This window comes from Callospermophilus lateralis, chromosome 17 (assembly GCF_048772815.1).
Source record: "Callospermophilus lateralis isolate mCalLat2 chromosome 17, mCalLat2.hap1, whole genome shotgun sequence".
Lineage (NCBI taxonomy): Eukaryota > Metazoa > Chordata > Mammalia > Rodentia > Sciuridae > Callospermophilus > Callospermophilus lateralis.
This window is the reverse complement of record NC_135321.1, coordinates 60,388,445-60,460,533: the sequence shown is the minus strand read 5'-3', so window position 1 is coordinate 60,460,533 and position 72,089 is coordinate 60,388,445. Positions and strand designations below refer to the sequence as shown.

Sequence of the window (72,089 nt, the reverse complement as noted above, 5' to 3'; positions counted from 1 at the left end):
AAGAATGATTTTAGAGGAGGAAAATTTTATTTGGTACTCATGGTTTCAGAGGTCTTATTCCATAGCCAGCCACTCCATTGCTCTAGTCTAAAGGCAGAAAATCATGGAAAAAGAGAGTAGTGAAAGAAAGCAAGTTGCTCTCTGTTGCTATGCCCTTTTGCATTGATGTTCTGTCTCACCCCAGGCCCAGTGTCATGAAGTCAGATGACTATGCACTGAACCTCTGAAATCATGAACCAAAATAAACTTTTTATCCTCTACATTTTTCTTATTGGGTTTATTGTTCAAATGACAAAAACAAGGATATTTTAGCATGTACTTGAAGATGTGATGGAATAAGTCTTATGACTATCAAAGAGAACGGGTTCTGGCCAGAGATAGTAATAAAAATAACAGCATTGAGGTAGATAACTGTTTGGCATGTTCAAGGAATATAGAGGAAGCAAGGGTAGCTTTTAATAGTGAAAGTTATTGGTGATGAGTTCAGAAATGTATTGGGTAAGTGAGATTATGTAGGGCATGTGGGGTTCTGAAAGCACAGTGGCTTTTATACTAAGGACAATGGGGTACCAGTTAAGAGCTTTGACCTAAGGAATAACGTTTTTACTCATTTTATGATTATCACTTTACATCTTGTGATGAAACTAAACTCTAGAGCCAAGAATGGATGAAGGTTCAGTTTTAGCTTTACTTTAATTCAGGTGAGATATATTAGTTGCTTTTAGAAGTCCTTTACCAATGGAGTTAAGTAAATAACAGAAAACAGCAGGGCTAATAACATTTACTAACACATCAAACATACAACATGAGAGACTGATGGGAATAAAGAATGATTCAAACATGTTAGCCTGAGAAATTGGAACTTATGGAAAGAAAAGTGATCAATATAGGACTTAAGTTGAGATGCTTATTAGACTTTCATAATGGAAGACCAATAAGCAGAAACAATACAAGCCTGGATTTGAAGGAAGTAGTCTGGAGTGGAAATATAAATTTAGTAAATAGCAGGATTTCACATATGTTTCTTTAATCTGTGAATATTCAAACCAAGATAAGTTAATTCTGTAGAAAGTTATCCAATATTGGGTAATAAACAACATAGCTATGTATCAAGATGCTACTATTGATTTTGTTTTCAGATGTTGGCCAGGAGTTTCTTTTAAAAAATATAATGAGGAATCTGAATGAACTATGAGCAGGAAATGAATATATTACAATTCGTTTCTAGTCTTAATATGCTTTCTGATATTTGGGATTCATGAATAAGATTGTTTTTAAAGCACAGTGCCAATATGAGTTCAATGAAAGAAAAAAGCAGCAAGTTAGATATCCTAGTAACCCTTTTCTATAAATCAAATTTTACCTTTGAGTTACAGAACAGAATTATTTTCCTCTAGAGCTTTACATTGCTTTTTTTTTTAAAGGGTTCAGAGTATACTAGCACTGGATCACTTTCAAACAGCTTTTTTTCTATTTTTAAACATCAGGTGATAAATGTATATTTGGACACAAAATTTGATAAAGTCTCATTTGTTCCAGTTTTCTAGAGGCTGACTCCTCCCACCCCCACTTTCTGTTTTTTTTTTTTTTTAGGTTCTAGATTGAAAATAACAGAATTTTCTTGTGTTTTTATATGTGTACTTTTGTTTTACTTCTTCTAGTAGTTTTGTAGATTTTGTATTTCCAGTTTTATGGATTAAGACACTCTTAATACATCTTACAACTTGGGCATGCTATGTACTCTGAGGCCATGAAAATCCAACCCAAAGATGGTGCTGTTTAGCAAATGTCTTAGCATGACAAAATTGATCCAAGGCTCCATCTGGGTTGCCGTATTTACTGAATAATTACACATGATAAATAGTTGTCTCTCCTGCTAGTTAATTAACACATTGCAAAGATTTTTCAACAATGGCATCCTTGTTGATTACAGTGGGACATTCCATGCAGTTAGCTTACATATTACTAAATCTGAATACTGAGTTGTGAAAGAGAAAATCATTCTATTAGTATCTGAACATTTCCTTAGGGTCAAATATTGAAGCCTAGTTTTCTCTTGGAATATGAATAATTATATTTCTCTTATTTTTATTCTTATTGTCTAATAAGCTTACCAACAGTCAATAAGACCTGGAAATGTAAATAAGAATAAAAATATAATGATGATAAAAGCAGCAAGTTTGATATTCTAGTAACCCTTTTCATTGTATTTGCTCTATAAAGAATATTATAATATGGCTTGCTGTGGATCTTTTGTGCTTTTGCACATTCAGCATCTTTTAGGCTTCTTGGATTTGGATTTCCTTTTCATTCTTGATGTCTGGAAAGTTTTCAGATATTATTTCTATTATTGAACAGATTGCTTATTCCTTTGGTTTGGACCTCTATACTTTTCTCTATCCCAATAACTCTTACATTTGGTCTCTTTATATTATACCATATTACTTGGATATTCTGTGGTTTCTTATTAGTCTTGCTGTGCTTGCTATATTCTTTTCGAGATAATATACTTTGTTTTCATTGTCTGATGTCCTATATTCTAATTGGTCTTCTTTGCTGGTGATACTCTCATTTGAGTTTTTAATTTGGTTTATTATTTATTTCATTTCCAAGATTTCTGTTTTTTGTTTTTTTTTGTATAACCTCTATCTCCTGATAGAGGTGAATTTTTGCTTCTTGGGAAATGAATAATTACAACTCTCTTATTTTTATTCTTATTGTCTAATAAGCTTACCAACAGTCAATAAGACATGGAAATGTCAATAAGACATGGATTTGTCTATGATCAATGTTTACAGCAGCCTAATTCACAGTAGCTAAACTGTGGAACCCATCTAGATGTTCTTCAATGGATGAATGGATAAAAATGTGGCATTTATGCACAATGGAATATTACTCAGGACTAAAAAAAAAAGATCATGGCATTTGCAGGTAAACAGAGGGTGTTAGAGAAGATTATGTTGAGTGAAGTTAGCCAATTTCGAAAAAAAAAATCGGAATGTTTTCTCTGATATAAGGGGGGTGATTCAAAATGGGGTAGGGAGGGAGAGCATGGGAGGAAGATTATTTCTAAATAGGGAAGAGGGGTGGGAGGGAAAGGGAAGTGGAAGGGGAATAGCAAGGATGGTGGAATGTGATGATCATCATTATTCAAAATACATGTATAAAGATTTGAATTTGGTGTCAACATACCTTATATACAAACAGAGATATGAAAAATTGTGGTATAGTCGTTAACATCTGGAAGATTAAAGACAAATGTAGTCAGGTTGATGTGAGAATGTACTAAGAATTGTAATGCAAAAAAAGAGAGTACATGTATAATGGCATAATTTGGGGTGAACATACTTTATATAATTGTGCTGTAGATGGGTAATCATGAATGTAATGCATTTCAGTATTGTCATGTATGTAAAAAATAAATAATTAAGTAAATAAATAAGTAATAATGTAATATTGTAACTTTTGTAATAAGCACGTGATTTTGACTGTTATTATATTTGAACTCCTTAGAATGTAGTAAGTTTTCAAGAGAAATAAAATAAAATTGCAAGCATTAATATTGGGGAAAATATGAGGTTCTTACATATCTAAGTTTTTATTTACTATAATGACAAAATGTATATCAGCATATAGAAGAGACTCATTTACTTAAAGTTTAAAGTAATATTAATTTTTTAGTAGTCTTAGGACATTGGTACAATGAGTACTAAGAAATGCACAAGTAACCTGGAGAGTTTTATTTCTGGCATGAAAACTTTTGGATATTAGAGAGATCAACAACACTTCGGAATATCTTCAGAATGTGATCATTAGTAATGATAATTTGTGAAATCCTTGAGAGAGAGAGAGAGAGAGAGAGAGAGAGAGAGAGAGAGAGAGAGAATATTATATGTTTAAGGAGATTTTAGAGTTAGTGATTTGAATATTCAAGAGACTTAAATCTACAAAACTAGATTTAAAAAAGTTGTTTAGAATGTTATGTAACTTTTCAATATTCAGCTTTAGTGTAGGAAAATGAAATAATTTTACTTCTGTTTTTTGTTGTTTTTCAGATGACAGCTACCTAAAATAAAATGCTGGAAGTTCAAGATTAGCTTTAAATAAATGCAGCTCCTCCTTATAAATTGTACTCTGGTTTCTGCAAGAGTTCTTTTATCTCCTGTGGAAAGCTTCTCATTGCCTGTTGGGGACATACTACAGAGATGGGTAATGTTTTAGTCATCCCCATAGGAGGTTCCCCATAGGAGTTCAGAATCACCATTTTTACTGTTCCAACATAAGGTGATATAATAAATATTAAGCAGTTAAACTTTTTTATTCATAATGTGGGCACATTATTTCATCAGACTTATTCTCATTATTAAAGAACACCTTAGTCTTAACATCTGGAAGATTAAAGACAAATGTAGACAGGTTGATGTGAGAATGTGGATTGGCTTAAAATAATTTTAAATCATTCTTTCCTTCCCAGTAAGTTTCAACACACTTCCAATTTCCTCCTTCTTTAATAAGATAATATATGCTCAGCATTACATCAGAGCACTTATGTTGAATATGTCATCTGTGAGTTTTAAAATATTTGTCATAATTTCTTCTAACAAAGTGGGTTAAAAGTTGGTTCTATTAGTGTTCCAGTTTGAATGTGAGGTGTCCCCCAAAAGCTCATGTGTGAGACAATGCCAGAAGGTTCAGAGAAGAAATAATTGGGATGTAAGATGGTAACCCAATCAGTGAATTAATCTCAAATAGGGTTAACTGAGTGGACCAAATTGTTGGTAATAATTTCTTCTTTGGACAGCCTGTGGCACTCAAAAATTGTATGTCCCAAATGGATAACTTTTCTCAAACTCAAGTTTTAAATCTAAAATTAGGAATTACAATATATATGATTTTGTATGATCTACAGAGGGAGAAATAAGAAAATAATTTACATATTTACAATGTGGTAGGTCCATAGGTTTCCCTTTCCCTTCTCCTTTTATGGCAGCTGTGGTTGGGGACTTTCCACCTGGCTGAGGAAAACCAAATGGCCAATCAGAAACTGACATGGCAACAGACCCCAACAACCACGGGTTCCTGCTGACTGAAGCAATCACCCTGTCAACTCACATCATTCCTGACCAACTCGCAAAAGACATGATCCCCCTAAACTCCGCTTGGCCAACCTGCTGAAGGTCGCTGCAATTTAGATGGCCTAGGCCCTCCTACCTCCAGATTTCCTTATTAGCATTGTTCTTGTCTTTCCTGCCTGCAACTTCCGGGTCCTCACCCTTTTAGGGACCCATGAACCTTGCCCAGGAAATCTCCCTAATAAAACTTCTTTTGTTTCCTTATTCTTATTCTGTGGTTCTTGATCTGATGCACCCCTTTCTGCTTTACACTATAGTGAATCAGATTTTGGATAATTTCCCAAAAACACAAAAGGAAACTTTTTATTTGCATACATTCCAAATCTTGTAGCTACTGAATACTAAAATTCCCCAGCATTGGACATTCGACATAATGGACTCACACTCTTCCATTGTTCAGATCTTGTATGTTCATATATATTTTTACACATATTTTTTACAAGCATATTCTTATTTATATTTATATTTTCCCATCTTAACTTTAATTTTCTAACCCTAAACCTAGTCAGTATAAAATTTGATATTACCTTTTCCATACCTCTACATCTAAACTTAATGTGACTTAAATTCATGTACACAAATATAAATTTCAAATTATATTTTGACTTTTGCTTTAATAGTCAATGTTAAATTTGATACATATCATAATATATCATATTTAGGAGTCATGCAATCATATATATATGATAAACATTTTAATTATCCCTGTTTTAGATCTTGTACGTATATACATATATATGTCTTCACATATTTCATAAGTACTTTCTTATGTATATTGATATTTTCCCATATTAATCTTAATAATATAACTTTACCCTAGCCAAAAACAAAATTTGATATTACCCTTTTCATACTTTTATATTCAAACCTAATGTGACTTAAATAAATGCACATGAATGTGAATTGTAAAGTGTATTTTGACTTCTGTTTTCTATTTTCAATGTTAAGTTTGCATACTTATCACAATATATTATATATACAATTCATTCATCTATGCACATATTTCCAGAATATTTATTTATAAAACCCACACTTCATTCTTTACTGTGTCAGAACCATTATATTTTTATGTATGATGTAACAAATACATTCTTTTTAAAAATTTTTTTTATTTCTTTCTTTATTTTTTTAGTCATACATGACAGCAGAATGAATTTTGACATATAATACATACATGGAATGTACATACATCAATCATATTGTCAATTCTATTCTGCTGCCCTTCCTATCCTCCTTACTCCTCCCCTCCTCTCCCATCTTTTCTCTCTATCCAATATAATGTGACACACTTAATTTTTCTTTTTTTCATTACAACATCATATATGTATTCTGTATAATAATGAGATTCTCCTTCCATCTTCCATGAAACTCCCCTTCTCCCTCTTTTTTTCCTCCCACTTCTCTTCCCTATTTAGTGGTAGTCTTCTTCTCATGCTCTTCTTCCCTATCCCATTTTGAGTCACCCCCCTTATATCAGAGAAGACATTCAGCATTTTTTTTTAGGGATTGGCTAAATTCACTCATCATAATATGCTCCAACGCCATCCATTTGCCTGCAAATGCCATGATCTTGTTATCTTTTAGTGCTGAGTAATATTCCATTCTGTATAAATTCCACATTTTTTAATCCATTCATCTATTGAAGGGCATCTAGGTTGGTTCCACACTCTAGCTATTGTGAATTGTGCTGCTATAAACACTGATGTAGCTGTGTCCTAGTAGTATGCTCTTTTTAGGTCTTTTGGGTATAGTCCAAGAAGGGGAATAGCTGGGTCAAATGGTGGTTCCATTTTAAAATCTGGAACAAGACAGGGATGCCCTCTCTCACTACTTCTATTCAACATAGTTCTTGAAACACTAGCCAGAGCAATTAGACAGACAAAAGAAATTAAAGACATAAATATAAGAAAAGAAGAACTTAAACTAGCACTATTTGCCGATGACATGATCTTATACCTAGCAGACCCCAAAAATTCAACCAAGAAACTTCTAGAACTAGTAAATAAATTCAGCAAAGTGGCAGGATATAAAATCAATACCAATAAATCAAAGGCATTCCTGCATATCAGTGACAAATTCTCTGAAATGGAAATGAGGACAACTACTCCATTCACAATATCCTCAAAAAAAAAAAAAAAAACCTGGGAATCAACCTAACAAAAGAGGTGAAAGATCTATACAATGAAAACTACAGAATCCTGAAGAAAGAAATAGAAGAAGACCTTAGAAGATGGAAGGATTTACCTTGCTCATGGATTGGTAGAATTAATATTATTAAGATGGCCATATTACCAAAAGCACTTTACAGATTCAATGCAATTCCCATCAAAATCCCAATGACATTCCTTGCAAAAATAGAAAAAGCAATCATGAAATTCATCTGGAAAAATAAGAGACCCAGAATAGCTAAAGTAATTCTAAGCAGGAAGAGTGAAACTGGTGGTATCGCGATTCCAGATTTTAAACTATACTACAGAGCAATAGTAACAAATACATTCTTATGAATATTCACATTTTTCCATATTAATTTTAATTCTCTAATTTTAACCATAATGTAGTAGTATATTTATATTATGTTTTTCATAATTTTTTTATAAATCTAATGAGACTTGCATACATATCCAAGAATATAAATTTAAGGACTTACAACATTTATTTTAATTTTAATATTAAATTTGAATGCATATCACAGTGATCCCATAATTACAAAACATATATTAATAGGACTCACAATTTACTTGTTTCTGTTTCAGATCTTATAAGTTTCTGTGTTTTCACAAATAAGTTCAAACACATTGTTATGAATATACATATGTCCCCATATCTTAATTCTCTAACCCTAACCCTAGGCCATTACAAAATTTGGTATTTTCCTTTTCATACCTCTATATTTAAACCTAATGCAACAAGAATATAAAATTAATGTGCATTTTAACTTAAGTTTTCAATTTTTAGTGTAAATTTGCATATATATAAAATATAGTATATATAGAATTCATCTCTGCTTCCTCATATTTACAAGATATACAATACCTTTACACATTAATAATGTAAGTAAATTTATCTATAATCCCCATGCTGTGCTTTTCTTACTACACCCTTCTCTCATTTGGTCCAGGGCCCCCATCCCCACCAGATTCTCCACCCACATCCCCCACCTAATCCTTTTCCTCCCCCTTCCTCATGCACTACCCCACTGAGTGGTCCCCTAACACCTCTCCAGTCAGGGTACCCACCTACACATCATCCCTGCACAGTGGGCTTTACTACCTTTGGCTTTCCTTGCTGCTCCAGGCTGGGGCTCCAGGGGAAACAATTCATAGCTGTGGAAGCCAGGAGACCATTATGGCAAGGCCAAGCATAACTGGGACAGCATTGAGAGGGTGGTGGCTCCACCTTCCAAGAGGCAGCAAAGATAGGGACAGAAGCAGCAGAAGCCCTAACACACTACCAGGAAGTGACTTATAAGGCTGCAGGAACTCACAACTCAGGTAGCTGGTGGACTGTGTACCTATGATTGCACCTGTGTGTCAGGAGTGGGGCCATATGGTGGGACATTTGGGAAGTCTATGTGATGAGATGAGCTTGTCAGCACAGGGGATTTTTGAACCGGATCAGGAATGTCCAGTGAAACTCAGCCTAGGAGGCATTGCCTGAGGACTTAGTGGTGGTGCCTAGGAAGGCCACAGAGTGGTTACTATGGGTTGTGGATGGGGCTCAGAGAGGTGAGGGAAGGAAGTGTAGTTGCACCCTTTTATCCAAGAAAATCTTAATTAAGTTTCTTCAGAAATTTTCACCATAATTTATTTTAGGACTATTAGCAAAAGAGTCTCTAAAAAACAGTTTAATATAGTTACACTTCTCATTTTCCTGTTGCTCTTATTTACTTGGCCACTGGCCTGGAAGAGATCAGCACTCCAGGTGCTGAACACACCTTTTTCTAGTTTTTCACAAACATTTATCCAGTATAGTAGTTTGTAAAAGTGTGTTTACAAGTGAAAAATGTGATACAAAAAAAATTTTTTTAACAAGGGCTCTGACCTTGAGCTGCAGCTTCACGTAAGTGTCTACATTTCTATGATAAGAGAAATTACCTATTGGGCTCAATGGTAATGGGTGGCGTGGGGAGAAAAGAAAGGGGAGAAAAAGTTTTTCCCTTCTCAAGTACTGTCCTAAATGTGTTAACTTCCCAGAACAGTGAAAGAAAAAGTTGCTTTTATGTGAACTTCTGCAGGCTGTGAACTTCTGAGCCTCTTCCCTTACATCCTGGGAATAAAGTTCTGAAAAGTACCGGGGTTCAGGGGATTAATCAATTACAGCAAAAGCTTTACACTCTGAACCTGGCTGCAGGCAAATCCTCTGTCCCTTACAACAGTAGTACTAGTTCTATCTACCATGGCTCAGGCTGAGAAGCATTGACAGGGTCCTCCTGGATATGTGGGGCTTTTGGATGGGGTCACTCACCATCAGGGTGCAGGAAGCCTGGGCCACCAGAGAATTCCAGTCGCCCTAAGCTGCTGACCCTCCCATCAGGTCTCTGATTAGACTATTCTTTCTGGAGATTAGGGTGAAGGTAAGTGTTTGTGGTGGTTAGGATGGTAATGAATTTGAGTTTCAGGTATGTTCTTGTTTAAATTAGGATTAGACCAAAAATTTTGTGACTATAATTTTCTCAACGAAAAAGGTGGTGTTGGGATTCTAATATTGGTGATGTTTTAGTGCTCAGATCATAAAATTTAGGTCATAAAATTTCATTAGTCATGAATAATTTGAGGTCAGTTGCTAGGGATTAGGAAAACAGGCTGGGGAGGGAATTCCCTTGAGAACTCACAAGCATAGGAAATGCATCCTGGATCTAGCTCTTGTTCCTACATATTGCCTTTTTTTCTATTTCCCTTCCCTTGCACCAACAACTATGCCTTTACCAGTATCCTACTCCCAAAACCTGGTAATTCACATGCCAGCCAGCCATTTACTTCCTTTCCTTCCTCTACTACATTTGTCTCCACTTGCTGCCACTGTTTGCCACCCACACCTCTATTTGATGAACAAGCACTGCCCTGTCTGCCAACTTGGGATGCTTGAATTCCCTGTGTTCCCAGCACAGTTGCAGGCACTTTGTCTGTCCACAATAATTCAGTGTTCCAAATCCTTGCTGGTGAATGTTTGTTGAGATGGCCTGAGGAAATGACTACAAGAATGGTGACCCTCGTAACTCTGGTTGGCCTGTGTGCAGGGAACACTGTATGGAATAGCTTCCTTCTACTGTGTGGGAAGGAACAGTCCCATTCTGACCTGACCACACTGCTAAGCTTGGGACATGCTCCTGGATCCTTAGTATGCCACTCCAAGGTGGCTGAGCAAATGTCCTCTCAGCTACAGGCTTTGAAAATCTGAAGCAATTTGAGAGGATACAGAAGGTCACCTGCCATCCTTGGTGGGTTGGGGGTCAAGGGAAAGAACCTCCAACCTTCATCAAAAATAGTTTTTCATGGAGGTCATAACAGATTGTTTTCTTAAAGCAGATTGACACCACATAAAATAAATAAATAAATAAATAAATAAAAGTGTTGTGTCCATCTACAAGTGAAAAAAAAAAGACAAACGAGAGGTAAGGGCTTAGGGTGAGTTTGTCGGTGTAAAGGAATATTTGGTGATTAAAGTGGTTCATGTGGTTTGGGCTGATTTGATATTAGCATTGTTTTGGCAACAGTATTGAATTCTCTGATACTCTTCTGCATCAATTGACATTAGTATGCATATTTGCACTTCCCTCTTTTATAGATTTCTTAATTTTGCATGTTGAACTGTCCTAGAATTTTAGAAAAAATTCCTATAAAATGGTATATAATTTTGTAAACATGTTCTTAAGCTCCTTTTATTAATTTATTGTTCATGGTTTTTCCATCAGTTTTCATCAGGGATATGATATAAACTCCTCTTTCCCTGGTATAACTTTTGTCATTGCATCAGTGTAAAGATGTTTTCATTGACTGAGTTGAGGGTTTTTTTTTTCTTTTCAAGTTTTGTAAGTGTTTGGGGCAATTAGGTTTAGTTGTTTTAAAATATGTGATAGTAATCTGCAATGAATCTATCTAGTCTATAAATGTGCGTTAAAGGAGGTTTAAATAATGGTTCAAATCCCAATCTCATTTTTGTTCTATTAAGATTTTATGTTTCTTAAGCATTTGATCTTGGTTGACTGGGTTTCTAGAAAATTTTCCTGTTCTCTGTAGCTGTATTATTTATTGAAATGTAGTACTGCATATTATTGTTCCACTCTTGTTTTTTTTTCTGCTTTTGTTAACTTCCTCATATTTGTGCCAATCTTCGAAGGCCATTCTGATACTCCATGTGAAGTGGTATTTTTTCAAAGACAACTATTTCTGGTCCATATCCCACAATTACTGAAGTATTTGTGACTGCTATGCTGAATGGCCTAGCCACTTATTTGCCTATATTTGCTGTCTGGGTTTTAGTCTTTCTCCACATGTTCCAGACTTAATTTTACTCTACTGCTTGATATTGATACTTGTTATAGTTCAAATCTGAAATGTTTCCACAATTCCATGTGTTAAAGTTGTAATTCCTAGCATGTAGCACTACTGGGAGGTTATGGTATCTTTGAGGGAGTGGCCTAGTGAGGCAAAATTAGTTTACTGGAGGCTTCCCCTTGGACAGAATATTAGGATACCCCCAACACCTGCCTCTTTCTCTTTGCTTTCTGGTAACTCTTTAGTGTACAGGCTTCCTCTGTTAGGTGATACTTCCATGTGATACCATGCTGCCCTAGGCCCTATGCCAAGAGCAACAGGGCCAAGCCAAAAGAAATTTCTCCTTTTTTAAAGCAGATTTACTCAAGTATTTTGTCACAGTGATGGAAAACTCACCAACACACTTATTATTGCTTATTTTCTTTTCCCTTTGCTTGCTAAATCCTTGGGTATTCATATATATGATTTTTTTTTTGTACTACTAAAGTCAAAGAATGCTTTGACTATTCTTTCAAAGATTATCAGGGCTATTTGTTGTAATTGTTCTGTTTTGTGGCATACATTGTATGTTTTCTCACTTGTGACTTTAGTCATGAGATTTCACTTTTCTCCAAGCAAATCCAGCTATGAATTTGTGAATTGTGTCATTCTGTTAAAAAAAACTCTTTGCCTAATTGATTTTGTATGTTTATACTTTGTTTCATTTTTTCTATTCTAATATTTAATATTATCTTCCTTTGACTAGATTAACTTGTACTCAGATATTTTTCTAGATTCTTGAGGTGCAATTCTTTAAAACTTTGAGATATATTTTTATCTCTAATATTTCATCTCAGCAGTTGTTCCTGAATAATATATGCTTTGATATGTAGTATTTTCATTGGTGTCTACATATGTACCTTTTCCCATGCAACTTTTATTTGACCCAGTAGTTTTTAAGGATTTATACTTTATTAAGGGAAGAAAGTGTTAATTATTGTGATTCAATCATCACATATATACATGTATTAAAATATCACAACTTGATTTAATATGGAGTATTTAGAAATATTTTACAGTATTTTGAGAAATGTAAATACTAAGAAAATGCATTTGATAATTACACAATGTATACATGTATTAAATTATCACCCTGTAACTCATGAATTGTACAATAAAAAGAATTAAAACCAACTTTGGGTGTATTCACAAGACACTAAATTTTTATAGTAACTGGATTGGACTGGAGGCAGAGAAGTAGGGCATAAAGACAGGGAAGTGCAGTGCATCAGATTTTGATGCTCAGCCGAACAAGGGCATCCTACAAGCCATAAGACCAGTAAGAGTGGCAGCAAGGTCAGGTGCCAGGTATTTAGTCAATCAGAATTCTAAACACACATCCAAAGGCCCAATCTATTTGCCAACAAGCAGGGAAGGTAAGCATACACACTTCCTGTGGAAAAACACACCAGATTCTTTGGTGAAGACATTCTACAGCCTATGCCTATCTTGCAGAAATATTATCTATTTACCAGCCCCCCACTACTGCAACTCCAACAGGTGTCAAGCCACTGGGCTAATATGATTGAGCCTGGAAGGAGGAACCTGAAGGGGCCCATGCTGGATGGGAGCTGAAGCAAGACTTGTACAACCCATCCAAACATCCAAATGGGCCTAGGACCCTCATAATTTTCCACAAGGGAAATTGGGAAAAGAAATTCAGATAGGTAAATCAGAAGATCACACTCCAGGAACAAACATAGGGTGGGCTTATGGAGTAACCCTGAAGTTCTCAGACCTTACAGGATGGTTCTAGCCAGTCCTTGTCTCATTACCCAGATTTAGAAAAAAAAATCCAGTTAGAGCCTTTAACTTAGCCTTATCACACCCCACAGGTGTCCCATACATTAAATAAGACTAGAAAAAAGTTGAAGCAAACATTTCCCCCAAGTGGATAATATTGAGATCATACTATCTGCCTCTAAAATGCAACTGACTCATATTGATTTTCCTAGCTTAGGAACTGTGGGGCTTCTGGATATGCTGGTCTGTCTACACAGGAAGACCCCAAAACCCCATGCCAGTGTGAAAGAGACTGGAGTTCAGCACTGTTTACCACTATACATTAGGGAAATTTTTTTCACCAACCAGAGGGAAGGAATTTGTGCCAATCCATTATGTAGGAGGAAGAAAGAGGAGTTTAAAGGTGACACCTGACATGACTCACTCCACCAAGTCTTATGGAGAAGGTCTTGGCATTGCCAGGCCTTCCTTGGAACAGATGTCAGATGCCATCCTCTGATACATGTGTCTTCATTCCATGCCATTCCCTGAACCAGTCGCAGCCCACGGACAATATATGGAGAGGCATGAGATGTGTCAGGTGACAGGATGTGGTACCACCCTGGTTGAGCATTCCTCTCATCTTCCACTCTCTGGTTACTCTTAGGCACTCTAAGTGCCAGTTGAGTGCTTCCAGATACAGCCCATAGTGTGTACTCCTGCATCAGGGAGGCAGCATCAGTAGAAGGCAAGGGACTAACAAAGCAGGGGCCTGAGACCCTGTTAAGGTAGTGGTGGTTCATGGAATATACAGAGAGTGTGAAGATCTGCCCAATTGTCTGCAGACATGCAGAATGCAGCTGAAGATGAACTGCAGAGGGCAGTGTTACCTAGTTAGCTGCACACAGTAGAGTGGAAGCAGACCCCACCAATGGGTTCATGGAGACTGTGGCCTACTGCCAAATGCATGAAGGGTGGACCTTGTCTGGAAAAGTCACTTCCTAGCACCTGGTTGCAGCCTTGCAAGGTAGCATGGAGACTTCAAGACCATGGGCTAAGAACCCTCTCCACACTTGGGGTGGAACAGTGCAGAATGCAAGGGTGGCAGACAGAAATGTGCCCCTGGTGGAAACTGGGTGACATATTTACATGAATGTGAACCTACGTCTCAAACAGTGGAATCACCTGGCAAGTAAATAGACTATAAAATATATAAGGAGCAGGTGAGGACTGCAGGAGATGAAACCAGGGAGAGCATAGGACAATGTAGGCTGTGAAGAGGTGTACCTCACCACCAGTTTCACTAGGCACATGAACTGTTCTGTGGCCTCTATCATAGTGTCCAGGCCTCTGTGACCCCTGTAGCACTTGAGGAAATTTTGCCTGTCCAGTGCAGTGATCCTCAGCCCCAGGGATTCTTCATATTACAATGGGTCAACCACCATCAGTTCTTACTTGGCTCTCCTGGGTAAAAACATGGCAAAGCAGTGAATTTTGAGTATAGGGAAGGACTATGGGAGAAGGGATTTGTGTAGGGCCAGGGTCAGTTGGCCAAAGCACAGCAACTTTGGGGTGACCTCTAGAGACCTAAGATATTATTGAGCCACAAGGGCAACATGAACAAAATTCTACTACCACACCAAAGAGCCATTACCAGATGTCTGAGATGAAGTCAGTTTTAGGCACTCTGACGCCTTTGACTCCTGACACCCTCTGTCATGATCATTGTGGCCAAACTAGGAGGTTCTGGCAAGGTGCAATGGGAGATTGGAAGAAATAAAGAGTCAGCACATGTAGATCTTGAAGAACAATTGGGGTTGGATGGAGTGCTGCTCTCTGATGGAGAAGCAGGTCTAAAGGTTTACACCAGTGAGAGCAAGTGGTGGAGCTGAGCGCTGTGGAGCTGAGTGCTGCGGCACAGAGCGAGTACAGAGCTGAGTGTGGTGACACAAAAACTTTGCTTACCAGTCACTAGACTGAGCTCTGGCCACAGTACAAGGTCATCCCTTCACCACCCCCCCCACTTCACCAAACACCCGACTTGAGAAACAGATGGAATCCATCTTGGAAAACCTTACTCACCATCTATAGATGGGCATAGTTACTAGCATAGTCTAGCAGCTGATCAGGTACCAGTTGCCATCTTTCTCACCCCAGCTATGATAACTCAAAACTTTTCTCACAATCTTTTGGGGGGACATGACTATCAATGCAGAGCTACAATTATACAGGCACCTGGTTTCCGACTCAGAGAGACTAAGAGCAGGAAGGCTCCAGGCAGAAGCTCAGGCCCTCTCACACTTGTTACCTCCACCACCCTGAGGGCAGAGACTCAAGCTTGGAATAGACAACACCACCTACTGAAAGAAAAGAAAACAAAATTCTAAGAGACTTTTTTTCTTTTTCTTTTTTCTGTTGTTTTCTCATCTATTTTCCTCTACCCTTCCCCCTCTGATCTTCACAACCCCACCATATGTGAAACCAAGAACTTTGCATGAAATAGGACTTTAAGAACTGAAATACCAGAATAATATAATATAGAGGAATTGCTTATGCCCCCCTCCTCCCTTTTTTCTCTTATTTTCTTTCTCCCTGTCTCTTTTTTCTGTTTCTTTCCTTTATATATTTTTTTCTTCCACCTTCTCTTCCACTTTCAACAACCTAACTTACACTATTTTTACTTTGGGTAATTTTCTAAATACATATAGGAGTTTGATTTTATGCATTCTTTCATAAACTATCTCCTGTCTATTCATTAGAGTTTTTCTCCAAGGTTGCTAAGATAGATTAACCCCATACCTTTACACCTTTCCCCCTTAACGTCCTACGCCCAACCTTCAGATCTCTAAACATCACCAGAAACAGTATGCCTTTTATGAAACTTATGACTATATTTTAAATAATAATTGAATATAACATCTCTAGACATAGAGACTAACTATAAATGTATTAATAATGAAAATTTGCTCATAGTTGATGTATTGTTGATATTGGGGACTGTTAACATTGTCTTTCCCCACATAGGAGGGATTTCAGAAATATATAAAACCAATATAAATCTATAGGGTAAAAACAATAACACAACAGTATAACAGAGCTGGAAAGAAACATAGGAAAAATAAAAAGAAAAGGAAAGAAAGGACCACAAACAATGCAAGACAATACAACATTAGAAGAGGTAAAGTGAACATTTTCTTTAGTTGACAGCTCTGACTTTTTGTGAGCCCTATTAAAGCTCTGCCAAAGGTCCCACACATTACTGGAGATGGGGTGACCTGCTGTAGCTACACAGCCCCTCTGAGAAGGGGGTGAATAAAAAATCTTCTTTCCTCTCCCTCCCAAATCACAACCCTCATTAGAAAAGATGACAACAGAAGAGAATACATCCATTTGCCTGCTATTTAGTATGTTGAGGATTCCTGTTAATTGGGGGTATATCCCAGCTCAGAGAAGCAGTGCTTGCATTAGGGTGAGAGGAAGCCCACTACTCTCTAACATCTGGGCAGCACATAGCTCACATCTTCTGTACATAGGGACCACCATGCCTTTGGGATGATCCTCAGAAAATCAGCCTGCTGCACAGCAGAGGGTATGGAACACAACTAGTGAATATGGGATGCTTTTCCTCTCTCTGCTTCATATCCTCTCTACCCAACCTCCTGATACCCCATCCTGACCTTTTCACTTCAGAAGCAATTGATCCTTGGGTGTACTAAATACAAAGGGCCAGAACTCTCACTACTCAATTAAAATAAAACAAGGCAAAATAAAAATTAAAATGTGTTTTCAAATACGGAATGAAGTCAAATAAATACATCTGATTTTCTTTTTCTTCTAGGTACAATTTCATGTCCTACACCGAAAGCTCCATACATTTGGTTTTTGTTCTGAATAAAAACAACTTTCCAACAATGAGGAGAGGAGAGTGAGAGAATAGACATTCCCTCACTGACAGACCAGTGCAGCTGCCAGACTGTGAAGAACTAGTCCTGCTCTGGGCACTTCGGGACATGGCTAACCCCAAGTGGTTCATAGGCAGATACTCTGCCACACTCTCTCTGTGTCTACACTGGAACCAGGACGTGGTTGATACAAGGCAAATGCTCAAAATCCAACAACCTGCAGTCACCTTCAGGACACTCAGCTTTAACTTTTATCTGAGTGCTTGTCTATGAGGGCTGATCCAGTCAGCCTTTGGCAAAGAATGGTATAACTTTCCTCCACTTTCTTTAAGTGTTCAAGGTCAGCCTCTATCTTAAGAATGTACTCCATGGTCTGGCTTTGTGAATCTGTATAGGAGGAGAGGCTCTGGATCTCAAAACAGGAATCCTCCATAGTTTCCCAATGCCACTGGACCAGGAATTCTGGGGTGAATGGCGAACCTGTCCCATCAGAATGAGCATTCTGGGGGGAATGCTGCTGATGGTGAATGGAGTCCATAGAAGGGATGCCTGTCACTGGCTGGAGGGTCAATGAAGAAGGAACCTCCTGAGCTGTGGAGCTCTGCTGCACTGTTTAATAGCCATCAAGGATCAAACAGTTTCCTGAGATGCATAAATTAACATCCTTCTCCTCCTTTTTAACTGCTCCATCACCTTCTGATGGATTATCATCACTATGAGCTTCATGGGCATCAAAAAAGTGCTCTCCACTCTCATCAAGAACCCCTTCTGGCTCTGTGGCAGGCATCTCTGGGGTCATAATCATGTGGTCCCTTACTAAAATGTTACCTGCCTGGCTATCTTGGGGTGCCAGTACCACTGAATCCCGTGGAGCAGAAGATTCAGTTGAAGTCCGTGGACCAACAGTTCCAGTTCTAAAGGGCATCTGTCATTCACCAGGATAAGCCTTTGTATTTTCAGAATTCTGGATTTCACTATCTGCCTGCACCCCCTGAGAGGTTATCCTGTAACTTGGGAAACACTGCCAGTCTTCCTGAATGTTCTTCTCAGTCAAACCAAGCTGCTGTACCAGCAACTGCTTCAACAGACCCAAATTCCTTAGTACATTCAATGCCCACTATTCTTCTGAGACAGGCAAGTGTGTGGGATCTGGGATTGTTATAATTTTCTCAACTTTCCTTTAGTGTCCCATCTGTATGCAGTTCCTTTGCAAACTGTCTCTCAGTCATAAAAAAGATCATCTACCTCTGATTTCCCAGATACTCAGTGAATGAGACTGAGGTTTTGATGATAGTAAGGGAGACTCTAATCCCAAATCTCTGCCTTTACTTTGTAGACCAGTAACTGAAATGCCATGCTGTTCTACTTTTAATTTTGGTGGTTCTTCTTCATCATTGTCTCCTCCAAAAGCTGTTGACTGTAATGGAATTGGCTTTGTGGATTGTTCCTTCACTGAGGCAGCCATTCTGTAGATTAGGTCCTGCCAGACAGTCTTTTCAGAGACTATCTGTGCCACCAATTCATAAATTTGGGCTCCGTTGTCTGACACGGAGATGACGAATAAAGCTTTGTTATCTGTTGCCACTTTTTGAACCAACACTGTATTCAACGTAATGACAGGCTAAATGTGTGTTTGCTATCAGCTGAAGATGCCAGAATCTTACTATGACACCTTAACACCAGCCTATCATCCTGTTTTGAACAAAGCAAGAATGTCCTCCAGCAGCAATGTGTACAGATCAATACTTTTGTCTCTATTCACCTTCCAAACCAATGGTCCTTCATGAATCATCTTCCTTTTTGTTAAATCCAAATTCCTGAGTTCTTCAACATTTGGGTACTTCAAATTGGAGGCATCAAGGTGATGCTGATAATATTCTAAGTGCTATTTGTTTTCTACCTCCTTGACAGCCTGATTTACATAATTTAAGATCTGATGACAGTTATCAGCAGCTTTCTTCACCTTCTCCCTTTCCATTGGCCATTCTGTGTATTTGGCAATGTTATCCAAAAGAAGTGGGTATTTAGTAAGCCTCTGCATTTGGGTGGGAATGATATCTTTCAGCTGAGGACAAAGTGGATTATTCTCAGCATCTTGTACAAATGTCTGGAAATGAGATTTCTTTTTCTGAAGAGACTTGATCATTTCCAGAGCAAAAGGTTAATTACTGCAAAATTAGCAGCAGCATGTTTCAACTTCTCCTCTCCTTATACACTGAACCAGGTCAACAGATCTTCCCCAATGTGATCAATTTCAGAGGTCTCATTCCTCTTTCAAATAGCCTTCATTTGTTCAGTCCAATATGAAGTTGAAGAATATCTTACAAGTTTGAAAAAATCTTCTGTAGTTCTGAAGGTGAAAGAATTCCTTCTCTGGATACTCGCTGATAGAATACTTGATCAAGAACCTTCAATGTTTGAACATGAGTTCTCTAGGTGTAGAATAATTCATTAATTACTTCCTGTCTTTTGATTTCAGAAGGTTTGAGTCCCAGTAACACTTCTCTACTAACAAGCTGCTGCCAGTTGGGTGGCTCTGTCTCTAGGTTATTTTCAAATTGTTCATCCTCACTTTGACTTTCTCCAAAGGCTATGCTGTCAAACTTTCTAAAGGGCTTTGGTGTCCTGTGTTCCATCACCCTTTCTACTTCAAACTCCTCCTCCTGCACTTGGTCTAATGCAGGAGGTGGGAAATCAAATATAGTATTGGGAATATGAGGTGTGCCATCCAATGAGTCTCCAGATGCTGGTGTTTCTCCAACTTGTTTTGATCCTATAACATTTTCTTTCCCTACTTCCTGGGAAAGAGTGGACCCTAAAGCCACAGAGGACACGGAATTGGCAGAAAGGTATCCAGTGTCTGTTCCTTCATTTTCTAAGCCATATGGCCGCACCTTAGCAGAGTCCTGGGGTTCCAGACTCACAGATGAAGGCATGGATAAATGTTTAGGGTGGAGTGGCTTCTATAGTTCCATGGCCCTTTCAATTGCACTATTGTCATGATGACTTGGTCTCCTTGGGGGTCTTAAGATGCTAGGGAATCCTCTTTGCTTCCCTTTTTCTTTGCCTTCTCTATCTTTCTTCATACTTTGCTTGATTTTTGGAAGGAATCCAATCCAACCCCGTTTGTGCTCCAGATTTCGAGGTTCTTTCACTTTTACTCCCAAATGCTTCATATACAGAATAACAACATACTACATTGTGGAACTCTTTTTCTTCTTCTACAGCCTGAGCAGTCAACAATACTTCTTCAATTTTGGCAATGATCTGTTCTGCGCATGCCCACTCTTCTCCCAAATTCTCCCTTGGCTCACTTTCAGCCAAGGTCAGTCCCATACTACATTTCTGCTGAAAATCTTCCAAGTGCCTCTGACCTTCTGGGTGGACTCTTTCTTGCATAGTTTGGATATAGTGGTGATGTAGATCCTCAGGAATAAGTTTGGGTCTCCTCTTTTCTAGATCTACAGATATTTCATCAGGAACAGAAATCTTCAGGTGTGCAGATCGATCCAGGAAGAACTGATGAAACTCAAGAAAGATGCAATGAGTTTCTTTGGAATTGGTCTGTTTGTACAGGTCTGAATAGGGATAACAGAGCAATGTTGCTGGGTCAAACTGTGAAACTACATGGTGTAAGAAAACAGCCAAGTGAGCAGGGCGAGATTTTAGCAACTCAATGCTCTGGAAACAGCTGCACTGCCCATTGATCTTTTCATGTTCAGTACCAAAATCATCATCCTCTGCTCCAATTATATGAGGTGCAACACAGGTTGAGGGACTCCCAACAAGTGACTACGTGTCAGTGTCCTGAATTGCTTAACTTTTCTCTGGGCTTTCCTCTAGATAAATCCTCTCTTTCATGCCACTCTTGGGACTATCTGCATTGTCACTACTAGGCCGAGATGCATCTCCACTGCTCCAGTCAGTCCTGCCCAGTTCATTTCCAGGCTCCATTTCTGCCTCACTGCCTGTTAAGGCATCACCTAAAGGCCTGGAGGGAGTAACTACAGCTCCATCCTGAGCAGAGCTTGTGGCTTTGGATAACTGCTCTTCAGCTGAGTAATGTGTTTCTTGGCTTCCTGTATATCTTTTAGCAATCTTTGGGCAGGTGTTCGGCTGTAATCTTCCTGCAATAACTGTAGCCGTTCCTGTTCTTTCTGCAACATTTTTCTCAGAATTTCTACTTTCTGGTTATGAACCACATTACTTTCTTCCCCCATGAGCACAGGACTAGTGATTTGCTCCATATTCCCAGATGCTCCAGGTGAGTGAGGGGATGTCATGATGGAAGTCTTATGTCCAATGACTGATGGTTCTACTTCAGATTCAGCAAGTGGAATCTGGGGCGACCCAGGAGGGCATCCCTGAACAGTGAGAGCTACATAAGAACCAGATTTGATTAGTTTTACCACCTCCAAATGGTTCGAATGAGTCACCAGAGTTCCATTCACCTTCATGATTCGATCACCTGTCTGTACTCCAGCCCGCATGGCTGCTCCACCTTCTTTCACAGAATGAACGATTGTCTCCACTGACTGTCAGCCCAAATCCATTGTCACCTTTCTGGATGATTACACAACGCTGAACAAGACCTGTGATGCACCGCGTTCAACTTTCTGCTTCTTATCTGTTGGTGACTCTCTGTTCAAAATACTTCCATGCCTTATAGGTTTTTTGAGGGGAAACCTCTCCATGATAGGCGCCTGTGTGCCACTCATTGGGACCCTTGACGAGAGGTCCTCCTTTTATCCAACTTGCATTTCACAGTAACACCACCACCCGACCCCCAGTGCTCTAGGATCCAGCCCCATTCCAACGGGGACACAAAAGTCCAACTCAAAACTCCATTCAGTCATCTAGAGCATCCGATTGATGAGGGTCAAGGAAAGGGAATGCGGATTGGAGCAAAACAAGTTATCTCCCAAAGCAAACCTAGAGAGTTAGCAGAAGGCAGTTCTAGAGCTAGACATAAAATCCTCCAGAAAGCACAAGGGGAAAACAGAGGGAAGTCTGCGAGCCATGAGGAGGGGACCTGAGACTCCCTCTGGGGCTGGGGTGGAACTGGCTCAGGGACCGGCAGTCGCCTACTGCTCCTGAGTCGCAGGGCCTCGAACTGCCGGCTGCAGCCAGACCGGACCCTCTGGCCCAGGCTCTCTATCTGGGGCTGCCGGGGGCTCGCGGTCGCACTCTCGGCTGAGTCTCTGGCCAGTCTCGCGCAGCCCCAGGTCCCCGGGCCCAGGGCCCCTCTGGTCTTCCTCGCCGCCCGCACCAAGCTCCAAGAGCTGGGTCTAGCCGCGGGTGCTGACGGGAAGGGGGTCCCGCAGCCCCAGGGACCGGGTCTCTCAGCGCCACACGCTGCTCCTCATCCCTTTAAGGCCCAGAATTTTCTGCAGTCGGCACAGGAGGCGGTGGCTTCTCCCCGACATTCCAGCAGGCGGCGATTCCGGTGAGGAGCTGAAATCCACTTCCGGCCCGACCCGGAAGCCCCGGCCCAGGAAGGAGCGACGGCGATGGCTACTGCAGCACCCGGCGCGCTGGGTCCTGGGAGCCCTCATGGCAGCGCGCGTGGACGGCGGAGGAGGCCGCGGGCGGTGGGGACCGGGCCTTCTCATATGTTTTTAAAGTCTTATTTGACATGGTGAGTAATGGAGTGCGGACTGGGCCTAAGGGAGAACACGGAGGGGGAGGGGCGGCTCTGGAGCCCTCGTGCCCCAGGGCGAGCTGGGGGCTGGGGACTAGCCATAGCCTCTGCCCTGTAGACCCCCAGGAGGTCCCACTATAACTGTCCACTGGTGGGTTCAGGCTGTGAAGAGCTGGTGAGCCTAACTCCCTGGCTAGATGACTTGATAGCCGCTGCTACTGTTGAACCCCGCTTTGGGACTGTTGGCCCAATCCTGTCCCTCCCAGCTGAAAAAGCTGTTGGGCGCGTGCTGCCTTTGGGGGGCGGGTGGCTGCGGTCCTGTCCTGACGTGGCGAGAACGGTGGCCACCCAAAGGCCACGGAGGCAGGCAGGGGCTTAAGTTCCCAAGAAGGCGAAGGGCCGTCCAAGAGCTAGACCATGTGTTAAGTAGAGCTGCCTAGACTAGGGCGCCCCTGTCCCCATGATGGCTCTTACTAGCATCTCTAGACTGCATCTTGTCCCCACAAGGCAAAGAAAGGCTTTGAACTCCCTGGAAGGTGAGCTGAAGCCTCAGACTGCGAAAGGTGGAAGGGTTAGTGGCCTGGGGTGATTGATGCTCCTGATACCGAAGACAGAGAAGGTAAGAGAAATATACCAAATTTGATTGATTGGAAACGCCCTTCATTCTTTGGTAATATTTACTGGCAGTTTATAGGAGGCCTGTGTATATGATATGAAAAAGCTGCTCTCAATTTGCCCCCCACACACAAACTTTTAAAACTTGAGCTACATCTGCACATTCTAAATGTAAAGAGGTTGCCAATATATGACAGAGTTAGAATAATGTTTTGTAAACTCCCATTTGTTTAAAAAAATCACAAGTGTCTTCTGGAAGTGACTTTGAAATGGATTTGTTAGACCACTTCTAGGAGTGACACTTGTCCACATTTCTTCAGTGAGTTTGAGAAGACTTTGGCTGTGAGAAGGAGGTCCTGTGCCAGACTGGTGTTATGTAGATGACATTTTTCATATAATAACCATTGTTTTGTGTATGTATTTCATCCCTCCTTACTGTATATATAGTTGGAAAATAGCACACATTTTATAAATTTCTTTTTGTTAAAGTTCTTATGAACTTTTTTTTTGAGGGGGGGTGCAACTCCCTGTTGAGTAGTACAGAGTTGTGTGCTGTTCCTTGGGAGCACCATGCCAATGTGCTTACTTTGAGGCAAGAGTTGTCCATTGTGTCTATGGGTTTTGTTTTACTTTGCAGTATTTGTAGTTTATAGAAAGGATAAATGAGTCCTAATCTTCTTGTAGTCTTTCTAGATGTTAAAGAGGTTGTCAGTGTTATGACAAAAGTAGAATTAGTAAGCAAATTTTGTATGTTTTTTGTTAAAATTCCTAGGAAGGATTGTCTTCTGAAAATTTGAGCATTATATAGCCCACTGGGGGGGGTGATGAAGGACCAGAAATCTCATATTTTGAAGACACTTTCAAATTAGAAATATTATTAGAGTGTGCATGTACTCAAGACTGACATGTATGTACTGGACAAATTGAGTCCTTACTTTAAAAATCTAATCTGTCTAAATGTTTAGAAGTGCCAAGATGTATGTTAAATGTAGAGGTAATAAAATATTACTGTGTAAATATCTTTTTGCAAAAATTCATATTAAATATTTTCTTTTGGGAATGGAACTGTTAAGCCACCTCTATGAGCAGTAGAGTACTGTCTGTACTTGCTCAGTGATGTGGAGGAGGTGGGAGGGAAGCAATTGCAAAAGATAATAAGTGTGTTCATACTTGGATATTTTCAGATATCAGTTTTTTGTGTTTTGTACCTTTTTTTGCTGTGTATATAGTGTATATGAGTCCTAATTTTGCAACATCTAGTCTCCAGGTATTAAAGAGGTTGCCAGTGTATGAATAAGTAGTTAGTAAAATTAGCACATTGTGTACATTTTGTGTTGAAATTCATAGAAAACTTGCCCTCTATAAATGACTTTTGGATATGAATTTATTCAGCCCTCTCTGTTACGTAGGAGTGCATTTGTTCACTGGACTGAAAGTAGAGAGAAGTGCGGAGGAAAAGGTTTAAGGACAAAAAAGTCATTAGGAGACACCTCAGAATATAACCATTGCTACATGTGCAATTTTACTTACCAGTGCTGTGCGCAGAGTGGATAATCCTTATGTGGAATATCTAGTCCTTCATATATTTAGAAGTGCTCAATATATTTAAAAGTAAAAGTAGAATAAAGCTTTTTGTAAATAACATTTTAAACTGATCATGAAATATGTCAGAAGAGTCTGGACACCTGAAGAATTGTCAAGAACCACGTTTATTGACTGCAGGGTTCAAAGGTGGCTCTTGCCTAAGTATTCTTCCTCTAAACAAAAATTTTGGAAACTCTTTGAACTTTATACCCAGAATGTCTGTGTGGCAAGCGGAGGTTTACATAAAAATATTTTTTTCTTTGTGTTCTCAGAAAGTGCTTTTTAAGGCCAGACAATAGTCTTATAAGTCTTTACCAAGAAAATAGAGATAGTATCTTTTGAACAACAAGCTTATAGGCTTTCCATCACACCTTTTTGTGTGCAGATCTGGCATTTTCAGAAAGTGGAAATTACCAACCACAATAACTTCTGTAGACATCCTGCTGATCTAACAAGAATAGATACTTAATTACAGCAAGGGTCTTTGGGGTGGGGCTATCTGGTTTGATTTAGTGAGAAATACTGTGTTTGGAATTGTTAAACCACATCTGAACAGAAAAAATCCTATTTGACACTTGAAGGAAAATTGTAAATAACATCTGATATGGCATCCAATGCCTATATAGGAGTTAATTAAGTAATTTCCATTTTTTTAAAGTAGAGAGGATAAAGAGACCTTAATAACCCCTTTTCTTGAAGTAATAAAGCATCAATATCAGGTGACTCTGGTAAGTTACATATGTAATGCTAATAAGTTAAATAAATAATTAAGAGAATTACATAAAAGCCCAAAGATCAATATATAAACCTAAAGGTATTTCAGTAACCCATAAGAAGGTTAGGAACAAGAAAGGAAAAATTCAGGAAACAATAAAATAAATTAACATACTTAAGTCTTAACACATAAAAATTACAATAAGCATAAAGTGCATATGTTTATCACTGTAAAAAAGAATGTCCATGTGGGTAAAGGAAAATGATTCAAAAATACACTATTAATAGAAATTCACTTGAAATACAACGGCATAGATAGCTTGAAAGTAAAAGGATGAAAAATGATATACTACCCCAACTTAAACTTCTTAACAAGTAGGATTGGCTTTTGTTAGTGTTAATGTACACATAAGAGAAGAATTAACTACTCAAGATAAAGGGGGACATTACATAATGATAAAAGGACCAATTGGCAAGAAAGACATGTGGCATGCTTAAATGTCTACATACTGGACAACATGAACTCTAAATATAAGAAGCACAAACTGGTGGTAGAAATAGATTAGCCTCCAATTCAGTTCACGTCTTCAATATCCCATTTTATCAAGCTAGTAGTCAGAAAAATAAGCTAGGTTGTATAAGAGCTGAATAGTAGTCAACCAACACTACTTGATATATATGAAACAGTCCACCCAACAATAGAATACACAGTTTTGCAAAAATCCATGGTGAATTTACCAAGATGGGCCATATTCTAGGTCACAAAATATACCACAACAATTTTGAAAGAAATTTTAGAATACAAATGGATTTACAGTTGATGTTGAAATCAAACTAGAAATTAATGAAAAAGCTAATAGAAAAATTTTGAGACACTTCAGGATTAAACAACATCCATTTTACTAAGTACAGGTAGAAGAGGAAGGGGCTCAAAGGAAGGCTCGATTGGTCCTTTTATCATTATGTAATACGTGAAGTTGAATGAAAATGAAAACAGCACAAGAGAATGTGTATATATTGCTAAACTGAGCCTAGTGTGACATTTTGTAGCACTAATTGCTTACATTATGAAAGAAGAAAAGTTCGAACCAATAGTCTCATTTTCTACCTATAGAATCTAGATAAAGAAAAGAGAAACTGGAAATAGGCATAAGAAGAAAAAAATAAATATAAGAGTGGAAATCAGTGACATTAAAAAATCAGAAAAATAATTAAGAATATAAAATAAGGAGCGGGTTTCTTAAAAATAAATTAAAAAATAAAACCAGCAAATTGCTGGGAAGACTGAGAAGGGTAAAATAGAGATGGTATTTGAAATAAATAAAAAATCAGAGAAAAAGATATAGCTGTCCCTGGGGCCATTAAAATGAAAACTAGTGAATACTACATATTACATGCTTCATTTCCATGGCTTATAAGAAATGGAACAATTTCTCACAAACCACAGGTAACCAAATCTAAGTCAATAGATATCCTGAAGAGCTTTCTCTTATAATTATTAAAGAAGCTAAATTTATAATTACAGAACTCTCTCCCCTACCATCTCCAGGCCTAGATGGTTTCTCTGGAAAGTTTTACCAAACATTCAAAGAATTAACACCAATGTTCCACAAACTACAGCAGAAAATAGTCAATCCCCAAATAATTCTTTAAAGAAACAATATTCCTCTGATATCAAAACCAGATAAAAATAACCCAAAGGGGAAAAAAAGGAAATAGGCATCAAGATTGCTCAAGAGATTTATTCTAGATATTAGGTGTTCAAAACTTTCAGTGTTATGCATTATATTAACATTCTAAAGAAGAAATAATTTGTAATCAGGTGTGATGTCTCATGCCTGCAATCCCTGTTTCCTACTGAAACAAGATGATTACAAGTTCAAGGCTAGACTCATCCATTTAGTAAGGCACTGTTTCAAAATTTAAAAAAAATACAAAAAAGATTTAAAAATATTGGCTATGTAAATTGATGCAGAAAAACAGCATTGCACAAAGAAGTATATCACCTTCTCGTGGTTTAAAAAAAAAAACTTGGAAAACCAGAAATAGAATGAACTTCTTGAACTTTATCAGGTGCTTTAACTACAAAAAGTGTCTAGGTAAATCATGCTTAACAGTTGAAGAGAGGATGTGCTCATTCTCAGATGATGTCCACTTTCATTAGTGGTATTTCCACAAATTAGAAGAAATAAAACAGTCCTATTTTCAGATACATGATTAACTATGGATCATCAGGGAGAATCTACAAAACTCTACTAGAAATAATAAATTGCTTCAGCAAGTTCACAGGATACATGATTTCCATTTCAAAACCCATCACATTTCTACATACCAACAATGAATTCACAAAAACTGAAATTTAAAATGTAAGACCTTGATAATTGTTCCAAAGGAAATAAAATACTTAGTCATAAGTCTGTCAAAACTTGTACAGAATCTGTAGGGTGAAAAAACAGTGTTCATGAAGTAGGTGGAAAGAAAAGATCTAAAATAAATTCAGACAACCTTTCTCATAGTTTGGAGGAATCAAAGATGTTAGTTCTCTCCAAGATGATCTATGAAGTTAATGGGATTTATATCAAAATCTCAGCAAAATTTTTATGCATATAGATAAGCTTTTAAACATGTATGCAGAAAGACATCTCATATAGCTAAGACAATTATTGAAAAAGAATAAAGTACTTGAATCATCTTATGGGACAGTGAGAGTTTACATTATGGTTACTTTAACAATCAGTGTGATATAGGTGAAGAACTCGGCAGGTCAGTGAAACAAAGAACTCCGGGTTGAATCCATGGAAATATGCTCAATTCCTTTTTAACTAAGATACAACACTATTTGAAGAAAAAAAAAAAGAGAGAGAATCTTTTCAACACATGGTACGTAAGAAAAAACTAAAGGTTTAATTTTCTCAACCTATCCTAACATCTTTCACATTAATTAATTCAAAATGGATCACAGACTTGAATATAACATGTAAGATTCTAAGGTATTTAGAAAAAAATTTACTTAGGAGCAAATGTTTGGAATCTAGAACTAGACAAAGAGTTCTTAGTTTGTTTTTTACCAGTACCTTTAAGTGTGTTTCAATTTTCACTGATAGGTCAATGTGTACCTTCACTTTTTCTTGAGAAGAAAGAAAAATATCCAGTGTGCCCTTCAGGTTCTTCATGCTTGATCATTCATTACAAAGCCATAGTGGATCAGTAGTACAAACATCCAGGGTTTTCCTGAGGGAGCTAACTCTTTAGTCTCATGTAATTCAGGGATATTAGAGACAGAGTGAGGGGGATCTGAAGCCAGCTGAAGATATTCTCAGTGTAGTTGAACACAGAGGGAATTTCCCCAACTCAAGGACAGGCAGACCTAGCAGAAACTTCTGGAGAGAGACTCAGGCTTCAAATCTCCTATATAATTATGATGTACCATCTTTTGCAGAATAAAAAACAAAACCAAAACGAAACAAACAAACAAAAAAATAAACCATTATTTTCCAACTAAAACTGGAATTAGGCAATATAATCAAGGAGGCTAAAACATACACATGTTCATATATACATATACTAATTGTGTGTGTGTGTGTATCTGCGCATATATATATATATATATAAAGTTCAATTGTTAAGCAATAAGGAGAATAGTTATGAGAAAATACTATAATAAAAGTTATGTGGGTGTGGTGCTCTCTGTTCTTCAAAGTAGTTTATTGTACTATGCTATGTTTTTAGACAATGATTGACCACAGATACCTGAAAGATCTAAGGCAAAATCACAGATTATGGACAACTGCTGTATTACTGCTGTATATTTTCACATCTTGGTGTGAGTACCAGTCCCATTTCTGTTTATCTATCACTGCATATTATGTTCTGTTTCCACTCACCAGTGGGGGCGGGGAATGAAGCCTCAGGGAAACTTTTAGCTTCAATTGGGAGACATAAATCTAAGAGTTTGAGAAACTAATGAAAACTTATAGGTCTCCTAATCAAACCCAGTCAATACTTGAGGGAATAAACAGACCAAGAGAGTGAAGTGCCTTGCAAACTTGAATGCATTTTCTAATATTGACTTAACTCTCCTACTCCCAAATTTTATATATTTGATAATGTATAAATTAATCAATATTATGCTCACTGATAAGATTTTGATTATTTTATTCTTCCTCCCTCAAATTGTCTCAGCTTGGGCCTACTGTTACCATTCATTTAATATTCTTATCTCTATTGGTCATGAAATTTCTTGTGCCAGTGGTGGGCCAAGGATTCTAATAAGCCCTGCAACTTAACTCCTGAAGAGAACAGTATAGTATCAATGAGTAATAACATAAAATGAAGAAACCATTTATAATATTTGAATGTTTGTGTTATGGCTTGGATGTGAGGTGTCTCCCAAAAGTTCACTTGTGAGACAATATAAGAATGTTTGGAGGAGACACAAATGGGTTATAGCTTTAATCTAATCAGTGAATTAATCCCAGATGGGATTAACTGGAGGCAGGTTTGGTATGGCCTGAGGAAGGGGTTCATTGGGGGCATGGCTATGGGGCTTAAATTTTATATCTGGAGAATGGAGTATATCTCCTGCTACTTCCTAATCACCTTGTGAGCCATTTTGCTCTGCCACACTCTTCCATCACGATTTTCTGCCTCACCTAGAGCACTGAGGAATGAAGTCAGCCTTCTTTGGACTAAGACTTCTGAAACCATGAGCCCTCAAATATAGTTTTCTCCCCATGCAATTGTGCTGGTTGGGTCCTTTAGTAACTGCATTGAAAAAGCTGACCAAAACAAATACTGTTCATTTTCATAGCATTTTTAATGAGGAAGAATGTGAACACTACTAAAATATCCATATGGTGATTGAGGGGGAAAATGTGACCCTGATAAAAAGAACATAAACATGATAACCCCTGAAAACAATAGGATAATTTTAAAAATAGACTTCTGCTCCAGAGAGCACAAACATTTATGTTCTAAAATTTGTAAATTGGCAGTTTTTCCCACCACCTTTTTTGTATTTAAGCATCATTGAAGACAGTATCATGGTCCCATGAAATATGTCATTTGATGGTCATGTCTGGGAGCAAGTTGCAACATTTCCAAACATTCACTGAAACTTAATGATATCTGGTTCACCTTGGCAAGTGTATCTGACCCATTCTTCTGTTAAAAATAACTGTGTGTGAAACAACAATATCCCTACAGCATAAGGGTAAGGAAGGTAGTTTACAGTGGTAGGCTTTTATTTTACCACATTGTCTGTATCTAAGATGTGTCCAAGAAATTGCTTTTGAAATCAAAACTGAAATACTTCTGCTTCTCAACTTGTCATACTTAAGTGACAAGTACTAACAACTTCAGGTGTTGCCTTGTGTCAAACTGCATTATTACTTAAATAATCTCTCAGAACCCTTGAAGTAATGCAGTGGAAGAAAATGTTTCTTATATTTCTAGGCTTAAATTGGCATGTCAGATACTGATCTAATGTTTAATTTTGTCCAATATTTTAACACTCGTGCCTTTCTAGTCAAGCCACTATAGTCATCTTTTCTTTACCTAGAATTGCTTACATGATCTAAAAAAATCTTCCCATGATATTCCATATGTATATTTTTATATTAATATATACACATACATATATACATACATACATACATATATGTGTGTACATATATAACACATCTATGATAGAGATTGACATAAGTTAGACATAAGATATTAACAGTAACTAATAATTATGTAGAAAATTTATATAAATTGTTGAAAACATATTTTTGAAATTTTCCATTTAACACTTTTACATCATTATTGTCTTTGGGGAATGGGAAACAAGTGAAACTGAAACTGCTCAGCACCACTTGAGGACCCTTCTATACTGTGCATACAATTTCCGCAGAAGACTCAAGAAGAACAGCTTACCAACCCCTGGGTTGCCCACCCTCTGCTATGGTTTAGCACTGGTCATGGTGTACCATTTCACAGCCTAGGGTCACAGTGTTTAGTACCACTGAGGGTATTATTAAAGCATTAGGATTTGTAATTTAATCTCTTATTTCTGAAAAGTTTTATGTTTGAGAGCATGGCTTGTTTTATTTTTAAAAAGATATATTTCAGAAAATTTGGCAGCCGCACAATCCTTTGTGTAGGTGAATGTAAATGAGAGCGAGTCACATGTCTGCTGGTTCACCTTGCTCTCAAGTGCTTTTACTGAGCACTCACTTCATAATTTTTCCAATGTAAAAAGTCAGCTATTTTGAGTTCAAGACCTGTCCCCAACAAAACAAAAATGCAATCCTCTATCCATTTTGATGGTTGAATACTAAAGTTATTCAAATAAAACCTTTATCTCATCAAGAATTGAGGTATAGTTCAGTGGTAGGACATTTGCCTTACATGAGCAGGCCCCATTTCACTGTAAATTCTGGTGCACTTCTCCAGGAAAGACAATCAGGCCAGTGACAGGGACACACTCCAGAGTCCCCATCAGAGACCTCCATGGAGCCACCAACAAAGACCAACACTTTCAGAGACTTCCACAGATCCCTCATGGTGAGACTTCCAGAGACCTACAAGATCTCCATAGACACTTCCACTGGGTTCCATTTCTAGCACCACCAAAATATTTTGTTATCAGTTATGATAGTGGCAGAAGTATACTCATTTTTGGAGGTTGTGATTCCCTAAATTGTGGATCAGAACTCAAGCTAATGAAAAATTAGGAAAGGACTTACAGATCATTAGGAAAGGAATTTATAGACTTGCATATGGAAACTGAAAAGCTTCTTCAGGAGCAAAATGACATTGTACAAATACATACATACATCAGCATTCCATGGATGTAGGTTCACCTGATGATCTCCTTCCTGTGTTTCTACTTTGGTAAGGTGCACTGCAGAAGACCTGTTCTTGTGTGACTGCACAGGCTCCTAAGAGTGGATATGAGTTCTCTGTGGGAGGTCTGTCTTATCAGTGTATTGTCTCTGAGGTTTCTCTTGAAGTCTCCTTGAGAAATTGTTCTTGATGTGGGTCTCTGTTGGAAATCTCTAGAAGGATCTCATTTGGGTCTCTGAATATCTTAGTTGGAGGACCTTATGGGGCCTCTTTTGGGCCTTTGTGGTGGTCTCAGTGGGAGTATCTATGGAGAACTCTGTGGGAATCTCTGTAGATCTTGTGGGGTCTCTGAAGTCTCAATGCAGGTCTCTCTGTAGGTCTCCATGGGGTCTTTATGGGGTGTCTCCCTCTCACTGACCTTGCTGCCCTTCATAGAGGAGGAGCAGTAGGAGAAGCCTACTGCTTTTTTTTCTTTGCTTTTTTAGTCTGGTTTATCAACATTGCCATATGTAACACTAATCTTTTCAGGAACTCTGAGGTTCATGTTCAGCCCCTTTATTCCTGTAAGTTACAGTTTGCATCCCTGAGATAATCCAGCAATGATAGGCTAAAGACTCCAGATCCTTTCCAGTCCTTCTTGTCCCAAGCTCCATTCTTGTTGCTGGGTCCACCCTAGAGGCTACAGTGGCTATCAGGAGAGACAGGACTTGGTTCAGCAGAGGTTTTTGGAACCCATATTCCAACTTACCTCCTGGTCCCACCTTCAGGGTCCTGACAGATATGGGGACAGGACCTATGAGTGTATTCTGTTCCCTGGTGGCACCTCCTGATACAGGACTCTCCACCAGGGAAAAATAAGACCCCTATATGAGTTCCCATTGCCCACCCCACATAGACATGTGGAATAGTATGGAATATGCCAGAGAAATGATCCCTCCTCCAACTGTTTTACAGCCATCATGGTTTTCTGTATGAATGACCCCTGAAAGAGTAAACCTCTGCTGGAAGAAGAGTGAGGCCCAGCAGAGACCAATATTTATCTCCTTCCAGTCTAGTCAACTCTCACATCTTGGACAGGTCACTTTTTTTTGTATGTACAAATTCTATCTGATCATCTCTTCACCCATTTGTCTCTGGACAAGCAAATTCTAGAATCCTGGAGAGAACTGCTTTGAAACCCTATGCCAGGCCCTTTACCCTTTTAAATATCCACTTTGTCCATGGAAGCAGTGCTAAGGCTATGTGTATGTGTAAAAGTCCCCAGACTGAGTCACAGCCAGAGTTCCCTAGTCCTGGGTACTCCACCAAATGTCAGGTCATCTGTTCTGGAATTTAAGAGGCAAAGATTGACAGAAGAAGACTTACTAAATTTACTCTTAGGAAATTAACCTACCTTACTTGAATGCTTTGCATTCTTTCTAGTGTGTGTTAGAGATAAAGGGCTATTTCCAGGCCTACAGTCTGGGAACCATAGCAGAGTGACTCTGGAATGAGTTCAGGCTGACCCAGTGAACAGCTCAGCCCATCTGGTCTCATGCTAGCCTGGTAGCTAGCATGGGAAGGCAGTGGCTTCCTGTCTGTGGCACTCTTTATGGCATCCAATTTCACTCTTCCACTTTTCTTGGCTACAAATTTCAATTATTTTACAAATTTCACTTTAGATTTATCATGTACTACAATCAGTTGGTTAGTGTATGCACAGTCCCTTCTAGAGGGGAAGACAGGTGACCATGGGCAGGGCCATGCAGCATTCAACAGCACTGCAAGATCAACATATCAATTCACCTCCAACTTTCCCATGCCTAATTTGAATTATGTGAAACTACTAGACTCTCTGGCACCTTTTTACACCCATTTCCCAAAGCTTATAAAGTTCCAGTGAGGGGGAAAGCAAGGGAAAGACTGACAGATTCAGACTGTGGAGTGGGACCTTCACAGGGTCGCCTGATCTTGAGAAGTCTCAAGGCATTCTATTGTTTTTTCTTGTAATGATTGAATGAAGAATCCTTCAGGTACAATGAGAGAATCTGAGATGAGGGTGAGCATCTGAGTTTACTGTCTCTTCCAGATGCTTCTCTGAGGAAGAACAGATCCCTACCCCTCCCTATCCCCACAGGAGGATACAGACAGAATTTAAAATGTCTAATTAGAAAAAAAGAAAGAAAAGAAACATTTATTGAAAAATCAATAAAAATCCCAAGAGGAAGAAGACATTAGTCGTCAGAATGGGTTCACATGATGACAAACAGTTTTTCTCCCCATGTATTCAATTTTTCCTGAAAGGCTTTCCACCAGAAAACTCATGGTAAACAAGACCTGTTTTTTTTTTTTTTTTTGTGGAAAAAAACATGTTGGGTAATGGTTAAGAGGCCTTGAAGTGCTTACCCCAATTGGCTTATGCTGGAAGTGGGTGGCTGGGGACTCAGGATTCCTAGGCTTCCAGGTCTAATTACTGTCCGATGGTTCTTGGCAATGTGGCCCTTGGATCTGGCTTGGGGACCAGAGGCAATCTCTAATCATTTGCCTTTGCTCTGGGTAGGAAAAACTCCTGGGTTGACAGGATTGCCTACCCAATAAGGTATGGGGTTCTTTTTATGCCCAAATAACTCTGTTGGACCACTTCTATGTTGAAGTCCCAGCTTGTGCATCAGGATCTGTCCAGTAACAGTCATGAGGGCCTCGGGTTCAACCACCCCAATGTCCTTGGATATTTGGCTTATAGCTGATTTCTGGGTATGGGTGGTAGCTGTCAGGAGCTTGTCTTTATTCAGGGAATTTTCCTTCCCCTTTCCTTTTTTATGAATGTTAAAAGACTGCAGAAAGTTCTTCATTTTGTTCTTGACCTAGATTTCTGGAGGATATTGTCCCTTCTCAGTAAGGCAAGGTAAGGACTTGCTTGAAATAGTGTCTATTTTCTTGTCTTTGTCAGGAGGTCTCAACCCACAGTCTTGGGAACTTTCTTTCTCCTCTCCTGGTCTGGACCTCCCAAAGCTCTCTTTGCTTTCATTTAGACAAAGCATTTCATTCTCATCCTTTCCTGGAACCATAACATTTGTGACTTTGGATTTCTCCTGCCCCTAGCTATTCCCTCCCTTCATTAGATCATAACATATATCTGGGGAAGTTGACTTGTTAATCCTGGAAAAGCTCTGGGAGTTAGCAGGGATGCCTGAGAAGGCAAGATATCGACGGTGGAGGGCTCATTAGTGTGGCAATCTTTCAGGACTCCAGTGACCTGGTCTTAGGACTGCTTCTCTGATTCAAACCCCACTTTGAGCTGAACACCACTACCTACCTTTGTGTTCAGATTTGGGTCTCTTGGATCTTGTGAAATAGAAATTCTAGAAGGGTAGGAGCTTTTCATGTTTCCCAGAGACCCTAAGTTTTTCAGATTCACATTGATGATTTGGGAGTTTGCTATTATAGAGGCTTCCACTGTCATTTCCCATTCAGAAGATTTCTCCTTCTCCACCGTTCTCTCTCCTTAATCTTTGCAGCTGTTGATGATTGGGAACATACTTTAACTTCCAGCATCGTCACACCATGACATGGGTCTCTTGAGACCACATCTTTACTCTCTGTGTCTCTTACCTGGCCACATCCACACTTGGACTAGGCTCCAGGTAGCTTTTCAAATCCCCCTAGTAACTCTGCTCTGCTGTTTCATCATCAGAAGGCTATAGGTATGAGAAGGCATGAGGCCTGTGAGGTCCTATGACTGCCACCCACTGGGGTTCCTTTCTAGGTCCTCTGTACCTCTGAAGGTGAGAATGAAGGAAGGGGATTCTGTAAAGTAGGAAATGAATATTTCTTATCACTCTCTTTCCCAGACCTTTCTGAGGAATTTCTTCCAGGACACTTTCAACCTGGGCATTGGAAAAGGCCTCTTAGTCAAGGGAGGCTGAGGAGGGAAAAATAGGCTGTGAGTGGGTTTAGGCTAGAGCCTCACCTAACTGGCGATTAATGGGATCAAGAGCCTGGAGGGATGGACTCCACCTGTGCCTCACCTGAGACCTCATAATATGTGTTTCTAGCTTCAGGTGAGTTCCTGGAAGTTCAAGGAAAAAAAGCTCCTGAAAGTTGTTCACATAAGATTGCTGATTCTTGAAGGAGGCTAGATGGATGGGGTTTGTGGCATGTAGGATTTTGGAAAAGCATAGTTGTCAGCAAGCTAGGATTCATGCACATACACAGGGATGATGCCCTCCTTGATCTTCACTAACTTTCTGCCCAGATGGTCTTCCAGGATTTTTTCCATATTTTTTTTGTCTGTGCCTGTAGATAAGTAACTTTCTGAAATACCCTTCCTGGTCCTCCTCAAGTATCTTTCTGAAACCTCCTTATTGTGTCATTCTAAACTTTCTATGAGGTGCTCCTGAAATCCAGGATAAATGTACTGGCTGCCTCTACAGTTCTGGCTCTAGACCCTTGTTTGGGAAAACTAGTTTGAATGTTGCAGAGCCCATAGTAGAGAGTCTTTCAGTGTGCCTGGACTCCATCTTCTTCAAACCCTTCCCAGAAAGTGCTTACTGGGTGGGCTGTGAAGGGCCAGGTTGTCATTTTTCCTGCACTGACTCTTTCCTGAAAATTTATCCTGAGGCTGCATCTGTTCCTGAGATGTTAGAAATCTATAGGGAGGGCTGAGCTGTTGTTGATCACTGATTAACTCCCCTTGAATATGTTGCTCGAATCTGTTCTCTAGCTCCTGGCTGGTAGAATCCTCAGCAACTATGGAGACAGAATTAGAAATTTAGGAGGCCTAGCTTCCGTGGGGAAGGTTGAGAGCTGGCTGGTTAATGACTTCCAGAGTATTTTTGATCTCAGACACTAAGACCTTTTTCCATTCCCTTCAGTTCTGCAAGGGACATTCTGAATGTTGATCTTCAGTTGGGAAGAAAGACTGTGCCTCCTTTTCAGATTTAGTGCTAGTTGTTGTGCCAGACTTAATCTGGGATGAAGAAGGTGGTAGGTTTGGAAAAGTGTATGAAGTACTAGCCAGAGTCTGACCCAGAGCCACAGATGGGGACAAGTTTTATGTTAAAAGTTAGAATTGGGCCTTCTCCTGGGCCAAGGGCTCCTCCTGGGAAAGCTGTGGAAGTTCTTCATCCTGATATTGTACTGAGAGAGATTCTGAGACTTTGTTGAATGCTACATGTTTACGTTGTGCAGTAGAGGACCTCTTAGAGACCCTGGCAGTAGCCACCAGGGACTCACTGTGCAGAGAGGGCAGGCCCCAGAACAGCTGGCTGTATTTTTTCTCTAAAGGCTCCCCACCAAGACCTTGTGGTAAAAGAAATTCTGAGAATCATGAAGCTTCTCTGGTTTTTCTTTTGTGTTCCAGAAGGTTTGTGTAGTGGTGTCTCTCCCGCCACCCAGTGACTCCAACATGTTTCCCAGAGAATATACGGTATAATCTGGACTCATTTGTTTGAAAGAGGGCACATTTTAAAAATTTTCCTTCCACACGTTTAGTTCTACTCTTTTGGTGATCAGCATTTCCAGCAGTGTCTGTACATCAGAGTTGATGAAAGAGAGGCCTCCAGATTCTACCTGCCAACGTGTGGGGTCTACCCAGAGTGTGGTGTCTGATGGATGGTGGAAAAGATGTTCTTGCTTGGATTTGCTATGTACCCAGGTAGAGAAATATAAGAGCTTGGCGGTTGCCCACCACCAGGAGAGGAATGAAATTGAATGGCTTATGCAGTCTAGGCCTGAGATGGCTGTGATCAGGGATGCCCAATATGAGTGACCTACAAGGGAGCTCTGTGGAACAATGTCCAGTGAGATTCTATTCAAGTCAGACTTGTGTTCATGTTCTTCTGATAAGGATGAGGCCAGAGACAGAGTGTGTTTCGTCAGAGGAACTAGAGAACCTAATGGGGGTAATATGGTAGAAGGATCTTCCAAATGTTGACGAGGTGGCACTTAAACTCTAGCAGGCCCTTGCATGAACACCTCACCTGGAGTATCTTCATGTAGCGGTTTAGGAGAACTGTTCTTGTCCTAGAGCTTCCCTAGGAGACTGCAGGAGACAAGAGGCACAAGCTTTAGACAAGAGCATGAAGGGCCCAGAGGCTAGGTAGGAGTGAAAACCTGTGGCCGATAGACCCTCCACTGCCTTACACACTGGCTTCACCAAGCTCTTGCTTTTCCTAACACCAGGGCTTTGGTCATATTCCACTCTAAGCTAGTAGAGTCTTCCTACTAGCTTCAGCCTTGAGCCTCAGGGATCACATAACAGATCCAGATGGGAAGAACACTATAGAGAACTGGAAAATTCCTCATCTTTGCAGAAGTAAAGTCAGATTCTGAATCTCCATCAGATTGTCTTCAGGTGATTGCCCAAAGCTGGAAATGGAAAATGAATTGTGGTAGAGAAGGGAGGATCCCAGATTTTACAGGATGTTAAGTGCAATCCCCCTTGGGGGAGATCATGGGAGATGAGACTGGAGGCTAAGTCTCAGTGTCCAAGTCTAAATGACCAGTGAGAGTCATATAAAGACTCTGGGAAGAGCCACATTTTATCATTTGCAGAGTGTTTTTACCTCCATCCACCTCCATGATCCTCACAAGCACCTTATCGTAGGAAAGGATTGGTTACCTCAAAGAGAAATTGGCCTTAACAAAATGAAACAGCTTGACCTCAGTTGGACCTGAAAGTCCCATCTCCATATCTAGGCAGGCACTGCTGCTCCAGTGCCGCCCACACCACCCTACTGGAGGTCATCCACACCTGGCCCACCACATTTTCCAAGCACAAAACTGAAAAGTGTCTCCGGTATGATGATTTCCTTCCCAGCATCCTCCCTCTCAGGTCTTTGCAACCAACATCTTCTGGGGCTCTGAACTCTTGGAGAAATGGGACTACAAACCACCTCTGGGGTAAAAACGCAGAGCCTTACCTTTCAGAGGTCCACTCTTCTTCCTGCTCTAGTATAGCACTTTCTTCACCTTCACATGCTGACAGACAATATACAAAAAGAGGCTGAGACCCAGTTCTCTCTATGCTCTGCTTGACCAGTTGTAGATATTCCATGTTTCTGAACAGCAGGACTTCTACAGTTAGCTAGTGGAAACCCTTTTATTCAGAGAACAATTTTAAAGTTTTAAAATACTTCATTTTTATTCTGTGGAAAGAACAAAAGGGGATTTTATCCATAAACTACACCCTGAATGTCCTTAGTCACTGATCCTCTGCTTAAGAATAGAGTCATTTCCACAGGCTCTTCTCAGCTGCCAGGCAAGGTTCTGCTTCCTAAGGCCAGAGGTGACCTGAGAGCCTGTGATGGAGGCCCTCAGGCCCACTTCAGCCAATTCAGAGGAAAGCCTTGTTTCAGAGACACTTACCAGGAAAAGGTGACTGATGGAGCAGTGCTCAGGGCCTGTATTTCTCCACAGGTTCCCAGCACTCTCAGAAGTCAAGACCTCTATATGTGGACTGAGACTTTCAGATAGGATAAATCCTAGTGCGTTCTCTTTCTGCCCTGCCCTGACTACCCCATAATGATCCTCTATTCTGTCCTGAGAAGTGTGTCTAATTATTTTGGAAAAGTGGAAAGGAAATTAGACAAAAGAGAATTGTTTTTGTTGTTGTTGGATGTGACCTAAGGGTTTTCTTACCTTCCTTTTTCTTTTTTCCTTGGTAGTGGGAAGGATGGATTACCCTGCAGGTGGGGCAAAAAAAGGAGAAAGATCCCCAGGCCACATGCAAAGGCAAGTATCATATCCATTGCCCAGGTGATGAAACTGGGTTTCAGCCATGCGGCATTAACACTATTTAAAGGAAAGAGGATTCTCCCTCATCTGAATTTCACTGTGTCACTTGGACAAATGAGTCCTGAGAGTTCTCTTTAGGAATGGGGAATGGGACCCAGGCCTATGTCACAGAGCTGTGCCTTCTCATCACAAAGGAATCCTGTCATTTGGGAATGGACAAGAAAAGAAGAGGAAGCAGCACCATACCCCTGCCCCACCCTCCAGCCAGCATGTCCTCTGTCTTTCTGAGCTTTCTAGATCTTTACTTCCAACTCCAGTTGCCCACCCTGTCAGAGAAGACCTCAGTCTATTCAGTATTCTTTTCCCCTGGAACCCAAATATCACCTGCTTTCTTGTAAATCTCTGCTTGAGCCCCATGATTTCAAGGTTTTGGAAATTCTTATTTTCTCTGGAAATTTTATTTCTCTGGGATTATTACTTTCAGGATCTCTTCTCTTTGAAATTTCAACTCTTCCATACAATATGTTCTTGCCTTGATCAACTTAGCATAGAACTGAAATTTATCTTATGCTTATTTAGTTAGGATAATTTTAAATAAAAGCTTTTCAAATTTATTTTACTATCTTCAACTAGAGGGTTTAGACAAAAGAATTGATACATGATTATTGCAAATTTACAAAATTAAGTACAAAAATTGAAATAAACTCTCAAGCTATACTTTTGTATGTTTTTAGTAGGTTTGTTTTTGTAAAATCGGTAAAAGTTAAACTTCAAGAGAATTTTAGGATTCATGTCTACACACACAGTGTAAGGATGGCCTTAGCCTAAGTAACTCCATTTTAAAACTCCTTGTTAAAATAAAACTGGAATTCCCTCCAGACAAACCTTCAGAGCCCTCTAATGTTGTTATTAGGCAGAGTCTAATAAAATAAGTCATTTTCCACAACCCTGATAAAACTCAAGAGTGAAGTCACTGTCATTTGCCTTTACCCTGATAAAAATCAGAGGTGAGAGATTGTGGCAGAAACCACCAGACCCTAGAATGTCCTAACCCTAAAATGAAAGACATCACTAAGAAACCCAGTAACAGCTGATAGAGACTGAAAGGGCAAGCAGAAACCCCAAAATTTAGTATAAATCATGTATTAAATGAACAGATATTTAGCCAAATGACATTGATGCCTACATGCTGGAGAGTCTGATGAGGACATGTGGACTGACATCCCAACTCTTCTCATCATCTACCTGATCTTCTGCATCATTCTTACCACTCTGCAACTCTACAGCCACATCTTGACGCTGGATGAGAACAGCAGCTTCTCCTTATGACCCTCTCCTCAACTAGCCTTCAGCTCCACCCAATGAGAAGCCTCCATAGATTCCTGACCTGATCACTGTGGAGTCTGAGTGAGTGTGCATCTGCTGGACTTAAGGACCAGGACCTGAGACTCTAGATCTGGCACTTGAGCTTAGCAAGCAGAGGGAATGTCTGTCATGATTAAGTATGTATGTAGTGCTTAGAATTGTCCTAGAATTGTTGGTTTTGAATTGATTATGTCTATTGCAGTGCCCATCATAGGGATTGTCATTTTCTTAAGAACTTATAGAATGGCTGGAGTTGTAGTTCAGTAGTAGAGTGCTTGCCTAGCACATGCAAGGCCCTGGGTTCAATCCTTAGCACCACACAAAAATTAAATAAAATAAAGGTATTGTGTTCAACTACAACTAAAACAAAATATTGAAAAAAAAAGAACTTATAGCATGAAGTTGTGTTGAGTCATTTGAGTGAAGAAAGCATTGAAAATGGCACTAGCACATGTACATTCTTTATTTCTTCCCTCAACTGCATATGTCGCACCTTTGCCCATCACGACACACACATGCACACATAAACACACACACACAGAAACCCCCAAATATAATCCCCCACCCTCATACACCCTTTTACAAATAAATCCAGTGTTCTCAAATCTAAGAATGTGTTGTGGCATGTTTGAAATAAATCACTGGGTGAGTCTTGGAGCAAGACATGGAACCTGTATTCACTAGTGGGTCAGAAGGACATTAGGCAAGTCATCTCCTTGTAGAAGACGTTGTAGCAACCTTTGGCCCCTTGTAGAAGATACGGTGCAGTCTTATAGTGAAAAAAAAGCCACCAGTGAGTCAAAACCATAGCAATGAAGGGAGTGGTTCAGAATGACCCAGCACAGTCAGGGAACAGTGGAAAACAAATGAGAACTAAAAAGAGAACAATTGCATTACATAAGACTAACAGAAATATTTTCCAAGGCTGTGCATTTCTAAGCAGAGTATGCTAAGCAAGATCAGGGTGGCTGAGGTGGATTTTCTTATGGGAGAAACACTTCTTATGTGAAATGGAGTGTCAGGGTAAAATGAAGTTTGCCTGGTCAAGGCACATATATTCTGGCCCATAAAAAAATGAACTGTTTCTTCCATTCCAAAGCCTTCCTTTAGAATTTCTTTTTAAGTTGTACATTCTGTGTCAAAGGAATCGCTGAGCCTAGAGCCAGTGGGGTAGGGAGGGAGAGTATGGGAGGAAGGTTACCTCTAGATAGGGAATATGAGTGGGAGGGAAAGGGAGGGAGAAGGGGAATAGCAAGGATGGTGGAAGGAGATGGTCATTATTATAAAAAATACACGTATGAAGATGTGAATTTGGTGCCAACATACCTTATATACAAACAGGCATATGATAAATTGTGGTATAAAAGTGTATTAAGTATTGTAATGCAAAAAATAATGAGAGAGTTCATGTATAATGGCATAATTTGGCATTAACATACTTTATATAAAGAGTTATGAAAAGTGTGCTGTGAATAGATAATTATAAATGTAAAGTAAAATTGGAAAGCTTTTATTTAAAATTAGCATAAGTAAATAAGCATTAGAGAAATTTCATTTCTATGCTGAATTGATCAATGCAAGAACATATTGTATAGAAGAATTGAAATTTCAAAGAGATCCTGAAAGTAATAATCCCGGAGAAATAAAAATTCCAGAGATAATAAGAATTTTCAAACACTTTGAAATTGATGGAGCTCAAAGAGCCACAAGGAAGCATGTGATGTCTGTGTTCCAGGAGAAAAGAATATTGAATAGACTGAGGTCTTCTCTGACAGGGTGAGCAAGTGGAGTTTAAAGGAAAGATCTAGAAGGCCCAGGTAGGGTGGAGGACATGTTGGCTGGAGGGCAGGGCAGAGGTGTGGTGCTGATTCCTCTTCTTGTCCTTCCCCGAATGACAGGATTCCTTTGTGGTGAAAGGGCACAGCTCTGTGACATAGGCCTGGGCCCTACTCTCCATTGCTAAAGAGACTTTCAGGACTCATTTGTCCAAATGACACAGTGCAATTTAGATGATGGAGAATCCTCTCTTTCCTCTAAAGAGTGATAATCCCGCATGGCTGAACCCCAGCTTCATCACCTGAGCAATGGATATGATGCTTGCCTTTGCATGTGGACTGGAGCTCATTCTCCTTTTATTGCCCTGCCTCCAGGATAATCCATCCTTTCCACCACAATCCTTTGTGCAGGTGAAAGTAAATTAGAGTGAGTCAGTTTTATGTCTGCTGGTTCATCTTGCTCCCAAGTGCTTTTACTGAGCACCCACTTCATCATTTTTCCAACCTAGAAACTCAGTAATTTTGAGTTCAAGACTTGTCCCCAATAAAACAAAAATGCAGTCCTCTATGCCATTTTGATGGTTGATTACTAAAATTGAGATAAATCTCATCAGGAATTTGGGTATAGCTCAGTGGTAGGACATTTGCATAATATGAGAAGTTTCCATCTGACTGTAAATTCTGGTGCACTTCTCTAGGAAAGACAATCAGGCCAGTGACAGGGACACCCTCCAGAGTCCCCATCAGAGACCTCCACAGAGCCACCAACAAAGATCAACACTGAGACTTCCAGAGACTTCACAAATCCCTCATGCTGAGGCCTCCAGAGACCTACAAGACCTCCATAGACACTCCTACTGAGTTCCATTCCCATCACCACCCAAATATTTTGTTATCTGTGATGAGATGTTGGCAGAAGTTTACTCATTTTTGAAGTTTGTGATTCCTTAAACTTGGGGTCAGTACTCAAGCTAATGAAAAATTAGGAAAGAATTTACAGATCTTTAGGAAAGGATTTTACAGATTTGCATGTGGAAACTGTAACACTTTTTTAGAAGAAAAAATGACATTATTCAAATACACAAATATGTGGGCATTCCAAGGAGCTAGATTCAGCTGAAGATCTCCTTCATGTATGTCCACTTTGGTAAGGGGCACTGCAAAAGACCTATTCTTGTGTGGCTGCACAGGCTCCTAAGAATGGATATGAGTTCTCTGTGGGAGGTCTGTCTTCTCAGTGTGTTGTCTCTGTCTGAGGTTTCTCTCCAAGTGTCTTTGAGAAATTGTTCTTGATGTGGGTCTGTGTTGGAAATCTCCTTGAGGATCTCATTTGTAGTCTATGAATATCTCTTAGTTGGAGGGATTTGGGGGGCTTCTTTTGGGACCTCTCTGTTGGTTTCAGTGACAGTATCTATGGAGGTCTCTGTGGGAATCTCTGAAGATATTGTGGAGTCTCTGGAGGTCTCAGTGTGGATCTGTGCAGAGGTCTCCAGGGGGTCTTTGTGGGGTCTCTCTCTCACTGACATTACTGCCCTTCATAGAGCAACACCACCAGTAGTCACGGGATTTGATCTTTGCTGTTTCAGGCTGGTTCATTAACGTGGCCCTCTGTACTACTCATCCTTTCAGGAGACACAGGACCTGGTTCAGCAGAGAACTTTGCAATCCATACCCCACCTTACCTCCTAGTCCCACATTCAGAATCCTGACAGGTGTGGAGACTGGACCTATGAGTGTATTCTGTTCCTTGGTGGCACTTCCTGGCACAGGCATCTCCACCATGGAATAAATAAGACCACTATGGTGAGGCCCATTGCCCACCCCACATAGGCATGTGGAATAGTATGGAATGGCCCAGGGAAATGATAACTCCTTTCACTGTTTTACAGCCATCATGGTTTTCTGTGTGGATGACCCCTGAAAGAGGAAACCTCTACTAGAAGAAGATTGAGGCCCAGCAGAAACCAATATTTATCTACTTCCAGTCTAGTCAACTCCCACATTTTGGACAGGTCACTTTCATTTGTATATACAAATTCTGTCAAATCATCTCTTCACCCATTTGTCTTTGGACAAGCAAATTCTAGAAGCCTGGAGAAAACTGCTTTAAAACCCTATGCCAGGTCCTCGACCCTTTTAGATACCCAATTTGTCCATGGAAGCAGTGCTAAAGCCATTTGCATGTGTCAAGGTCCCTAGACTGAGTCTCAGCCAGAGTTCCCTAGTCCTGGATACTCCACCAAATGTCAGGTCATCTGTTCTGGAATTTAAGAGGCAAAGATTGACTTACCTAAATTTTCTGTTAGGAATTTAACCTTCCTTGCTTGAAGGCTTTTGCTTTCTCTCTAGTGTGTGTTAGAGCTAAAGATCTTTCTCCAGTCCTGCAGTCTGGGAAACCACAACAGACTGACTTTGGTGAAACCAAGTGAACCAGTGAAAACCTCAGCCCATCTGGTCTCCTCATGCTAGCCTGGAAGTTAGCATGGGAAGGCAGTGGCTTCTTGTCCATGGCATCAAATTCCACTTTTCTTCCTGTCTTGGCTCTAACCATCAATTCTTTTACACATTCCACTTTAAATCTACCATGTACTACCATCAGTTGGTTAGTGTATGCACAGTCCCTTCTAGAGGAGAAGACAGGTGACCATGGGCAGGGGGCATGCAGCACTTAGCAGCACTTCGTGGCCCCACCTAGGTGCAGAGCTGCAAGTTCTATATTGGCTGCTGCTATAGAAAATGGTGGAAGCAGATGTGGAGTTAAGTGACACTGCCATGTAATTAAGGCTGAGCTAAGAGGGATTGACAGGTCCCGTTTACATTCCAAACACTATCAGGGAAAGAAGGGGCTTCCCCATCAAACACACTTCTTTTCTCACTAGAAAATCTAAGAAGCAAGGTTTTCTTGACTCTAAGACCAACACACTAATTTCCCCCCAACATTCCCATGCCTACTTTGTGATATGTGAAGCTACTAGAATCTGTCACTTTTATACACCCATTCCCCAAAGCTGTATAAAGTTCCAGAAAGAAGAAAAACAAGGAAAAGACTGATGGAGTCAGACTGTGGAGTGGGGTCTTCACAGGATTGCCTCATCCTGAGAAGGCTCAAGGCATTCTCTTGTTTGTTTTTGTGATGACTGAATGAGGAATCCTTCAGTTACAATGAGATAATTTGAGATGAAGGTGGTTCCTCTGAATGTCCTGTCCCTTCTAGAAGCCACTCTGAGGAAGAGCAGACACCAACCCCCTTCATACTCCACAGGAGGACACAGACAAAAATCAATATATCTGATGAGAAAAGGAAAAAAAAATTTATTGGGAAGCAATTGAAATCCCAAAAGGGAAGAAGACATTTGTCATTAGAGAATGGGTTTGCATGATGACAAAATGTTTCCCCCATCCATGAATTCAATATTTCCTGAAAGGTTTTTCATCAGGAAACTCATGGTAAACAAGACCTGGTTGACCATGCACATCACCATTTTGAAAAAAACATGTTGGGTAATGGTGAAGGTGGCTCAAAGTGCTCACCCCAATTGGCCTTAGCTGGAAGTGGGTGGCTTGAGGCTCAACATTCCTAGACTTGAAGGTCCAATTATTGTCTCTGATCCACTTGTTCTTGGGGCTGTGGACATTGGGGCTGGCTTGGGGACCAGAGGCAATCTCTCTAAACATTTGTCTTTTATCTTGGTAGGAAGAACCCCTAGGTTGACAGAATTGCCTACCCAATAGGGTCGGGGGTTCTTCTTTATGCCCGTATACCTCTGTTGGACCACTTCTACGTTGAAGTCCCAGCTTATCCATCAGGATCTGTCCTACAACTGTTATGAGGGCCTGGGGTTCAACCACTACACTGTCTTTGGATATTTGTCTTTTGGCTAATTTCTGGGTATGGGTGGTAGCTGTCAGGAGGTTGACTTTATTCAGGGAATTTTCCTTCCCTTTTCCTTTTTGATGATTGTTAAAAGACTCCATAAAGTCCTTCATTTTGATATTACCATAGCTTACTGGAGGATTCTGTCCCTTTTCTGGAAGGCAAGGGAAGGACTTGCTTAAAGTAGTGTTTATTTCCTGAACTTTGTCAGAAGGGCTCAACCCACAGTCTTGGGAAATTTCTTCCTCCTCTTTTGGTCTGGACCTCCCAAAGCTCTCTTGGCTTTCATTTGTACAAATCCTTTCAGTGTCTTCCTTTCCAGGAACCTCAACATTTGTGACTTTGGGTTCCTCCTGCTCCTGGCTGTTCCCTGCCTTCATTTCATCATCACATAGAGCTTGGGAAATTGACTTGTGAATCGTGAAAAAGCTCTTGGAGTTGGACAGGGACACTTGAGATGGTAAAATATCTGTGGTGGAGATCTCATTAGTGTGGCAATCTTGCAGCACTCCAGTGACCATGTCTTGGGGTTGCTCCTCTGACTCAAACTCCACTTTGAGCTGAACAACATTACCTATATTTTCTTTCAGGATTTGGTCTCCTGGATCTTGTGAAATAGAAATTCTAGAAGGAGAGGGGCTATTCATGTTTCCAAGAGACCCTGTGTTCTTCACATTCACATTGATGGTTTGAGAGTTTGCCATCACAGAGGCACCCACTGTCACTTCCCATTCACACGATTTCTTCTCCACATCTGTCTCCTTGGTCTTTCCAGCTGTTGATGATTGGGTCCCTACTTTAATTTCCAGCATTGTCACAACAGAACATGGGTCTCCTGAGGCCACATCCTTAGTCTCTTTCTGTGTCTCAATCCTGGTCATATCCAGGCTTGGATTGGGCTCCAGGCTAGCTTTTCCAATCCCCCTGATAACTCTACTCTGTTGGTTTATGTGCAGATGGCTATAGGTTAGAGAAGGCATACAGGCATCTGAGGTCCTCTGACTACCACCTAGTGGGGTTCCTTGCATGGTTCTCTGTACCTCTGAAGGTGAGGGTGCAGGAAGAGGATTCTGTAAAGTGGGAAATGAAATTTTTCTTATTATGCTCTTTCCCACACCTTTCTGAGGAAGTTCTTCCAGGAGACTGCCAATTTTGGCAATGGAAATGGCTCTGTAGTCACTTGGGGCTGAGGAGGAAATAGTAGGCTGTGGAAGGGGTGAGGTTTGGGCCTCACCTAAGTTGCAATTAATGGTATCAAGAGCCTGGAGTGATGGATTCCACCTGTGCCTCACCCGAGACCTCATAATATCTGTTTCTAGCTTCAGGTGAGTTCCAGGGTCAAGGAAGGAAAGCTGCTTAACAGTGTTTACATAGGATTGCTGGTACTTGGAGGAGGCTAGATAAATGGGTTTTGTGTACTTTGGAAGAGCATAGTTGGCAGCAAGCCAGGATCCACGCACACACACAGGGATCATGCCCTCCTTGATCTGCACTAACTTTCTGCTCAGATGGTCTTGCAGGATTTTTTCCACAATTTTCTTTTCTAGTCCTGTAGATAAGTCACTTTTTGAAATACCCTTCCTAGTCCTCCTCAAATAACTTTCTGAAATCTCCTTATTATCATTCTGAGCCTTCCCTGAGGTGCTTCCTGAGCTCCAGGATAAATCTACTGGCTGCTTCTGGAGTTCTGTTTCTAGACCTTTGTTTGAGAAATCGAGTTTGAATGTTACAGAGCCCATTGTAGAGAGTCTTTCAGAGTGCTTAGTCTCCATCTTCTGCAAATCATTACCAGCAAGTGTTGACTGGCTGGGCTGCTCCATCTTCTGCAGATCATTAGCAGTAAGTGCTGACTGGCTGGGTTGCGAGGAGCCAGGCTTGTCATTTTTCTGGCACTGACCCTTCCCTGGAAATTTATCCTGAGGATGCATTTGTTCCTGAAATGCTAGAAATCTACAGTGAATGTCTAGCTGTGGTTGATCACTGATTAACTCCCCTTGAATATGTTGCTCGAATCTGTTCTCTAGCTCCTGGCTGGCAGAATCCCCAGCAACTATGGAGACAGAGTTAGAAATTTGGGAGGCCCCGCTTCCCTGGGGATGGTTGAGAGCTGGCTGGTTAATGACTTCCAGAGTATTTTTGATCTCAGAGAATAAGACCTTCTTCCATTTCCTTCTGTTCTGCAGGGGACATTCTGAATGTTGATCTTCAGTTGGGAAGAAAGACTGTGCCTCCTTTTCAGATTTAGTGCTAGTTGTGCCAGACTTAATCTGGGATGAAGAAGGTGGTAAGTTTGGAAAAGTGTATGAAGTGCTAGCCAGAGTCTGACCCAGAGCCACAGATGGGGATAAGTTTTGTATCAAAAGTTGGGATTGGGCCTCTTCCTGGGCCAAGGGCTCCTCCTGGGAAAGCTGTGGAAGTTCTTCATCCTGATATTGTACTGAGAGAGATTCTGAGACTTTGTTGAATGCTACATGTTTACGTTGTGCAGTAGAGGACCTCTTAGAGACCCAGGCAGTAGCCACCAGGGACTCACTGTGCAGAGAGGGCAGGCCCCAGAACAGCTGGCTGTATTTTTTCTCTAAAGGCCCCCCCAAGACCTTGTTGTAAAAGAAATTCTGAGAATCATGAAGCTTCTCTGGTTTTTCTTTTGTGTTCCAGAAGGTTTGTGCAGTGGTGTCTCTCTTGCTACCTAGTGACTCCAACATGTTTCCCAGAGAATACATGGTATAATCTGGACTCATTTGTTTGAAAGAGGACCCGTTTTTAGAATTTTTCTTCCATACTTTTAGTTCCACTCTTTTGGTGATCAGCATTTCCAGCAGTGTCTGTACATCAGAGTTGATGAAAGAGAGGCCTCCAGATTCTACCTGCCAACGTGTGGGGTCTACCCAGAGTGTGATATCTGAAGGATGGTGGAAAAGATGTTCTTGCTTGGATTTGTTTACCCAGGTAGAGAAAAATAAGAGCTTTGCAGTTTCCCACCACCAGGAGAGGAATGAAATTGAATGGCTTATGCAGTCTAGGCCTGAGATGGCTGTGATCAGGGATGCCCAATATGAGTGACCTACAAGGGAGCTCTGTGGAACAATGTCCAGTGAGATTCTATTCAAGTCAGACTTGTGTTCATGCTCTTCTGATAAGGATGAGGCCAGAGGCAGAGTGTGTTTTGTCAGAGGAACTAGAGAACCTAATGGGGGTAAGATGGTAGAAGGATCTCCCAAATGTTGATGAGGTAGCTTTTGAACTTCAGTAGGCTCTTGCATGAACACCTCACCTGCAGCATCTTCATATACCAGTAGAGGAGAACTGTCCTTGTCCCACAGCTTCCCTAGGAGACTGCAGGAGACAAGAGGCACAAGCTAGAGCCAGGAGCAGGAAGGACCAAGAGGCTGGGCAGGAGTGAAAACCTATGGCCTATGGACCCTCGACTGCCCCCACACACTGTCTTCACCAAACTCTTCCTATTCCTACCACCAGGACTTCAGTCACATTCCACTATGACCTGGAGTATTCCTACTAAATCAGCCTTGAACCTCAGTGATCACATAACAGATCCTGATGGGAAAAACACTGGAGAACTGGAAAGTTCCTCACCTTTGCAGGAGTAAAATCAGATTTTGAATCTCCATCAGATTCTTCAGGCGATTGCCTGAAGCTGAAAATGGAAAATGAATTGGGTAGAGAAGGTAGGATCCCAGATTTTACAGGATGTTAAGTGCAATGCCCCCTTTGGGGAGATCATGAGAGATGAGACTGGAGGCTAAGCCTCAGTGTCCAAGTCCAGTGAGAGTCATATAAAGGCTCTGGGAAGAGCCACATTTTATCATTTGCGGGGTGTTTTTACCTCCATCCACCTCCATGATCCTCACAAGCACCTTCTCATAGGAAAGGATTAGTTACCTCAAAGAGAAATTGGCCTTAACAAAATGAAACAGCTTGACCTCAGTTGTACCTCCATATCTAGGCACTGCTGCTCTAGTGCCACCCACACCACCCTACTGGACATCACACACCTCTCATCCACCACACCTTCTAAGAGCATAATCTGAGAAGTGTCTCTGGTATGATGATTTCCTTTCCAGCATCTTCCCTCTCAGGTCACTGCAACCAACATCCTCTGGGGCACTGATCTGGACCCTTGGAGAAAGGGGACAACAACCACCTCTGGGGTAAATGGGCAGGGCCTTACCTTTCAGAGTTCCACTCTTTTTCCTGTTCTTGTACAGCACCTTCTTCACCTTCACATGCTGACAGACAATATAGAAAAAGAGGCTGAGGCCCAGTTCTCCCTGTGATCTCCTAGACCAGCTGTAGACATTCCATGTTTCTGAACAGCAGAACTTCTACAGTTACCTAGTGGAAACCCTTTTATTCAGAGAATATTATTACAGAGGCAAAATTCTTTATTTTTTTCTTTGGAAAGCAAAAAAGGGGATTTTTCTGAATAAACTACACCATTAATGTTGTCAGTCACTGATCTTCTGCTTAAAAATGTACTCATTTCCACAGGCTCTTCTCAGCTGCCAGGCATGGTTCTGTTTCCTAAGGCCAGAGGTGACCTGAGAGCCTGTGATGGAGGCCCTCAGGCCCACATCAGCCCAATACAGAGGGAAGCCTTGTTCCAGAGACACTTACCAGGAGAAGGTGAGGGAGCAGTGCTCAGGGCCTGTCCTTCTCTAGAGGTACCCAGCACTCTCAGGAGTCCAGACCTCTCTATATGGTCTGAGACATTCAGATAGGAGAAATCCTAGTGCACTCTCTGTCCATGCCCTGCCCTGCCTACCCCAGAATGATTCTCTATTCTTTTCTGAAATTTCTCTTTTGTGAAGTGTGTCTACCTATTTTGGAAAAGTGGAAAGTAGACAAAAGAGAATCATTTTTGTTGTTGTTGGGTGTGACCTGAGGGTTCTTACCTTCCTGAGTTTTTCTTTTTCCCTTTGTTGTGGGAAGGATGGATTACCTTGGAGGCGGGGCAATAAAAGGAGAAAGATCCCCAGTCCACATGCAAAGGCCAGGATCATATCCATTGCCCAGGTGGTGAAGCTGGGATTCAGCCAAGTGGCATTAATGCTATTTAGAGGAAAGAGAGAATTCTCCATCATCTAAATTGCACTATGTCACTTGGACAAATGAGTCCTGAATGTCTGAAGCAATGGAAAATAGGGCCCAGGCCCATGTCACAGAGCTGTGCTCTCTCATCACAAAGGACTCCTGTCATTTGGGGAAGGACAAGAAGAAGAGTCAGCACCACACCTCTGCCCTGCCCTCCAGTCACCATGTCCTCCTTCCTCCTGGGCCTTCTAGATCCTTCCTTCCAACTCCACTTGTTCATCCTGTCAGAGAAGACCTCAGTTTATTCAATATTCTTTTCTCCTGGAAACCAGACATCACCTGCTTCCTTGTAGGTCTCTGAGATCCCTCAATTTCATAGTGTTTGAAAATTCTTATTACCTCTGGAATTTTTATTTCTCCGGGATTATTACTTTCAGGATCTCTGCTCTTTGAAATTTCAGCTCTTCCATACAATACGTTCTTGCCTTGATCAATTCAGCAAAGAAGTGAAATTTCTCTTATGATTATTTACCTATGCTAATTTTAAATAAAATGTTTCCAATTTTATTTTATTCTCTTCATCTAGAGGGTTTAGACAAAAAACCCAAATTGATACATTATTATTACAACCTTACAAAACTTAAGAATAAAAACTGAAATAACCCTCAAGAGACATTTTTGTATGTTTCTAGTATTTTTGTTTGTAAAACTAGTGTAAGTTAAACTTTAAGAGAAATTTTGGGAACATATCTATACACACAGTGTGAGGATGGCCTTAGCTTAAGCAACTCCATTTTAAAACTCTTTGTCAAAATAAAACTGGAGTCCCTACCAGGCAAGTTTACAGAGCCCTCTAATATTGTCATGAGGCATGGCCTGAAAAAATAAGTCACTTCCCACAACCCTGATAAAACTCAGAGTGAAGTCACTGTCATTTGCCTTTGTCTGATAAGAGTCACAGGTGAGAGATCAGGGCAGAAACCACCAGATCAGATGTCCTGACCCCAGAGTGAAAGACATCACTAAGAAACCCAGTCATATGTGATAGGGACTGAAAGAGCAAGCAGAAACCCCAAAATTTAATATAAATGATGTAGCAAATGAAGAGACATTCAACCAAGACACACTGATGCCCCCATCCTGGAGAGCCTGATGAGGACACGTGGACAGACATCCCAACTCTTTTCATTATCTACCTGATCTTCTGTATCCTTATCACTATCTCCTCAACCACTCATCAGCTCCATGCCATGGATTCCTGACCTGATCACTAGAGTCTGAGTGTGCATCTGCTGGACTTAAGGCCCAAGACTTGACTCTAGATCTGGCACTTAAGCTTAGCAAGCAGAGGGAATGTCTGTAATAAATCTTTCATGATTAAGTATGTTTACAGTGCTTAGAATTAACTTGGAATTGTTTGTTTTGAATTGATTATGTCTATTGCAGTGGCCAGAATTAAAGATTGTCATTTTCTTTATTAAGAACCTGTAGAAGGGCAAGAGTTGTCGCTCTGTGTTGGAGGGCTCACCTAGCATGTTTGAGGTACTGGGTTCAATCCTCAGCACCACATAAAAATAAAATACAATAATCGTATTGTATCCAAGTACAACTAAAATTAAATACTGAAAGACAAAATAACCTATAGAGTGAAATTATATTGAGATATTTGAGTGAATAAAGCATTGAAAATAGTATAGTGCTCCTTGAGGGCAGGGACATGTCATGCGTACCTCTGGGTGCCTTGTATTGAGGAATCATTCAATAAATGTTTTTAGATTAGTGGAACTAAAGGTTCTAAATCAATCTATTTCTCTTGGGTACTCAAGGACAGTTTGTATAAATGTGGGTGCAAGACATTATTCTTAATGGTAATTTGTTTAGTTGGATTTTACTATTATGTAAAATTTCTCTACCTCCACTGTATCCACTCAGTACGGCTTCCTAATTCCATCCCCCAATGCTCTTACTCTCACTTGTTTAAACACCCAAATGTTGTAAAAAATAAAAATTATTATCTTATTTGTACTTAACATGGGTGTTTTGTGTGTGTGTGTGTGTGTGTGTGTTTGTGTGTGTTGGAATATTTGAGTCATCCTATACTGCTGACTTTGAGAGTCATGTTATATTTTCCACAGTTCTTTTCTCTCAAGAAAACCAAGCTCTTGGCCAGGGGGCATCACTAATTATCTTTATGCTGATTTTTTTTGCTTTTATAAATTAATTTTATTACCAAGTTTCCATGTTTTCCTAATGATCCTACACATACTTGGATTTACTTTCAGTTGTGTCCCTTGATTATTGTCTCTTAAAGTTGCCCAGAATAAGAAGGGGGAAGGACAAGTGAATCGGATGAAGAGAAGTGGAAAGCTGAAGCCAGAGTGGCCAGAATTCAGCAATGTCAAGGTATGGTGTGGACCCTTCTGGCTCCCTGGTCATGGTGTGCTAGTTGGGTTTTGGGAAAGCCCTGGTGTCATGAATGGAAGGTTAACTGTTTCTGAGGTTTGCACTGAACCACCTTCCAGGAAAACATCCTGATATTAGCCAAGCTCCTTCTTTTACCTTAATGATTAAAACACACAGAAATGCATGCATGAAATAGTAATTGGGCAGTGTGGTACTGATGAGTGTCAGAATTGCTTCCTGATGGTTTAATTTTAGGTCCAACACTGTCATATTGTAGTTTTATGACTGCACAAGGAACCCAAAAGGTCTGGCCATCAAATGCAAGTCTGTAAAGTAAGATTAGCTCACTTGAGGAGGTTGCTCATCCTCAACCAACTGAGTAGACCTGAGTATTTTTTAAAATCCCCCAGGTAATCTTGAGGAGCACAGAGGGCTGAGAACTCCTGGATTAGATTTTGGTTAAGGTCTCTGAGGTTTAAGAATTTTGTAACATAGTGAAATCAGGAGAGAAGGATGCATGCAAGGGTGGTCACAGAAATTGGGTGTTTCGAAACAAAGAAATAAGCCAGCATGCTTGGTTTTGACCATGACTGGCTGAGGACTGAGGAGTTTCAGTCTATTTGTGTTGTTTATTTGCATGTCTATTTGTGTTGTTTTCCCCTGTAGGCATTAACTCATCCTGGATAGGGCTGCCTCAATTTTCATTCCTGAGCAGGGTGTCTAGTCTTAATAGGAAACAGCCTGCATAAACAAAGAAGAACTTTGCAGGGTTTTCTGGAAATAGGGGAATGAAGTGCAGAGGAAGCTGAGAGTATTGATAAGTCACTTGCTGAGGGCCACAGTCACTAAATGGAAGAAGCAAGATTTGAACCTGGGTCTGTCCTACCCAATGGAATGAGCTTTACCTTTTAGATCAGACAACTCACTAAGTAGTATATTTATCTCCTAACTTGAATTTTTATATAATTTGTTGTATTCATGGTAGTGATAAACTTCTATGGTAAATTCTATTCCACAGAAATACTCAGTAATCAAGACCAGCAAGTTTGCACATATTTGGAGGAAAAGCTGCCTATCTATGCTGAACTGGGGGAGCTGAGTGGCTTTGAGGATGTCCATCTAGAACCTCACCTCCTCATTAAGCCTGATCCAGGAGAGCCTCCTCAGACGGCCTCTTTACTGGCAGCAGCACAGAAAGAAGGTAAATTGTTTTGTAAAGGATTTGTTTTGACAAATGAAAAAAAAAATGTTTTTTGAGTACCTACTGTATGTCATGTACCATCGTCTTGGTGCTAGGATATAGTATAACAAGACATGAATACCTGCTCTCCAAGAATTTAAATTTTGGAAGAACAAAATATAAAGAAATAAACATGGAGGCTGAATCAAGTGCTATAAAGAAAAATAAGCAAGGCAGAAGAGATAGAGAGTGACAGACTTAGGATGGTTCCATTTTAGATAGGGTGGCCAGGGAAAGGCCTCTTTGATATAATGCTATGAAAGCAGACATGAAGGAAGTGAGTAGGCCAAGTGACAAACCACTTGACTTGTGGTTTAAAGGGAGATCTCTGATTGTGGCATCAGAGGGGCAAAGTGCAGATATTGCACTGATTGAGGCCCATTATCAAGTATCAGCATGTGCCAGTGTAGGAAAGAACATAAATGTGTATGTCATCTATATGTGGTAAATGTAGCATTTTGTATTTGGTATAAAATATGACATCAAGGGCTGGGGATGTGTCTCAAGTGGTAAGGCACTCGGCTGGCATGCGCTGGGCACTGGGTTCGATCCTCAGCACCACATAAAATAAAATAAAGATGTCGTGTCCACCAAAAACTGAAAAATAAATATTAAAAAAATTCTCTCTCTCTCTCTTAAAAAATATGACATCAAATAAAGAATTTTATAAACAGCACCACAAAGTAAATATCTTTTTCATCAGCGTCCTGATTAGACATTGTTTCACTGAAATACTATGTGTGAAAGGGCCTCAAAAGGTCTAGCTTTAATCAGTGCAAGGTGATGTATGTATTATATATGGCTAGGAGAAAAAGTTCAAAGATTTAAAAAAAACATAGAAAAGACTACTGTAATTTTAAAACTTTATAAGAAAAGCGAATGTGACAAAACAAATATATATATATAATGTTTTATGTTTTCTGATTGTAAACTTTCTAACTTATGCGTCTTAAAATGTTTCTACTTTTCATCCTTCTCAGTACAGACTTTACTTTTAAATCTGTTTTGTAGCTTTTAACTGTTTTCATGTTATCAGGAAGGAAGGAAAGAGGGAGGGAGGTAGGAAGAGTTGGTCAGTGATAGTTTAATCTTGAATGGAAAGCCATCGCAGCTCCCACCCATGATTTAGTCATAGGAGGATAATAGAGATTAAGTGTCCAGGTTCCTCTTTGTATTAACCTATCTAGAAAATTTGGCACTTAATAAGGCATTTTGAGGAACTAAGCTGAGGTACCACTTGAAATCACTCTTAAAAATTGTATAATGGATAGTTTCCCATTATCTCACTTAATAAGATAAGGTTAAAACATATTACTGAAAGAATTTTAAAACAAACAAACAAGCAAACAAACAAAAACACCACCACCCCCTTCCAAAAACCCAATGGCAGAAATCCTGTTAATCACCAATTGCAGTTATGCTCTTGAACCACAAGGTGGCGAACCAACTCCATTAAAAGGATAATGTGCCATTTCCTTTTTCACTAGTAATGGTAGTTCTTGGGTAGCACAAGGCAACTCATTTCTATGTGTTTAATTTTTAGAGTATAAAAATTCTATACCATTGAATTTCTTGCTACAAAAATAATAAAATTTGGATGGGCAAGGACAGAACCGGTAGAAAAGCAAAAACTCCAAAACTCACTAAAGAATGGGGATACTTAGTCCTTGTTATCTTCCATAGGGTTGAGCACAGATCTAATGCCTTTAGATCTCATCTCCTTTTTTCAGACTTTGTCTTTTCTCTATTGGAGGGGCTTCTCAGTAATGAAATTTTTAATTTCCCTTATGGAGGAAGAGAAGATCTGGTTAACTCATCATCAACCTGAACTGATTGCATTTAACAACAAGCTGAAAGTTACCTGAGAACATTACCATGACTGACTGTTTTTCACACTTAAAATTAGATCTTCTCAGATGAAAACAAGCACCATACTGAAGACTGTAGGCTCTTGGAGATCAGGGGGTCAAATGATCTCCCATAGGATAAAGCATAGAGTCGATAGTGGGTGATCAGTACTTATTGAGTGGAGTGCAATCAAATTCAAGTGTTCGTTGCATGCCAGACATCATTCTTAGGTTTGCAGATATAATATTGAATATACAAAGTCCTGCTACTCACTGGTTTACGTACAATTTGAGAAGACAGACAATAGATGAATAAGCAAAAGTTTAATTCAATTCTGGAAACTGGAAACCCTCAGTATCCACATGTTCCATTAATGTGTGCTGTGGGCAGGACAAAGAATGAAGCATAGACCCACTTCCCAAGGAACGGATGGTCTCCTGTGGCCTCATTTATAGTCTTTGCACTGGCCCAGTGAAGTCTATTTGAGGCAGGCTCTGGGGGAGACCAGTTTTCTTATCCCAACCAGTGACTGTTTTAGCCAGTTAGGCAGGGAGCTGGAGGCCTGATATATAAAGAGAATGAGGTCTAGAATGAGAATGTAGAGTCTTATGAGTTTATGTACTGTATTATTACTAAGTAGAATTAGTTAAATATTATCCAACAGCTGGCAACCAATGACATTTCCAGAAAAGGGGTTGAGTAAAATGAACCTTCTGTAACCACATTTTATGCATCCTTTCCTTCAAACAACATTGGATAGAAAATGTAGGGAAAATATTCATAAAGTTCCAAAAAGCAAAACTTGAGTTTGCATCTTGCTGAGTATTACACTGGCTTTGTGCACATGAAGTGATGTGTGGGCATTGTATTAGGAATTATGAGTCATCTAGAGATGATTCAAAGTATGCAGGAGGATGTGTGTAGGTTATGTGCAAACGCTAAGGGAGTCCTGGAACCAATCCCCTCAGACACTAAGGAAAAATGATATTGATTCTGTGCATGATTTCTTCTCTCTATAATTTCCCAGATAATGTCATTAAGAACTAAAGAGAAACCTATTTGAAATGCCAAAGTCTGTCTTTACACGTAATTTGGAAAAAGGACAGAATATTAAGAGACAATAGTTTGATTATACATTTTGTGTTCAGGGATGCTTCCAACCCAAGAGGCAAACAATACACAAGCCTGTTTATTCATTTGTCCTCCGCTGCCCTATAGGCCTCCTTGACCATTCAGGATAGCCACATTGAGATCCACAAGCTGGTTCTCCAGCAAGAAAGCCTGGCTCCCAGCTGCTCTTTGCGAAGTGGCTCCTTCCAAGACCAGGAAAAGTCCTGCAACCTGGAGAAGTAGCATGAGGAGCTGGCTAACATCCATAAGCTTCAACACCAGTTCCAGCAGGATCAGCAGCGCTGGCACCACAGGTGTGACCTGCAGCAGCGGGAGCAGGAGGCCAAGGAGAGCTGGCTGCAGGTGCGGGAATGGGAGTGCCAGAGACAGGAGGAGCTTCTGCTGAAGAACCACAGTGAGCTGGACCATCAGCTCCAGGAGTACCAGCAAAACCTGGAGTGGCTGAGTGAGGGCCAGAGGGTGGTGGAGAGGAAGAGAGAGAGAGCATGGGCACCCAACAGAGCCTGCAGTGTCCCTGGAAGCACAATCAGCAGAGTAGACTCCCAGCAGCCTTTCCACCAGAAAGCAAGGAGGAATGGCTCTTCCAGGGTGTCGAAGCAGCTTTCAAAGGCAAGCTCATTCCTCCCGGGATGCTATACAAACTCTGGTGTTACTCATTGTTGTGTAAGAGCTCACAAAAGTGTCTCAAATTAGTATATAATAAAAGCTAGGAGCTTTCAGAAGCAGTGCATGTGTCTTGACTTAAAACATGGAAATTTTAAAGACCAAGGTTCTATTGGATCATTGTATTTAGAGACACTTTTCCCTGAGGAAGGAACATAGAATCAGATTGACCCAGTGAGGTGAGGGCAGGTTTGCCTTAGAAGCATGTTCACTGTGAGCATGCCATTTTTCCAGTATTTTAAGGACCCTGTTATATCCCATCTATTCTTATGGGATATAATAAGAATATTCTATTATCTATGATTCATGCATCAGTTAGGTATGAATATATATTATATGCAAATAAAACACTATTCTGTTAATTCCAAATCCATATCACTAATAATAGTTAATAAAGAGATCTGTCCAAAGAAAGATGACACCTCTACTCTACTTTCCAGGCTCTTGACCTATCACAGAAAAGAATTTAAGAATGAATCAGGTTTTAGCAAAGAGGGAGTGCTTCCTTAGAAAGTGAAAAGCAAAACACAAAAGAAAGTGAAAGTGCAGATGTGTTTTCAGAGCAGTGCTGTTGAGTGTAAGAAGCAGCTTTGGGGTCTCAGATGGGCTTGGGAATGTAATTGGGAATGGCCTCAGCCTGGTGATTGTGAGGCCATTTATGGGAGCCTGGCCTTTCTCAGGCCCTTAGTTCAATGTTTTCTCTTCTATCTGATCGGTAGATAACATTGGGAATGTATCCTAGATTATAGGTTTCTAAAAATATTACATCTCCCTTTGTTTAGTCTGAACATACATTGTGTAAGCTAACAATGCACTTGAGCGTAATCAAAATGAGGCAATTTTCATAGATGAGTGAATTTATGATAATTCTATTCATACATTTGTCAGTAATTATTCATTTTCTACTTTGCTGGATTCAGTTTGCTCCAGTTGTGGAGGAGAAACTGGCCTGGGGATAAAAGGTGAAAGGAGCTGTCCCGTAGGCTCTGGAGTTAAAGATACAGTTTCTTTTCCTCACCCTTGTGTTTCCTTTCTACCTATCTTTTCTATCTTGCCTCAATGCTAATTAATGACATAGGATGTGTCTGAGTAGGATGAAATCTTTCTCAGAAGATTATGTGTTTTCTTTGCATCCTCTCTGACAAGGCTTGGCAATTCCATTATCCCAGGAGTTTAGTTTTCTGTGCTATATGTGTTGCATGTATGCTTTTTATTGATAATGCATGAAGTTGTAAAAGCTAATGAGTATATAAGAAAGAATTGTATTGCATCTGATTTTTCTTCCAAGTTTGCTAAATTACATTTATTGCAAATTCCTTACGTATATATGGATATGTTTTCAATTTTAATTTAGTAAAAATTAAAATGTTCTGTCTTTGATTAAAATAAAGTAGAAACTCTTTAATAGTCTAGGACACTTCAGCTTTGTTATAAAAGACATTGTACATAGTGAATTGAAAGCTTTGGTTCTAGCTCATTTAAATGGAATGAGAAGAAAGAATAAATGGTGATATTCTTATTGATGTCACTCTTATTGAGGTCTTGATTGTGAGATTCTAGTAGAAATAAACACTTCACTACATTTGTTTAAGTTGCTGGATAAATTATAGTACTTCTTCTGTATTTCTTTACACAGGTAATGGAATTTAATTGATCTGAGGGTTTGTGTCATGAAAATTCACTCCTCATCCATGAAGCTTTAGTACAAATGTCACTTAACAATTTCAGTAAACCGAGTCCATCAGACATCCACGAGGATGCCACTTACCCCCCAAATATATCTAATTCTGATTTGGTGAGGACTAGTGAAAATCAAGTAAACCTCAAGATGGAAGTTTCTCAGCCTTCAGATGTCAACCTGGGAACTGTGGACAGCTGTTGGGCCCTATCATCAGATACCTCCTCTCCATGAAAGCAGCAAGGATTCTTGTAAATATGCTAATTAACACCTTACACATCACCTGTGTAGTTTCAACAAGAAATTATATTCTCTGAATGATTGGCTCTTCTGTAGATTGAATCAAAGTGAGCCCTAATATGGGAGTCAATTGGTGATGACAAGCTGGAGTCTGTAGCACACACTTTTCTGTGGGGAAGTCTGGGGATGGCCTTCTCTCAGAAGCATCTAGACAAACAAAGCCACTAATGTAGGGTCTAGGAAATGAGATGAACACATAAGAACCAGGTGGTTTTTAGGCCCATGGGCCCAAAGGGTCATGTCCCCTTAAAAGTGAAGCAACTTGTTCTTTATTCCCCACTGTAGACCCTGCTATATCCTGATACACATATCCGTTGACGCTCAGAAATAAAAGATATGAACAGTGTTTGCAATAAGACTTTATGGTCTATCACAGCAATTTCTGTACTGCTATTAAACACCCAAAATGAAACTGTTAACATCATTTGTCATTGTAAAAAAAGGTGTCGTCTCTCCATAAGTACCTCATAATAACATAATTTGCTAATCCCATTAAAGCATTTGCCAAATATAAAGGAAGGGCAGCTTGAGTTTCCAACTGAACGTGAATCCAAATGATTTAAATCTATGTCTATCATAAATTGTTTTCTGTGGGATATGAGGTAGGGAATGAGAAGAACTTGAAACCTCTCTACTGAAAAGCAGATGATATGCAATAGAATAAACAAATGGCTGGCCACATGGACCTGAAATAAATCACTGACAGCAAAATGTTTCAGAAACATAAAACAAGCAGTGTATAGAGATCTTTAGAACTGGTCATGGACTTGTGTCTGAGACTAATAAATATTAGTTTGTCAGTTGGGAGGATAATTTTTCAGCAACAAAATTATTTGAAGGTGTTGAGCTTCTTCCAATTAGGGAATTTTAATTCTGACAATACCTTCAAGTTGATTTATTGCTGATACAGAAGATCTTGTTCTTACTAGTGAATAATTTTTTATACTACTTAGCCACTGCTGTGATATTCTTACTTCTCATCAGCGTGTAGGAGAGAATGAAATAGTTCTTAAAAGTATCATTTCAAATTTTCCTTAAATAAAAGAGAACAATACATTGGATTTATAGTTTTGACTAAAAAAAAGGTTAAACAAAATTTAGATAATAGGACTTAATGTATTATCTTGAAGTTTAATACTGTGGAGACCACACTGCAGGGTGCTTTTTTCTAGGCACATGTTGCTTTGCTCTTCTGATTCATTAACTTGCTACTTACAGGGCTTTATGTGTTTTTGCCAGTGTGGTTTTGCATCCTGGCTTTGATATAATTCAAAAACTCAGTTTGAGTTTAACCACATTCAGCTTTTGTTTAAGAGAAGTATTTCTCTTTTACTTGTTTTGTGTATCTGCCATCTTTTTCTATTGCCTTGTGCTTCAAAGTAGAAAGCTTTTAAACATTTGGCAGCATACCTGCAGTAGATAGAAAATGTACCAAGGATTGAATTGGGGATGTGGCTCAAGCAGTAGTGCGCTTGCCTGGCATGCACGCGGCCCGGGTTCGATCCTCAGCACCACATACAAACAAAGATGTTGTGTCCGCCGAAAAAAATTTTAAAATAAATATTAAAAAATTCTCTCTCTCTCTCTCTCTCTCTCTCTCTCTCTCTCTCTCTCTCTCTCTCTCTCTCTTAAAAAAAGAAAATGTACCAAGGAAATAAACAGTGACTATACACAAAGCTATTCTATCTGCCTGTAAAGAGCTAGATAGGGCCAAGAGAAATGCTGAGAAAATGGACTTATGCTGAAGAAGTCGAATGTCCAGTATAGGCCAAGGACACTCAGCACATTTACAGCAGGGAGGTAAATCAACTTTGGCCTAAAGCTCTCAGGAACATCCTGGTGTATATAAGTACAGATTGGATCAGAAATGCTATGTGCACTGTTAACCACCAGAGTTTTGCAACTAGTCAAAAAACCCTATTTATATTTGCATGATAAACAATTTCTCAAAGAGACAGAAGAACAGGGAATAGGAGGTGATAGGGAAGTGGAATGAAAATGTAATATATTTTCTTAAGAGGGCAATCAGGGCCAGATAACATTGTTGAAATGGCTCCAGACCTTTCACAGTACTATAAATGAAAGTAGCAGAATATCAGCTGCTGGCCAGGGTCTCAGCTGAGGTGTGGGGGCAGTGATGGAGGGAGAAGGGCTGGTGGAGGCAGGCCCCTGGTGTGGTGGGTGGTTAGGAGCACAGTCTGTATGCTGGAGTCAAGGTCTAGTCAGAGTGGCCAGTGCCTTTCATACTGTACTACTGAATCTTTGGATGAGTAATCACAGAGACCACTACTGAGAATCCAGTCCCTGTGGTTCACAGTATGCTGGCCAACAATATTTGCCCATAATGTTCTGGGCTGGTGAATTTGTTAAATGTTCATTTAACCATTACTTTAACCATCAACTGTGCTGATTATTTCATCCATAGGCCCTAAGGTCAGCTGTTTCAGGCAACACCTTAAAAGATGTTTTGCTTTCTTGTCTGATCCAACACTGTGTATGAGCCCAGCTCAGATCAGCAGATGTGAATTTCAGGAATATTAAGGAACATTCAGGAACATAAAGGCTGATGCAAAAAATTGTATGTAAACAAAATTTGTGAATGTGTTTAGAAATCACCTAGTCTGGAATTTTCATCATTTTTTTATTGTTTGTTTTTTTGTTTTGTTTTGTTTTTGTTTTTTCACCAATCCAGCCTCACCAGTCACTTTATACTCACTCTGCTCTGATTTTGGTTAGTTTGAATTACTCTACCACCAATAACCATATGGCACATCGTTATTTCATTCACTAAGGATTTATATGGAGAAACATCCTTTAATATGACAACCCACTGACATGATTCTGGTTATCTCCATTTAAGAGGGGAAACTAGGATGCATAATGGTTAAGCAGCTTGTCCTAGATCACATTGTTAGGAAATGGGAGAAATGGGAATTGAACCCAGGAAGACTGGCTCATACTCTCAATGATTGCATTATAAATTGTTAATTTCTAGAGAACCAGATTGAGTTGCACTTTCAACTTAAGTTGCAGTATTTATAAAATAAATCCTTTTGTAATGACTGGCAGGGTGTTCATGATTAAGGGCCAGATTTTTATTTTTGTTTATTTCCTTTCCCTCCCTTTGTTTTTAATATTTCCATTTGGAAACAATTTCTAAGTGCTTTGGATTGCGGTGGCCAACTTTTACATGGAGCTTGAGCATCTTTAGATATAATTAATATCCTTTAGTTTCCCTCTTTCCTCATAAGGCGCCCTTTCTTAAGAATACTTTGTTTCCTAATGTTTAATAATAATCCCATATTATTGGCAAATATTTTTAAGGTGGCACTTTCAAGTTTACTTTGTAATTTTGGAAGTTATTCCATGGACAAAATTCTTGGATGTTTACATATTAAATTCAAATCCGTATTTGACTTTCTTCATAATAGAAGAGATGGTTGGTTTAAAAACTTTTTCTGCTCTCTTCTGAGGGACAGCAGCCAAAACCATACACACACACACACACACACACACACACACACACACACACTAAGCAATGAAGTCTCTGTGGGGCGATTGCTATGTATTTGGCCCTGTGAGATTCTCAACTACATTCCCCCTAAAAGAAAAAAAAAAAATGCTACTGTGACTTTTTTCCTTCTAACTTGAAAATTCTAGAACAACATATTTAATGCATCTATTAGTTTAAATTATTTGTCTTTTTTGTTAATCAATAAAGAAAACATTTTATGAAATAAAAATCTTCATAGTATTCTCCTTCAATTATATTTCTATCTGTATCTCCATACTATATTTTCAAGGTACCTAAACAATTCTTTGGCAGTTAAACATAATATTGTAATACATATGATAAAATTTAAATCAAGATTCACATTTTATATGGTAATCCTGTAGTACTGAAAAAAAGTAACTTTATTAAATTTGAATTTCCAAATGGTGTTCTTTTACTATATATTAGATTTTGGTACCCAGCAAAATGTTTTCAAAATTTAAAGCATCATCTTCAGATTATTTCATTTTAGCAATGTTGTTTTTGTAAAAAATAGACAGCTGTGTTAAATTTTTAGTAACAAGTTTTTTTTTTACATAGAAAATTTCTAAATGAAAAGCTATGCTATACTTAGTATTTAAGCAACAGTCTTCAAAAAATGAGAATATGGTAATTTCCAGTGTTTTAAAAATATTCCATAACTCAGATATTGGCACCTTATTTATGTAATCTGTATGGAGATAAGCTTTACAAAGACCCAGGCAATCTCCCATGAAACTGAAATTGGCATTAGATATCATAAACTTGAAGGACAAAGGTGCATTTGAGGAAGGAGTTATATAAGTTTTCTAGGGCTGCCATAACAAACTACCTCAGACCCAGTGGCTTAAACAACAGAAATGTATTCCCTCACAGTTGGGGAGACTAGAAATCTAAGATCAAGGTGGTGCAGGGAGGGCTGTTTTTTTCTGAGCCCCTCTCCCCTTGGCTTGTAGATAGCTCTTCTCCCTGTGTCTCCACATGGCCTTCCCTCTGTGCCTGTCTGTATCTTGATTCAGTCTTCTTACACCCTCATATAGCATCAGGGCCTGTGCTAATTACCTCATTTAACTCATTTTCCTCTTTAAAGGCTCTGTCCCCTAATATATTTGGAGATACTTCAATATGTGAACTTTTAATGGACACAATTCAGCCCTTAATGGTATAAAAAGCTTATTTTAAACGTTACAAAAGCCTGATTTTTTAATGCACAAAGTTGAACTATAGTTTACCTGCATTGTTAATTTTTTTACTTAATTAGTGTAGTGATTTGAAATTAGTTTTTAAAAAAATTGCTTAATGACAAGATTATGATAAATGTCTTTATATACATTTATAGATAGAGTGATTAAATCTATATCAACACAGAAATTAGGGCAGAAAAATATATTCTACAGGTTTATTTTCTACTTATATATCCTAAACCAGAAATTCATGTTTGCTATCTGAGGCCTTAAGGGATAAGAGACTTTGGGAATTTTGAGCTCTCTCAAAACACATTGAGTGTGTTTGGATTACTTAAATGAAACCAAAACTGAAGGGTTGGGAACATTCATTATGACATTGAATATATCTATATGAGTTTGAAACAGTCAAAATTGAGAAACCATTGAACTACTCTTTCTTCTAGAATCTTGACTATCACTTTAGATAATAAGTAACAGAAATCATAGTACTGATTGCTTTTGGGAAATCTACATCATGATAGAAATATAAGGAATTGGATACAAAGGCTTAGTTTTCATCTTCCTCATTAACAAATGTAGCTGATTGATTTTAGCCTTTTGAAGATTTTGTACCAGGAAAAGGAAACATGACCTTTGCCTCATAAAGCCTGGTGAGCTTCAAGTGTTAATTGGTAGTTTCTGATGGCGTATACTCTGGGGGACAGGTTGGCCCTGTAAGCCAACTGGGCCAGGGCCATCCGCCTTAGCACATGGAGCTCAGTAAACAGCAGGAGAGCAAAACCAGCAGGTGAGTTGACTGGGGGGCAGCCAGCCAATCCCTTGGCTGCCTGTTCATCCTATCCGGCTGCCAAAGTGGGCGTCCAGTTAGTAAGAATGGTTCTAGAGGAGCTGGGGTTGTAGCTCAGTAGTAAAATGCTTGCCTAGCATGTGTGAGGCACTGGGTTCAAATCTTAGCACCACATATAAATAAGTGAACAAAATAAAGGCCCATTAATGTCTTAAAAACATATTAACAACAAGAAAAGAATAGTTCTAGAAGTTAGGCCTGGCTCTGGGTCATCCTTAGCTTAAAAGTGAAACACACACACACACACATACACACACACACACACACACACACACACACACACGTACACATACACACACATATACACGGCCTCTGGACCACATATTTGACCTCTCTAGAATGAGATGAGTTTAGTCTCAAGGTGATTACTCATATTTTTTTCTGTTTCCTGGGAGATTTTATTTTCTCCTTTTTTTAAAAAAAATATACTTTTATCATTTTTTTTTTTAGTTGTCAATGAACCTTTATTTTATTTATTTATATGTGGTGCTGAGAATCAAACCCAGGACCTCCCATGTGATAGGCAGACACTCTATCACTGAGTCACAACCCCAGCCCTTTTTTTTCTCCTGAACATCCTGCTGTTCTGTCAATTAAAAAAAAAAATCACTACCGTAATTTAAATTTTTTAAAGAGAGAGACAGAGAGAGAGAGAGAGAGAGAGAATTTTATTTTTTTACTTTTTGGCAGACACAACATCTTTGTTTGTATGTGGTGCTGAGGATCGAACCCGGAGCCACACGCATGCCAGGTGAGCGCGCTACTGCTTGAGCCACATCCCCAGTCCTGTAATTTTAATTTCTAAGACATTTTCCTTATTTCTTAGGGGTCAGTATTTTACAGAATCTTGTTTTGGCTGAAAGTTCTCTTAAATATTTCTTTGAAGATAATAATTATGATTTGAGGAAATTTTCTTTTGCTTTCCACATTCTTGAGTTGTGTTTTTGACTTTTCTAGTTGGATTTGTCTGTGTTTATTTTAGGCTTCCTCTGCCATGTTCCTTAGTATACGTACCATTTGTATAAGAGATGTGTGCATGTAGAAGAGTGCCTGGAATTTAACAAGTACTCAGTGAATTGTCTTGTCATTTTAAAGGCTTTCTACATGCCTGGATATTTATAGATCACTTTGAAGTACCTTAAAAAATAAATGTAAATACTGAGGCTTTACAAGAGAAAATGATGAAATCAAAAACCACATTAGTGTTCTGAGAAATCTAAGATATTTTTCAGTTCAAAATATATAAACCTTCATCTGTTTTGATCAGTTGTGAAAAGTAGCCTGAATAATACATTAGAAATAATGGAGAAATTGCTTAAGTTTGTAAACTACTGACATTTGACATGTAGCATTTTAAGTTGGAGAAAATTCAGGTTTGCCTTTACAGGAGCAGTTCTCACTTGCATCCTGATGTACTTAGTAGCTCAGGAATTACTAATAATTTGTGACCTATTTTATGTGTGGGACCCCCCAATAATTTGAGCAAATATGTGGTTGTGTGCTCTGCTGTGAATGTCATCCAGAGTTGTGGGGAGATTTGAGGTCTTCCACCTAGTTCACATGCCTCAGTAGAGAAATAAGGATATGAAAGTTCACTATATGGTTACCTAAGATCAAACAATAGTAGTAGCTTAGTGGGAGAAGCCTGGTTATACAGTTCTAGCTTTGTTACATCTCAGTTTGATTCTGCCAAGAGGACAAGGATCAAACAAAATGAGATTTTAAGGTCTTTTCTAAGCATAAGAATTCCACGTTAATGATTCCCTGTGACTCTTACCACAGTAGATAGAATTTTTGAGCCAAATATTCACAACTCATTCACTCATTTGACAATATATATTGTTGGAACTAGCTGTACTATTTTATTTCTTAAATGTTACTTTTTTTTTTGGTACCAGGGATTGAACCCAAGGGCATTTAGCCACATTCTTAACTCTTTTTATTTTATTATTATTATTGTTATTTTTAATTTTGAGACAGGGTCTCCCTAGGTTGCTTGTAGTCTCACTTTGTTGCTGAGGCTGGCTTTGAACTTGTGATGCTCCTGCCTCAGCCTTCCAAGCCACTGAGATTACAGGGGTGCACCACTGCACTTGGCTCAAATATTACTTATAAATTTTAAATGAATTCAAACTTTAAAAGCCAAAATCCCAAAACAATGTTATCAATTTATTGCTAAGGGAAAATATACCCAGGATACAAAATAAGTTATTTTTGGAATCACCTAGAAGGTATTATTATTATTGTATTTTCTAGACAAGAGCAAGAATTATAACTAAATCAATATCATTTTTATCGTAGTTATAATCTCAAATGAACCATATTCATTTTATCCACTATTTGTAGTATCTTTCTACATAGATAGAATCCTTTAGACACACTTGCCAATGACTTGTCATACAGTTGCCTTAAAGTTGATACAAACATGCTCAGCATCAGAAGGAAGCCTCTCATTTATCACCACAGTGTTCCATTTATATCAGATATATAGAAGCTACATTGTTGGAATAGCAGAGAAACCTTTATAATATTGTAGTCCAAATGTATGGAAGGCTATTGATTTTAAAATGTTATCATAGAAAATTTCAAACATACTAAAGCAAAATAATTTAGTGAATCCCATCTGCCTACACTGAACTTGACAATTATCAACTTGCAGCCAGTCTTGGGTGGATGTCCTTTTCTATCTCTTTCATATTGAGTTATCTTTAAATGAATCCAGGGAATCTTTTAATTTCACCCCAAAATACTTCAGTGTCTTTCTCTAAAAGTATGACTTGCTTTGTAAACATATCCATAACATTGTTATCATATCTAAAATGATATTGATAATTGCTACTTAAAATCATGCTGTCAGTACTTGTATTCGATTGTTTCACAAATGCCTTTTCCCCTTGGCTTCTTTAAATTAGGATCCACATAATTTCATACATTGTGTTTGGTTGCTGTCTCTTTTAAGACACTTTTAATGTTCTCTTTTCTTTAATCTTATAATTTATGTGCAGAAAAGACCACATTATTCATTTGTTGAAAGACCAGGTTGTTTGTTTATTTTTCTAAAAATATTCCCATACTCTGGACTTTTCTGGTTACATTCCCATGGTTTCATTTAATGTATTCTTCTCCTCCTTAGTTCCTATAAACTGGTATTTGGAAACAGAGATTGGATGCAATGCAAGTCTTATTTTTCTGACATGAAAATATCTCCATGGATGGTATTGTATGTTTCCTATTGAATCCTCATATGACACACAATGTCTGTTCCTCTCTTTAAGATGTTAAGATTGATCCCTGGGTTCAGATGTTGCCAGCCTGATCTGTTATAAAGTTTCCCATCAGTTTCTGTCTTAATAGTTTTAGCAGCCATTGATGATTATTGCCTGGGTCTCCTATAGACATTATATATAGGGTTATGAGCTTATAAATTTGGAAAACTTCACCTATTTCCACTTTTCACCTCTAATTTATTCTAGCATCTCAATTATTTACTTTTTTTCCTCTCTCAGTCTATAATGGACTTATAGTTCTCTATGACCTGGTCTCTAAAGGGTGTTACGTGGAACATAATACTATAAGGTACACTATTGAGAAAAGGCTTCTTGAGTGGGGGGTATGCCTCATAGTGTCTGTTTTCTTCCTTTGAGGAATTATAATATACATGAATATACTCAAGTTCTGAGCAATTTGTCAAATAAGAATCTTGACTTACCTGGAGTTTCACCATCTTATATGATCATTGTTTTCTTTTATTATGAATGCTTATTGTTATCCTGCTTAGAAAAACACTTTGAAATGCACCTCAAGGATGAGGTGAAAAATGTTCCCCTCAGGCTTGCTGATTTTGAGGTCATGACTTAACAATGGCACCTTCTTGAGAGAAAGATAAATGTGAGAGCCATCAAAGTTCAGGTGTCAGATTCATGCGTTTCACTGTTTTTTTGTTAATATAATTTCATCTTCATTGTATTGAGTGCTTCAATTTCTTTATTTCTTTTCATCTTTACTTATAAAACCAATATAGAATATTCCAAATATGTTAATTATGAAGGAAATAAAGTTCAACTGTCACAATCACAACTTTAAAAAATTATAACACAATTTACTTTTTTGACAAATTTGTATATGCACATACCCCCCCCCACACACACACACGCTCCAAAGCGCATTTCAATGATTTTATTTCAGGTGTAATATTGGTACCCGAGGTATAGAAAGGGAAATCATAAAACTAATTTAGATTTTTTTTTGCTTCAGATATCAAGTCCAAATTGGTTTTCATGCTAGAGGCTCACATCCTGTTTGTGGCTGTCTATGGAAAATTGAGTTGTGCAAAATTAGGGACAGAGACCAATTTTTTTTTGCTCTGAAGATACCTCGAGCTCTCTACAGTAAAAGTTTTCCACTAGATGGAAAATATTGTTCATTAATGCTCCTCAGAAAAAAACAGTGATTGCCAGTAATGTCATCAGGAAATGATTTTTCAATGTTTCAGAGTGTAAGCATGAATCAATCACTAAATAGGGAATACAACTTATTTTGCAGAGTTGGAACATTAATTATCAAATCATAGGTTTCAGGTACAGTTATTCTAGGAAAGTGTGAATTTTGATTTTAGAAATGTGCACGAGGAATATAGTCATGAGAAGTACAAGTTAGAGCACTTGATTAAAATAAACAAGGGCAGAGCCAAGGCTGGGAAGGAATGGGGTTCTGTTCTGTGACTCCGTTGAAAAGGATGGAATGGGATGGATGAGACGTGAGGGGCTTGAGTGGTGTGTTATCAGTGATTTTGATAGTAGACTAA

The 72,089-nt window shown here is 39.4% G+C and overlaps 1 protein-coding gene and 1 pseudogene across 1 annotated transcript; both read right to left on the bottom strand.

Moving 5' to 3' along the window:
- Positions 1 to 17,533: 17,533 nt before the first annotated feature.
- Positions 17,534 to 22,007, bottom strand: LOC143382858 (rho guanine nucleotide exchange factor 12 pseudogene; annotated as a pseudogene).
- A 366-nt stretch (positions 22,008 to 22,373) lies between these two features.
- LOC143382684 (spermatogenesis-associated protein 31E1-like) lies at positions 22,374 to 52,431 on the bottom strand. Its single transcript, XM_076836901.1, has 7 exons — positions 52,318 to 52,431; positions 51,594 to 51,651; positions 50,999 to 51,059; positions 47,256 to 50,740; positions 37,205 to 37,402; positions 22,816 to 22,952; positions 22,374 to 22,577 (listed from the first exon to the last, which is right to left on the bottom strand). The coding sequence occupies exons 1-7, from the start codon at positions 52,429 to 52,431 to the stop codon at positions 22,374 to 22,376; spliced, it is 4,257 nt and encodes a 1,418-aa protein (XP_076693016.1).
- Positions 52,432 to 72,089: the final 19,658 nt, after the last annotated feature.

Excerpts from the sequence above, each read along its gene's own strand:
- LOC143382684 (XM_076836901.1), bottom strand. The coding sequence starts at position 52,431 with ATGGATATGATCCTGGCCTTTGCATGTGGACTGGGGATCTTTCTCCTT. Across the intron at positions 51,060-51,593 it reads AAAGAGTGGAACTCTGAAAG|CTTCAGGCAATCGCCTGAAG; the intron begins GTAAGGCCCTGC and ends TTCCATTTTCAG. Across the intron at positions 22,578-22,815 it reads CCCAGGACCCAGCGCGCCGG|ACCCAGCTCTTGGAGCTTGG; the intron begins GTGCTGCAGTAG and ends ACCCGCGGCTAG.